At 36.1% G+C, this 72,089-nt stretch overlaps 1 protein-coding gene across 1 annotated transcript; it reads right to left on the bottom strand.

Annotated features, from left to right (window-relative positions):
* Nucleotides 1-22,836: 22,836 nt before the first annotated feature.
* On the bottom strand, nt 22,837-57,121 carry LOC138702121 (uncharacterized). Its single transcript, XM_069829715.1, has 3 exons — nt 56,958-57,121; nt 52,658-52,759; nt 22,837-23,164 (listed from the first exon to the last, which is right to left on the bottom strand). Exons 1-3 carry the CDS (start codon nt 56,959-56,961, stop codon nt 22,839-22,841), a joined length of 432 nt encoding a protein of 143 aa, XP_069685816.1. The 5' UTR covers nt 56,962-57,121; the 3' UTR covers nt 22,837-22,838.
* Nucleotides 57,122-72,089: the final 14,968 nt, after the last annotated feature.

Below are 72,089 nucleotides of genomic sequence, written 5' to 3'. Positions count from 1 at the left end.
TTAGCCAATATAATCTTGGTCCAATATATGGAGAATGAATTTCCCAGATTTTGTATTGCATTTTGGTTCAGGTAGAAGAGAAATATACTATTTCGTCTAGCATGGTGAAATGTTTCTGTGTCATCTGTACACTTACAGTGATTTCTATGAGAAAAATTGTTCAACATTATGGACATAAAATTTTGAAATGTTGGGTAATCAACAGATTTTCAAAACAATTATTCTTTTATGAAGCAATGACCGTGGAATAAAATGTCTTTCGGCGCTTCCTCCCCAACAAATTATACCATATCTAACGATAGACTGAAATATTGTTATTATTAAAATATCCATGAATGAATAAATAATTTCGGAGAACGACAAATTTATAACTAGTTTGACGGGGTCTGTTACATATACATGTTTATCCCGTCTTATATATTGTTCAGTGATTGATGATACATAAGTATTTAACTTGTTAAGCTTCTTACAAACATGAACAATTACAATTTGTAGGGCATTAACAATAACAGTGATATAGGAGTATTTTTGACATTCATTACAGTGAAACCTGGGCTTCCTTATCCAGTATTCCATCTACAGCATTTGTGCGCCATCTTGTTTAGTTTCTTTCCTAAACCTTCAAGATTCGCAATCATCATAATCTTCCTAACTTTTATGTCTAAGAATGTGGTTCATTATCGGTTTCTCTTATTTGCTTAGTTCGCAGTAATGTGGACATTAGTAATAGATAGCAGCTCCCAAGTCTTTAAGAGGAATACTTTATACAGGGTGTTTCAGAAGGAATAGTGTATTTTGGTATGTTGTAATATCGAAGCAATGAAGTTCAAATAAACATGTGTACAAATGTTAATATTATTTGAAAAGTACATTATTGTATGTAGGCCTATTTATTGACTGACAAAACACAACTAACACTTTGTAGTAATTATTGAAAATCCCACGATTGTTATCAATACAGTTTTCTGCTCCAGTAATAATAGTACGTTTTGTTCTTATCGTTCCGCGCCGTGGCGTCGCGGTCTAAGGCATCCCGCCTAGGACTCGCGTTACGGAATTCGCGCTGGTTCGAGTCCTCATGAGAGAAGAAATTTTCTCATGAAATTTCGGCCAGTGTATGGGACCGGTGCCCACCCAGCATCGTGATGCACTTGGGGAGCTACGATAGGTAGCGAAATCCGGTTGCGAATGCCAGCTATAACGGCTGGGGGGATCATCGTGCTAACCACACGATACCTTCATTCTGGTTGGATGATCGTCTACCTCTGCTTCGACATGTGGGCATGAGGCCAGGCTAGGCCCTTCACGGGCTGTAGCGCCACGGATTATTATTATTTGTTCTTATCAGGTTTTTTATGTTTTTTATGCGGGCGGCTTGTACCTTTGCCATTCTTGAAGATGAATATAAGAATTCACCACGTTTTCAAGGTTTACTCTAACTCGTCTCCGGGTGGACCAAAATAGGACGTGGTGAATTCCTTTATTCACTGTCTGCAATAGAAAAAGTCCAGGTCTCGCTTTTCCTGAATAGCTCACCATTGCTTTCTGCAATAATCGTAACTAGTGCTGAGAAGACTCCGTACTCGTTAAATATGCAACTTATTGGCAGTTATCACTGTCATGGAGTTTACAAGCTGTTATAAAGTCTATTATGCAGAAGATATAACTCAATGCAATAGACGGCATACAATAAAAATATGTAAACTATTAGAGTAATTCTAAAGTCTTTAAAGCAATCACCTTGAATGTCAATACTGGACACGAACCTTGATCCGTAAGCCATTCAGTGTTGAGGATAAATAAGAGTGAATAGGTGACTGGTGTCAAGGGAATGTGGAGACTTTTCATTAACAAGTTCTTGCAGGCAACGTTTGCTTTTCACACCTACAAATCAAAGACTTGGACAAAAAGAAAAGCATGTGTTTCCTTCTGAGAAATTGGCAGACTTTGTTCACATGTAAGCCTTTATTATTATTATTATTATTATTATTATTATTATTATTATTATTATTACTAGTGGCTTGTGCAGCAATTGCTGCAAACTAAGTCCATAAAAAGTTCAAATAAAAATTGTTCAGATTTATTTTCAATGAAGAATACCAGACATTTTGATAGTTATTTGCTTCCACAATGGTGAAACATACTCCCTCTGAATGTTTTTTTATGCCAAATACTTTTCCTTGAACCTATCCGTGTTCAGTTCTTGAGTTTCAATGCGAAATCGCTAGTAACAATGTCAGGATGATCAATGGGTTTTTCATGTGGGAGTAATGCAGTAGCTATTTCGGGTCATTGCGGATTGTATGTGAAAGTTAAGGAAATATAAGGTTTGTCATGCTTTGAACAAAAAAGACTTAGTATCTTGGTATAGCTGCTGCATGTTTCGTGAACTACCCTGAAATTTAGATGGCAGAATCACTTTTTCCCTACAACAAAATATGCTTGGCAGCGATCACAAATCTAATCAATTAAACCAAAGAAATATGAAATTGATTTCGATGTAGTTTAAAGACGCAGTTAAAATAGGAAGCATGACTCAATTACTACCAAGGAAAGTTAGAGAATCAGACATATAAATATCTATATCACACTGCCATTACATATATGAAAAGGACCCACATCACTTGATTAATAATTGTAAAAGTATTTCATTTTTAATAACAATATTGTTACCTTACGTAAGTTTTATAGTTTTCAGTAACATAAGTTTATATAGGCCTATAGCCGTTACTCAGTAAATTATATAAATGAAGATCTAATATAAAATATTCTTTCTGTGCGTCTACTTACATAAAGCCCCAAAAGATTTCACTTTCATATATCAGTATAGCATTATGTGTTGCATTAACTATAATAATATTTCATTTTTAATGGTAATAATGTCATCAAACATTCTTAAGTTTTGTAGTTCTTAATATCCAATACACAGCTGTACTCGGAAAACTACAGACCAGAGAATCAGACCTGTAAATTTTTTTTTACACGTTATCAAAAAATTGCACAAATGAAGATCGACATATTGGCATTATGATGGGAAAGAATCGGAGCCGTCTGAACTCTATGTCAGCAATCCTGTAGGTCATGATCTTCGTGTAATAGCCTATTGTTTATTGTAGTGTGTGTTTTGTTTTATTCCGAAATGCAACACGGCCGACTTGATGCTCACTTCGCTTAAGGAAGCGAACATCAAGTCGGCCGTGAATGCAATTAATTAGTTCTCAAAACTGGCGAAAGATAGATTTTGGAAAAAAGGAAAATGATGTAGGAAAATTGACATTTCACTGAAAACTACTATTTTTCCGAAAAACTTTGGGTTCCAAGATTCAAAATTAGGGTCATTTATTAAAATCCGTTCAGCCGTTTTCCCGTAATTTCTATTACCAGTTCAAATTATATATATATATATATATATATATATATATAGATTATTATTATTATTATTATTATTATTATTATTATTATTATTATTATTATTATTATTATTATTGCATATAAAGTGTTAGTTGGGAGGCCGGAGGGAAGAAGACCTTTGGGGAGGCCGAAACCTAGATGGGAGAATAATATAAAAATGGATTTGAGGAAGGTGGGATATGATGGTAGGGACTCGATTAATAATCTTGCTCAGAATAGGGACCGATGGCGGGCTTATGTGAGGGCGGCAATGAACCTCCTGGTTCCTTAAAAGCTATTTTTTAAGTATTATTATTAGTATTATTATTATTATTATTATTATTATTATTATTATTATTATTATTATTAGCATATAGAGTGTTAGTTGGGAGGCCGGAGGAAAGAAGACCTTTAGGGAGGCCGAGACGTAGATGGGAAGATAATATTAAAATGGATTTGAGGGAGGTGGGATATGATGATAGAGACTGGATTAATCTTGCTCAGGATAGGGACCGATGGCGGGCTTTTGTGAGGGCGGCAATGAACCTCCGGGTTCCTTAAAAGCTATTTTAAGTATTATTATTATTATTATTATTATTATTATTATTATTATTATTATTATTATTACTATTTGCGACCCCCCGGTATCTGCTCTGTCAACCCTCAGAGGGCCGCGGACCCCCGGTTGAAAATCACTGTCTTAGATATTAATTTGGCCGATACAACCTACTGTTTGTTTATGCAGGCTGTGTCTGTAATAATTATTTCTTGGAAAAAAATAATTACGAAGTGGGTGAAAAGTCCGCATCAACCTTGTCATCAATATAGATTTAAAATTATTTGACTTGTCTATTAGGCTCCAAAACATCCGTATGTACTCCTTCATGATCTCTGCGTCTCCCTCCAGGTCCGGTTGCTCATTTTCCGTATCATTTGTGGCGTAACAGTCGTGAAGGCATTCAGGTTCGAAACGCAGAGCCTTTCGCGGGCATCCTGCTTATGATCCGCCAAAGAGAATTGTCTGGCGTAATGAGATCCGGACTTCGTGGTGGCCATGACAAGGGTAAAGGAAAGTTATCGGATCCCGAGCATCACCGTTTGGAAAGAGCTCATTAAGGCGCAGTAGCACACTCATGATGGGATGAGCTGTTGTTGAAGCGTCATACTATCCGATACTCTTGAGTTCAAAACAGTTGCTGTAGATCTGTGATTTCGGTATCAGATGGACTTTGAGACTTGAAAAAGAATCACGTGAAACTTTTTTTTTAACGTGTAAAAACTTAAAAAGTAAAAATTTTCTCTCTTGTAAAGTATTTTTCTTTTTTGAAGATTCTCTTCTGGCAAATCATCAATTCCAATACATCAACTCACATTCTTACTGACAAGAATCTGGTTTGAATTAAAATGTCTCCGTCATTTATCTGTAGTCTTAGAAACAACACAAAACAATCGACGATCCATAGTTAAAGATAGATAGTTGATAGCCGTTCCAACCAGGGTTTAATAATCGGCCTCCTAATCAATTCTAAATGAATATTTACATTTAATTCAATTTTTCTTTAATATAAACCCTAGTTAGGTAGGCTATCACTGAGAAATTTATTGGAAATGCAACAAACGATTTAGGCTACAAGACAAATTACATTTTATAAAGAATATAAGTGATGATTAATTATGCTAATCGATGACTTCAGTGCAGTGGAGGATATAGTGTCCAGGGTGCTGTGAGGAACTTTTAATTTTTGGAAGACTTCTAAGGACTCCCGTAGAACAGAAGCCATTCCGCTGTCACGTGTTAGCCCTAATATTTTAATTATTACTTTTAATATATTAATTATTTAAACTATATGAAGGTGTTGTAAATTCATGTAGTCCTATGCAACTAGAAGCTAAAGTTATTTTATGCTCGACCATGCCGAAATGTAGTAATTATACACCTAGTAGCAGCCTTTTAATGGACCTCATTAAAGTACACCTATTCATTAAAGTTCAGGTGTTCCACCAATCGGAAAACACCATTGTAGCAATATGAAAGCGCAAGTATCGATTATTCTCGGATATGCAATCGAAAGACAACTAGCGAAACGTCACGGAGGCTGGAAATCCAATACTGTCGCAGAAGGTTATGTTCTGTTACTATAATAATTAGAGTTAATTGTAAATAATATTCAAATAAATTCAATTTGTCATCTTGTTTGTCAATGTCTAAATAAATTTCCAGGTTATATCAAGATTATTGTTCATTTTACTCTCTAGATTATATCAAGGTCAATGTCGGCATTTGTTTCTCGGAAAAAATCAATACTTTCGCGTCTGCGCACATCTCACAATTTACGAGGTATTGCACAAGGTCACTTCCGCTCCTCAGTCAGATAAGAATAATATGAATACTTATGAATAATTTCAAGTTAGAAATATGGTCGAGCATAAAAAGTCGTATGAAACTTGCCTATAATGGTAATTAAGACGCACATATGAAAATTATGAAACTCGCTTGCGCTCGTTTCATAAACGTACTCGCGTCTTAATTACTAGCATTATAGGCTCGTTGCATAATGTACTATTACGTCACTCGTGATTCTTACCACACCAGCCTTCGATTGTTGATAAATGAACCACTTGTGATGTATAAAGTTTCACTTTAGCCATTAGTTGCAAAAATAATTAGCTATAAGGTAACTGCGCCAGTCTTTGACTCTATAAGCATGACAGGAGTTTTATAAAGTTGAAACTTAAATTTACAATGAATTCCATGTGGTTAGAGAAACCTATTTTCTTATTTTATCCGAAATAGACAGAAACTGTCAAAAATTGTATAGTGTCAAAGACTGGTGCTGTTACCTTATCGCATCAACTTTTAGGTAACACGTAAAAGGTATAATATTGAAGTATGTGTCGTCTTTGTGACTCGTGTTTCATTCTATGGGCTGCAATATTGCACGACATTTAGTATCTCTTATTCGTAAGTAATTGGAAAGCCATTGATCAAACTTACTTAGACAATCCAGCAGTATTAACATTTGTAATGTAAACATGCACTTTGGAATGTATCATGTTTCAGATGAGATGAAACTCCATTAACGAAGTGCGAATACCCTTCTGAAGTGAATCGCTGTAGTATGAAAAAACGCAAACAATCTTAAAGTGGGCACATCTCAGTCTACAAGTGGAGTTGAAGCATAGTAGATAGTCACTAAGGGCCAGCTAGCAGTTGCTGTGTACAACATCATGATAGGAGGCCGTGCAAAACCCCTGTTCTATAAAAGATGATATAATTATTATACTTTCTCATACAAGTTTCACGCGTTCCGTACCTCGACATGTTCCGAATGATATTACTGTTTATTTTCTTCAGAAGGTATACAATATATGAATTAAACCATTTGGTAGGAGCCCAGATAATAAGCTGACTTTTTCTTTTTTCTGGAGTGTAAGCGAAAGGCATTCCTATAAACTCATAAGTAATACATTTAACCTTAATATTAATTACCCAAAATGGGAGTATAAGGGTACCGTAAAGTGGGGGTATTTCGGACGCAGGGGTAACATCAGACGGTAATTCAATTTATCATATTTTATGTTGGTAACACCAGTTCTTAGCATCTTTTCCGCGCTTTTTACTATGTTCGTATCGCTTGTATGTTTCTTCACATTTTTAAAGAAACATTGGTGAACTGGTGTTACCAACATAAAATATGATAAATTGAATTGCCGTCTGATGTTACCCCTGCGTCCGAAATATCCCCACTTTACGGTACAGTGCATCAGTTATTCATAGATTTCAAAAAGGGATATGACTCCTTTAAGAGAGAAGTTTTATATGATATTCTTATTGAATTTGGTATTCCCAAGAAACTTATTACTTACTTACTTACTTACTTACTTACTTACTGGTTTTTAAGGAACCCGGAGGTTCATTGCCGCCCTCACATAAGCCCGCCATTCGTCCCTATCCTGAGCAAGATTAATCCAGTCTCTACCATCATATCCCACCTCCCTCAAATCCATTTTAATATTATCTTCCCACCTACGTCTCGGCCTCCCCAAGAAACTAGTTCGATTAATTAAAATGTGTCTCAGTGAAACGTACAGCAGAGTTCGTATAGGTCAGTTTTTGTCAGATGCGTTTCCAATTCACTGTGGGCTAAAGCAAGAAGATGCACTATCACCTTTACTTTTTAACTTTCCTCTAGAGTATGCCATTAGGAAAGTCCAGGATAACAGAGAGGGTTTGGAATTGAACGGGTTACATCAGCTGCTTGTCTATGCGGATGACGTGAATATGTTAGGAGAAAATCCACAAACGATTACGGAAAGTACGGGAATTTTACTTAAAGCAAGTAAAGAGATAGGTTTGGAAGTAAATCCCGAAAAGACAAAGTATATGATTATGTCTCGTGACGAGAATATTGTACGAAATGGAAATATAAAAATTGGAAATTTATCTTTCGAAGAGGTGGAGAAGTTCAAATATCTTGGAGCAACAGTAACAAATGTAAATGATACTCGGGAGGGAATTAAACACAGAATAAATATGGGAAATGCCTGTTATTATTCGGTTGAGAAGCTTTTATCATCCAGTCTGCTGTCAAAAAAATCTGAAAGTTAGAATTTATAAAACAGTTATATTACCGGTTGTTCTTTATGGTTGTGAAACTTGGACTCTCACTTTGAGAGAGGAACATAGGTTAAGGGTGTTTGAGAATAAGGTGCTTAGGAAAATATTTGGAGCTAAAAGTGATGAAGTTACAGGAGAATGGAGAAAGTTACACAACGCAGAACTGCACGCATTGTATTCTTCACCTGACATGATTAGGAACATTAAATCCAGACGTTTGAGATGGGCAGGGCATGTAGCACGTATGGGCGAATCCAGAAATGCATATAGAGTGTTAGTTGGGAGGCCGGAGGGAAAAAGACCGTTAGGGAGGCCGAGACGTAGATGGGAAGGTAATATTAAAATGGATTTGAGGGAGGTGGGATATGATGATAGAGACTGGATTAATCTTGCTCAGGATAGGGACCAATGGCGGGCTTATGTGAGGGGGCAATGAACCTCCGGGTTCCTTAAAAACCAGTAAGTAAGTATTAATTACCCAAAGAAATACTGGGTCGCTGGAATATTAAAATGTCCCAGACTCAAGAAACTGCGCATGATCGCAGACCCAGAGCACAGATACACAAGATTACGTGTAATTAAGTTATTTAAATTGACTGTGTTTGGCTTGGTGTTGGAATTTGTTCTGAGACTCACTTGAATAACTGCAAAATGAAATGTTAATTTGTTGTAAATAATAGAAATGTATTCTTATTAAACATGAATCTAATTTTCTTTTATGAGTTTCGAATTGTTACGGTTCGTAGAGAGGTAGATCTGTAATTTTTATGTTATTTATCAATGGCAGAGGAAATGAACTGATCAGTGATGATTTGTTTTACTTCAAAATTGTATTTATTCCTTCCCTAACCACTTTCACACAACAGTAACACGTCGCATTTGGCATGTCACTTAAAAACGAATAAATAAAGAACAAATTAAACCTTTGATACAGGAATAGCATGGCTCGTCACATCTGTCACGTCCCTCTTCTAAGCCACACGACCGCATCGTTTTCTTTTGTCACCCAAGTCGCGCATGCGCAGTGAATGATCCAAATTCCAATCAGACTCAGAGAGGATCTATACTTTTCGCAGGAGAAGATTCAAATTGCGTCACATTGCAACCTGCTTTGAAATTCACACATGTGAGGAAATACTGTATTTTATTTCTTACCCCAAGAAGATGAGTTGTCGTTCCTCGGCGCTGATAGATTTTCGGTAATTGGTATCCTTCCACTACAATAAAGGCTTCACTTATTACCACTAGATCATGAAAAATAACTTTACGCATGCGGTAAAACTTCTGAAATTTCTCTGAATGCATTTCTAGTTCCTTCAGACTACGTAAGCGCTATGCACATCTACATTGTCTCTCAGATATGGATGTACCTAATATCTTCTCTTACATCTTCTTCTTCATGTGATCACAACAGCGGTCAAAGCAATAATTATATCATCATCGTCAGAAACAAAAGAAAACATTTGTCACTAGCAACTGTCACTTTGCAAATCAAGATTTCAGGTACAACTCCCTGTAAAGTTGATTTGAATAATTTCGAGGGAAAAATTGTTCCGGAGCCGGGTATCGAACCCGGGACCTTTGGTTTAACGTACCAACGCTCTACCACTGAGCTACCCGGGAACTCTAACCGACACCGATCCAATTTTTCCCTCTATATCCACAGACCTCAAAGTGGGCTGACAACCGTCAAGCAACCAACTTCGAGTGCACACTAACTCCGTGTGATACCCGGCTCCGGAACAATTTTTCCCTCGAAATTATTCAAATCAACTTTACAGGGAGTTGTACCTGAAATCTTGATTTGCATAATACACGTTACTGTTCGTTAACAGAAAACCACAATTTAAGTCACACGGAGTTAGTGTGCACTCGAAGTTGGTTGCTTGACGGTTGTCAGCCCACTTTGAGGTCTGTGGATATAGAGGGAAAAATTGGATCGGTGTCGGTTAGAGTTCCCGGGTAGCTCAGTGGTAGAGCGTTGGTACGTTAAACCAAAGGTCCCGGGTTCGATACCCGGCTCCGGAACAATTTTTCCCTCGAAATTATTCAACTGTCACTTTGGTCTGCAACCTTTATGCCACTTGTCACTTGCCATCTGTCACTTGTCATTTTGATGTGAAAGCCCGCATATTAAATTTAATGTAAATTTTATGCTCGACCATGCCGAAATGTAGTAATTATACACCTGGTAGCAGTCCTTTAATGCAAGTCATTAAAGTACACCTATTCATTAAAGTTAAGGTTTTCGATTATTCTCGGATATGCAATCGAAAGACAACTAGCAAAACGTCACGCAGGCAGGAAATCCAATACTGTCGCAGAAGGTTATGTTCTGTTACTATAATAATTAGCGTTAATTGTAAATAATATTCAAATAAATTCAATTTGTCATCTCGTTTTTCAATGTCAAGGTTATATCAAGTTTAACGTTTATCTCTCTAGATCAAGGTCGTCGACATTCGTTGCCCGGAAAAAAATCAATACTTTCGCGTCTGCGCATATCTCACAATTTACGAGATTGCACAAGGTCAGTTCCGCTCCTCAGTCAGATAAGAATAACATGAATACTTATGAATAATGTCAAGTTAGAAATATGGTCGAGCATAAAAAGTCGTATGAAACTTGCCTATAATGGTAATTAAGACGCTCGTATGAAAATTATGAAACTCGCTTGCGCTCGTTTCATAAACGTACTCGCGTCTTAATTACTATCATTATAGGCCCGTTGCATAATGTACTATTTTCCAATCTCTGGCTTTATTTTAACAATAACAATGACATTTAAAATGTTTTAACAACAAGCAAGGCCACCGGCGTAGCTCAGTCGGCTAAGGCGCTTGCCTGCCGGTCCAGAGTAGCGCTCGGGCGCGGGTTCGATCCCCGTTTGGGCTGTCTACCTGGTTGGGTCTTTTCCGACGTTTTTCCCAACAGTAAGGCGAATATCAGGTAATCTATCGCGAATCCTCTTCCTCATCTTGCCAAATACTATCTCGCTATCACCCATTCCATGACGCTAAATAACCTAGCAGTTGATACAGCGTCGTTAAATAAGCAAGTAAAAAAACATCTTTTAATGCACAGAAGAGCGCTTCTAGCAGCACCCGACTGTATTGAGGTTCAGTTTCGGCACGACTATCAGCTTGAATTTCTTAAGCTATGGTCACAAACACACACTGACTGCATACAGCTTGCAAGAAGTTGCTGTACTAGTTCTGGCCTGAACAAAAACTGTACAAGGTGACGGAGGTGGCTATCGTGGCTTACGAAACTGACAGCAATTGGTCGTAGGAAAGTTGACCGTTTGTAAGTAGCTTTCTGAGGCTATACGATTTTTAAAATAAGCACTGTCCTTGCAGAGGGGTACGTAATATCAAGAGTTTGAACTAAATTATGAATGTCCATAACCAAGAGTCATGATATTATGCTATTCTTTGATACAATGCAGAACGCAATAAAACAATACGCAAGCCTCAGTTTCAGTCATTAAGAGGTTTTTTCATCTGTAAAACAGAGGAGGGATCCGAATGCTTGCACTCCAGATAAACTTCAAATTCTGTGTGTCGGAATTTAAAATCGGGGTTAGATTTTTATTTATGAATTGAGGGTTGCTAAAAGGTAGTGATGTGCATTCCATCCACAACCTCTCCTACCCAATCCCATCCTCACCTTCACGTGGTACAACCCGTTTTGAACGAACGAGGCTCTGGGGACCGAGTATCAGCGGTATAACTGAAATGTCATATGCAGAGGAAATGCTGCATAGGTGGGAACCCCACCAATAGGGATATCTTATGCAAAGTTTTACCGTTAGATGGCAGGAGCGTTCCATGCGGCATAACTTGTTGTAGGGCTATATTTATAATTATTTTGTATAGCCTAGTATAATTTAATATAATTCAGTATTTTCTAACCTCATAATTTAATTTAATTTACCGTGAATAACAGCGTAAACTTTTATAATACTGAGCGATTCGCCTTGAGAGATGGATGGGGAAATCTGCAGTATGCAGAATATAGATACGAGTAAATTGAATGTTCTTTAATCTAAACGAGAACTTTGAGAACGAGGTGTACGAATAAAAGAAATAAATAAAAATAGGAACTTTGTCGAAGGTGGATATTACCTCTTTAAGCATTAGTATTGTAAGTACCATACGCTAAAAACAGGATATGCAGCCACCAGTGTGTTTTTTTTATAGGGAAGGGACTATCGAGATTGAATTCCTCGTATTTTTTCTCTAGTTGCAGAAAGATCAAATGCAATGTTTGATAAGATGATATAACATGATCGCAGTAGTATCACGATTAGTCCTGCGTTTTGTAGGTTAAGGACATACATTTTTGAATACTATGTAGGACGGTTTTGAAAATTTGAAGTAAAAACACGGTTTTAATAATTAGTATACAGAACATTAAAAACATTATTCACGAAGTGGATTTCACTATGGATCGTCCTGGATAATAAACATCCCAGTTAATCGAGAGTTTACTGCAGGCGTAAAATGCTGGCGTAAACTTCGGAGACTCCTAGAAGTATTGAATATAACATAGCTCGCTAACATAGCTCGCTCCAGGTTGCACATGATTGTATTAATTCCTCTTCCAAAATTAAACTGCAGCTAGCAGTTCCTTACTTGAAGTAGTTATTTTTGTTTCGACGTGCAATTTAATATGTTATTTTTTTTTAAGGTTTAAAGCATGGACCGATGGCGGGCTTATGTGAGGGCGGCATTGAACCTTCGGGTTCCTTAAAAGCCATTTGTAAGTAAGTAAGTATTCAGAACTAGCCGTACCCGTGCGCTCCGCTGCACCTGTTAGAAATAAATATTAAGTAATTACATAATTAAAATAGGACGTTTGATCCAGGGAACATTCGTGTTTGATACAAGGATAAATCGTTTAATATGTTACTTAATTTAAATTGTATTTAAATAATTAAAATACGGTCATTTTGGTCCAGAGACCACTCATTTGGTGCAATGACAATTCCTTTCACATGTTTCTTAATTGTTATTACATGCAACCATAGTTTATGAAGATTGACATATCATTTAGTTTTAATGTGTATACTTTATATTACTTGCTATATGTTTCAGAAGTTACTGTAATAACATTGTAGAATTATGTCCATCTAGAGAAACTACACTTTCCAATGGTGAAATAATAATTAAACAATTAATTAGCTTCCGATATTACTTCATACAAACACAGAAACATTCTCTTAGGCTATGTTTAATAGCTTTCGATTGTTGTTGTCCAAGGCCCCTTATAGATGAAGTCGTTTGTTTTTATTTCAGTACAGCGCCTTAGATGGCGTTGTTATTGTAATTTTAAAACTCATTTATCTCATTAAATATCAGTCCTATCAAAATTTTGTATAGAAAAAAACTTATCGGAAATTCGTTTTAAAGAAACTTTTGTTGTGTAATATTTTCCATGAAAATCAATAATAAGCGAGATATTTCGATTTATTTCATTCAGGCTTCCTTATAAGCCCCCTTTTAAGTAAAATATTTTGATTGCCATATAGCCTAAAATCTAAGTTACAACGAACTTAATTTAGTATATTCCAATTTTCATATAAATCGGTTCAGCCATTATCGCGTGAAAAGGTAACAAACATCCAGACAGACAGACAGACATAGAAACAAAAATTTCAAAAAAGCGATTTTCGGTTTCAGGATGGTTAATTATACATGTTAACACCAATTATTTTTGGGAAATCGAAAATTACTAGAAAAATGTTGGCTACAGATTTATTATTAGTATAGATATTTCGGAACCTGAGTGAAGACAAAAGGTTTTTCCTGGTTTTCACAAATAGGAATACAACAAAAATTTGGCATTTTGAGTCGTTTTTAAGAGTATTTATGCACCAATACACTACGTAAATCCTCAATGTTTATATATAGGAAAACAAATGCACACGCAAAGCGCATCCCTCAAAGTACACGTGCGCTATCTGTTGGAGCTAGTTCAGGATATCCCTATTGAAGCTCTCTGGGCTAGCAACCAATTGAGCGTCATTTTCACATTGCTTTCAAGTCTCAACAGAAGCCTCGGATGACAAGGATGGATTATAACGATGACATACAGGCAAGAACAAGAACAAGACGTGGAAAAAAGAAAATATTATAAAATTTGATCAATAATATCATGAAACCTTCACTAGTACAAAGACACACAAGAATAGGCTTGTATAAAACCTTAGCACAGCCAGTATTAAGCTATGGTAGCGAAGCGTGGACTGTGAAGAATAAAGATGTCAGTAGAATAACAGCAAGTGAGATGAGTTTATGAGAGCAACAGCTGGATATACTCGCTGGGATCATAAAAAAATGAGGACATAATGGAAGAACTTCAAATAGAACCCATTATGCAGTTCATCAGCAAGTATCAACTTCAGTGGAAGGGTCATCTCGAACGAATGAACCGATGCAGAATTCCAAAAGCACTGTTTCATTACCATCCATATGGCAAAAGATCTCTGGGTCGTCCGAAGAAGAGATGGACTGAAAATTCTAGTTTGAGACCGTAACAGGCCACTCGGCCTAATACTTATTAGGAAGATGGCGATTTATGAATAGGCTTACTAGAAATGTGCGGAAGTTTGTTTCTTTTGCAGGTGTCATAGAATCATAGATAACGTAAGTTTTGAGCTGTTTATCGACTCCAGCACGGTGCACGTTTGGGCACCACAACGCGGAGCAAAGAGCCAAACATATTTTCATTCATAGTTTTCTGCCCAATGGCAGCTCTTTCACTGCAAACCCATCATTCTCCAATATATCCTATTTTCTGCCTTCTTCTTAGTCTCCACATATGATCCATATATCTTAATGTTGTCTATCATCTGATATCTTCTTCTACCCCCAACTCTTCTCCCGTTCACCATTCCTTCCAGTGCATCCTTCAGTAGGCAGTTTCTTCTCAGTCAGTACCCCAGCCAATTCCTTTTTCTCTTCCTGATCAGTTTCAGCATCATTCTTTCTTCACCCACTCTTTCTAGCACAGCTTCATTACTTATTCTATCTATCCATTTCACACGCTCCATTCTTCTCCACATCCACATTTCAAACCGGAAATTTTGCATCATGTTACGCATGGCAAAGTTAATCACAGAAAAGACTTTGTTGACCATATTAATAACGAACATTGAACGCAAATGTTTAACAAATCTTATGAGGGGCCCAATCAGGTAAGGGGATAAGCCACAATAAAACTAAGGTACCGTATTTAGGCCTATAATGACCGGCACTGTGGTACAGTGACTGGACTTATAATCTTTTGGACCTGGGTTCAATCTGCGGTGCACCTTCGATTTATAACTTATGTTGGGCAAGTCCGTGATCCAGGTAACACGGGAGATTTCTCTGGCAGCTCCGGTTCCCCTGTGTCATCCCAACAAATCTCCATCATCTCATCTTACCTCACCCCACCTCATCTCACCTCACCCCACCCCACCCCACCTCACCTCACCTCATCTCATCTCACCTTACCTCACCCCACCTCACCTCACCCCACCCCACCTCACCTCATCTCATCTCACCTTACCTCACCCCACCTCACCTCATCTCATCTCACCTTACCTCACCCCACCTCATCTCATCTCACCTCACCTCATCTCACCTTACCTCACCCCACCTCACCCCACCCCACCTCACCTCACCCCACCTCACCTCATCTCACCTTACCTCACCCCACCTCACCTCACTCCACCCCACCTTACCTCATCTCATCTCAGCTTACCTCACCCCACCTCATCTCACCTCACCCCACCCCACCTCACCTCACCCCACCCCACCCCACCTCACCTCATCTCATCTCATCTCACCTTACCTCACCCCACCTCACCCCACCCCACCTTACCTCATCTCATCTCACCTTACCTCACCCCACCTCATCTCACCTCACCTCATCTCATCTCACCTTACCTCACCCCACCTCACCTCATCTCATCTCACCTTACCTCACCCCACCTCACCTCACCCCACCCCACCTTACCTCATCTCTTCTCACCTTATCTCACCCCACCTCATCTCACCTCACCTCATCTCATCTCACCTTACCTCACCCCACCTCACCTCATCTCATCTCACCTTACCTCACCCCACCTCATCTCACCTCACCTCACCTCATCTCACCCCACCTCATCTCACCTCACCTCACCTCATCTCATCTCATCTCATCTCATCCCACCTCATCTCATAACGTAGACCAGCCTTCTATGGCGCACCTGGGTATCGATTCTGTCTATAAATTTTATTGGTCTACACAACTGCTTCATATGGGTGAGTGACGAACAACCAAGTACCCGCCATTAGTATAAACAAAAAGAAACAAAAGATATTTACATAAATTTGAATGCTGTCCCATCTGTGCTCATAATTTCCAGTTTTTACAGATGTGAATTATATTGTTGAAATAATATGTTGTCATAAAATTTAGTCTGAAGATATTTAATAATTTTCATAGTGTTCTGTCCAAGGGTAGGTCTTTCACTGCAAACCCAGCTTTCTCCAATCTTTTCTATTTTCCCCCTTCGTCTTTGTCTCCTCATATGATCCATATATCGTAATATCGCCTATCATCTGATATCTTCTACCACGAACTCTTCTCCCATTCACCATTCCTTCCAGTGCATTCTTCAGTAGGAAGTTTTTTCTCAGCCAGTGACCCAACCAATTCCTTTTTCTCTTCCTGAAGATATTATCTGTTCAGAGAAATAAGGAGATATTGTACGTATCCTAATTTGTGGCTTGTCCCCTTCTCTGAGTGGACTCTCACTTGCTATATTGAAATGACAGAGTGAGGGAAAAATACTTGAATAATAGCAATATCTCGGCTCTTATGTACATGTACAGTGAACTTAAGCTACAAAGGTAATAAATAGCATGCGTGCACTTGGAGCTGCGTTGTGTTGCATAATCGAGACTTGACGTCGATTCCTTTCACGGTTGCATTGCGATGTAGAGAGAATTAACAAAAAAAAAAAAAAACTTGACACATGCAAACAGATAGAGCGTCTTACTGCATAAACAAATAAATGTGTATACAAGCAATCAAGGGAAGGAAATTAATGAATAAACAGCCGGCCGTGATAGATCCAATGCCTGAGGCACGACTTCGATGATACGTGGAGCCCTGCGCTGCGTGGATCAGTGGAGGATTCTGAACATTAGTGTGCACTCAATGTTGGTTGCTTGACGGTTGTGAGCCCACTTTGAGGTCTGTGGATATAGAGGGAAAAATTGGATCGGTGTCGGGTAGAGTTCCCGGGTAGCTCAGTTGGTAGAGCGTTGGTACGTTTAACCAAAGGTCCCGGAACAATTTTTCCCTCGAAATTATTCAAATTAACTTTACAGGGAGTTATACCTGAAAGCTTGATATGGATTCTGAACATGTTACGCACACACCATGATTTTGATTTACATAAATATCATTTTCTTTCAGGACTAGTTGCTCTTTGAAGAAAATATATTCACAAATATACAGGATGTATCTAAATTCACGTTACAGACTTTGAGGCTTGTAGTGGGGACCGACGTTTTGCATAAGAATTCATGTCCGGAAACACACCGTTTCCCCGCTACAGGCAAAACACCACCACAACACACGTTGAACTCTCTCACTTCTGCTGCTTACTGTATTGTTGGTGACTGGTAAATCCGGCCCTGTAACGAATTTCACCCACTCCACTTCTAACAGTCCGCACGCTGTCAACAAACACGTGACAAATAGAGGTAGGGGGTAGAGAAGGAACTGCCCTGCTATCGCTACTATTGATAAAGAAAACATTTTTCTCACCGGTGAATCATAATGCTGTTGATTCAATTATATTAGCCTCAGAAACCGTTTTAGCTGTATTTGATAACAGCCATTCCATTAACTGAACACATTAACCTGTTCAAATATTTTATTTACTATTACATATTACTTGGTTATTTTCTGTTACAATAAAGGTCACTGTTTAAAAATACAGCCCTATACGAACGGTTGGATACACTTAGTTATATCACACGAGAAATGCCGAAATTCAAACATTAACCGAAATGACATATTGCATGAACGGACGAATTCACATTGCATATTTCTGACAAGATCAGAAGGGAAATAAGTTTGAAAGATTTCTAAGATCCTTGGTAAATTACTACGTACATTAGTTCGCCGAAATTAACTATTTCATCAAACATTTGTGATGGATGGTAATTAAAACATTATTGGAAACTTGGACTGCAGTGTCCTAAATGTAATATATCAAATAGCAAATACACATTAAAGCGATCTGAGGGTATTCTGAAAATGACTATAACTACAGCTAAATAGTAAATACTAGTTCGCTATGATGTAGTTTAATTAGTAACGGGAAAACGATATGCCAATCCAGTCGCAATCCTTTCAACAGCTGTAAATGGATTAACATACTTCTATAATAAATTGCGAGTTAATCACACTCATCAGTAATTTCAAAATTGTTTCGATAAGCTAACTGCAAATTAAGAGAAAGTGCCAGCCAGCACTTTGCTGTAAAATTATAATAAAATAATACTTTTAAGAAGTCGCGTTGTGAAAATAGCTAGCAATAAATGTTCACAAGAAAGAAGTGTACGATCCGTAGTTACGACAGCATGTGCTTCCCAGCTAGGCAGTCCGTGGTTCCATTCCTGACGTGAGGTGAAATTTATCTCTATGCCACAGGACTCGGTAGGTCTTGCACTTGGCCTGTAACGTCTCCACGATGGTCCTGTATTGTGAGAGACACTACTGTTGTCCTGAGATATGTCATCCCCTTCATCTCGTTGGCTTGTTGAGTCGGTTAAGGCGGAGATAAAACAAGACAAAGAAAGAAGATGTGTACGAAGACCTGCCGAAGGATAGCGAGACTCCCTCGAATCATTAAGAAATGGACAAAGGGCTAAAGTAACGAAGAAGTTCATTACGCGTCATCTTCAGTAATTATCAAATCGAGCTTGGCATTGGAATCAGGTTCCCGCTTTCAAACTAGGCAGAGGGAATCGGATGTTAACACCGAATGAGTAAGTCCAAGACGATATTTATTATTACTAAAAACTTGAAACAATTATAAAGAAGAACACACTAACTAAACTAAATTGTTACAATAAAAACTAAATTAAAGAGCTAGTAATATATTATAGAACGCGAAAGCGAACGATCACCAGACCAAATGTTTTCAACACGTACAACATACAGGCAGGCAGGGAGGCAAGATTGAGGAACTGACCACCTGACAACCATAAACTGACTGACAGACTCTCGCTACTGAAGAATGTGGTGGGTGGGGAGCAAGTTTCACCCCTAACTTCTCCAAGTTCTAGGGTCGGATTTACCAGTCACTAACAGTACGTTGTTTTTGCACTGTCGAACCTTTTGGTGGTGAATGTACCCGTCTTTCGGAGCCGCTGGCGAAGATAGTGCCGGAAGGTGTCTGGCGGTATGGAAAGCGCTCCTCATACAGCTGACGAGCAGCCCTCCCATTATTGCCGTACAATACACCATATAGGCGTATTCCCTAAACGTGTAGTCAACATGTTCAACAGCACGACAGCAGGTATGAACGTTAAATGATCGGCGCTTCTCCGGGCAGTTCATGAAATAAATGGCACGCAAACAGATCTGTAGCGGACACGTGACATCAGGTAATCATTGAATGACGTACGTACACCGTGGTCATTGGCGCCGAAAACGCGGGAGAGTTCAACTTGTGTTGTGGTGATGTTTTGCTTGTAGCGGGGAAACGGTACGTTTCCGGACATGAGTTCCTATACAAAACGTATCCTTTTCGGTCCCCATTACAAGCCCTCAAAGTCTGTAATGGGAATTTAGATACACCCTGTATTAACTATAATTAAAGACATTAGTTGATGAAGAGGTTATGTGAAAATTGAGTTTTCTTGGTGAATGAAGGTAATATTTAGGGTTCTTTCACAAAGAACTTTATTTCAATTTGTTTTGTCACAAGAAATAGAAAGAGGATGAAGGACATATGTTACACATGCAAGTCTGATCTTTAGTGGATGAAAGTGTTATTGTTTATGGTAATATTATTTTTAAACATAACTCCTTCATCCACTAACGCTTGCCATGATACGGCCTCGGCGATGTAGGGATTGTAAGAGTTGCCTGCGTCTCCTTTATGTAACCGTGACTCAGTCGCTTGCCTGACGGTCTGAAGATGCGCTCGGACGCGGGTTCGATCCCCGCTTGGGCTGATTACCTGGTTCGGTTTTTTCCGAGTTTTCCCCAACCTTAAGGTGAATGTCAGGTAATCTATGGCGAATCCTCGGCCCCATCTCGTCACATATCATCTCGCAATCACCAATCCCAACGATGCTAAATAACCTCGTAATTGATACAGCGTCGTTAAATAACCAAGTAAAAAATGCTATTATGCCAGTCATTGACATGGTGAGTCTAAGTAATATTGATCACGATGTTACATGAAAATTATTTAAGCAAGCCGTTATTGTACTTCTTCTGTTGAATAAATTATATTATTATTATTATTATTATTATTATTATTATTATTATTATTATTATTATTATTATTATTTTGTAGAATCTTTTTTCCTTTTGCTTGGACTTAGAGGTTGAGGTTCTGTTAAATGAGGGGATGACATTGTGAGCGCTTGTAGTCCTATACAGTAGAACCCCGATTATCCGTCACCCTATTAACCGAGCGGCGGATTATCCGACTGTCTTTCTCGCCCTCTTCTTCTACAGGGACATCATTTTATTTTTACTAACATTTTTAATATTAACCTGGCTATATCTTTTGATTAAAGGTCTTGAACAGGAAACACCGCTTGCTCCCCCTTCCAAGACTGGAGTTCGATGATACTGGCGTAATATACAAACAAATCACTTTACTAGGTATAGGAGGGAAGAAAAGTTGTTCATCCATTTACGTAAACTAGGAAATATCGAAATTTTGAGTTTGATAATTTTCATTAGGTTTTTGTTTAATCAGAATACAGTACTGTATTAACACTTAGTGTTTTTACTCACGAATTGAACTATCCATTAGGACGTATTAATTATGCAGTGTATATTATACTGTCTACAGCACATTAGCGTACAATATAGAGAATGAAGTTAAATTGAAAAATAATCATAATATGGATATTTAAACACGTTTTTTAAAATGGTGACCGTTGATTTCGATACAGGCTTCAGTTCTTTTGTGCATATTATCGCACTATAGACTACTGTACCTAATTCCAATTACCAGTTTCGTCCTTCGTACCAGTAACTCATGTTGAAATAATTCCGTACCTACTCTATAAAAGAGTACCTTACGTACTGTAAATTCAATCTTCACTTCTGCCCTATCCGAAAAGATAAAATTACTCAGACATGCTATCTACTGTCCGTCCAAGTGGTTATGTCGCAGGATCGTAGAAAGGGAGGAAATCACGTGACAGTTAATTACTTAACGAGGCCCTTTTATTTAAGTTATTTTAAATATTTGTATAATATTACGTAGACGACCAATTTCTAACAAATTATGTTCTCAGAAAAGAGCTAAGACAGCCCAGCCACTAGCCTTTACAGAGAAGCGAATAGAAACAGGTGGGGGAAACCGGGATGCGACGTAGGCAAATGGACGGTAGTATTTGTGCGAAAATGACTCAATATTGAAAGCTCTTTCGTTACTGGAAAATGCGAACATATTTCTGGAACGTACTGTTTACTATAACTGTAAGGCTACTATGACTGTATATGCGGTCTTGGATCTGTGTGGAGGACGGTTGAACTTCATTAGTAGAAGGGGTGGGAGTGAAGTACATTCAAAAACTCAGGTACAATAAAAATTGAAGTAAAATAAAATGATGTCCCTGTAGAAGCCTTCACTATTACACAATAGTATGTCGCAGGAATGCTTTCGCGCACTTCTAGCAACATGAGCACTCACATGTTACTTGTGGGAGAGGGGTATTTTTCCCAACACGTAAAATAGTCACTACCTGCTTTCAAAGAAATGACCCCAACAATAACTTTCACACGATTTCAAACCCGCGCACCATTCGGTCTTTGTCCTACTGTTGGAGTGGCTGTACTGTTTAACTTCTATACAAAATGTCTTCCATGAGTGTTCAAAAAAATGTGTTGTGCTTAGTACCGAAAAAAATTGCAAGTAATAGAGGGGTTTGAGAAAATAGAAACTATGTCTCATGTTGAATCAGAATATGAGATTGGCGTTACAACTGTGCGCTATTTAGTAGAAAACAACTATAAAGTGTATAAAGTACGAGACCTCTACTCCTATCTCTCCGCAGGCAACCATCACAAGGATTCCCTTGGCGCTTAAAAGCCGTCGTTGACAACCGGACTTAAATTAGTGAACTTCTGATCCACTACCTAGCATGTTAAACACAATAGTACGGAGAAAATTACGGAATTATAGGCTTAAGTATTATGAAAATCTTTTATAGTACGGATTATCCGAGTTTTTCGATTAACCGTTCAGGCCACCCCTTTCATTACCACGGATGTTACAGGTTCTACTGTATTATGAAAGTGAAATATGTTATGATGTGGGAGAAAATATGGGAATTAAATATTTTTTCATGAGGAAATGCGAAAATTGATATGCCTTTTTGGAAGTTCCATTGAAAAACTGCCCACTATAAAGAGTCAGCCCAGCCTTTGCTTGGGGACTCGTCTGTGCTCGGTATGAATAAAGTGTGTCCAGTAGTATCGCCGTATACAACGAACATCATGCCCAAACACATCTTACTGTGAGGACTGCTGTCTGTGGAAATCTCTAAAATTCTAAATCGACACATAATTAATTATAAATTATGCTTTATTTTCTATAATGCTGGCAGCATAAGAAATACAGAATCGTTTTCAAACAGCTCGTTTGTTCTTGGCGACGAGGTGGGGGCGCATTCTTCTTCTGCCCCGGCTCCGACGTTTGTTCTTCCTCGACCGACGGGGTGTCCGTGCAGGAAATGCGTGACGAGCTGGAGGTGTTCAACAAGGGGGAATGCTCCTTCGCCCTACCGGCAGCGCCCTCCTTGTTTTCCTCTGGTTTAACGACGCTTGGTGGCTGCATTTCTGTCACTTGCGAACTTTCCGGTTCTTCCTCACGGTTCTGCAGCAGCTTTTTCTTTAAGGACCTGTAAATCTCTTAAAAGTGATAATACTTATGTTAACATATTTTGTACCTTGGATGCAATGCAATATTTTCGAAAGTAGCAATGTTACATGCTCGGGAGGAAATTAAACGCAGAATAAATAAGGGAAATGCATGTTATTATTCAGTTGAGAAGCTCTTATCATCCAGTCTGGTGTCAAAAAATCTGAAAGTTAGAATTTATAAAACAGTTATATTACCGGTTGTTCTGTATGGTTGTGAAACTTGGACTCTCACTCTGAGAGAGGAACATAGGTTAAGGCTGTTTGAGAATAAGGTGCTTAGGAAAATATTTGGGGCTAAGCGGGATGAAGTTACAGGATAATAGAGAAAGTTACACAACACAGAACTGCACGCATTGTATTTTTCACCTGACATAATTAGGGACTTAAAATCCAGACGTTTGAGATGGGCAGGGCATATAGCACGTATGGGTGAATCCAGAAATGCATATAGAGTGTTAGTTGGGAGACCGGAGGGAAAAAAACCTTTAGGGAGGCCGAAACGTAGATGGGAGGATAATATTAAAATGGATTTGAGGGAGGTGGGGTATGATGATAGAGACTGGATTAATCTTGCACAGGATAGGGACCGCTGGCGGGCTTATGTGAGGGCGGCAATGAACCTTCGGGTTCCTTAAAAGCCAGTAAGTAAGTAAGCAATGTTACATGTTGTTTCCTTGAACATATGTACTGCTATATACTAACATGTGTGTAAGTATGTACCTACGCGTGTACTCATGTAATGTATATAATCCGTGGCGCTACAGCCCGTGAAGGGCCCAGACCGACCAGCCGGCTGCTGGCCTCACGCCCACATGCCGAATCAGAGGTGAACGATCATCCAACCAGAATGGAGATGTCTAGTGGTTAGCACGATGATCCCCCCAGCCGTTATAGCTGGCATTCGCAACCGGATTTCGCTACCTATCGTATCTCCCCAAGTGCATCACGATGCTGGGTGGGCACCGGTCCCATACACTGGCCGAAATCTCATGAGAAAATTTCTTCCCCCATGAGGACTCGAACCAGCGCGCATTCCGTAACTCGAGTCCTTGGAGGTATGCCTTAGACCACGACGCCACGGCGCGGGACATGTAATGTAATGTATACCGGGGTGTAAATGGATTCTACATTTCACAGTTATTCTCCGATTTACGTGAAACTTGAAGATTTTATATGATATAAAATACCCATACATTTGCAAGAGTTATTTAAATACCATTTCGGGTTCCAATTTTTTTTTTCATCGCATAACATTAGTTTTGCAATTATTCCGGAGTTTCTATATTAAATTCGTGGAGGACGAATATTGCGTTAAAAGTGCTTTCTTGTGCACTTGGTTTCCCAGCCAGCATTTCCACATTATTGGTATTGTCATCCGTAAAAGATAAGATTATTAAATCTTTTGTTAGATGGGCGGTACTTTTTGTTCTACGGAGAAAGAAAGTATAATCCAAATCTATCGGTGTAAAATGCATTGGATGTCACCAAATAGTGTAATGGAATTCAAACCTTGTTGTTTGTCGCTGAAACAATATTTAAATTGTAATTGCTAGAAAAAGTTACATGTATTTACGAACATTATACTGCTGTAAAACTTGAAGAATAATGTTAAATATAAAACATAAAAATAATTTGAAAATACTTTCAAAATAATTACAAAAGGAAAACAAAAAAAAAAAAAAAAACAGGAAAATCCAAAAGGAAAGCACTCTTATATTCTAGCATCACCCCAATAACCAGAATTCACGGTCGGGGGCAGTTCAATGATGTTAATACAATACCAACACTATAATTGGTCTAACTATATGATGAAAAACATAAGCTAGTGTACAGTAGTGGCAAAAAATACCGGACCGACCCTTGTAGCTGATTTTAGTGTCACAGAGTCAAATTTTGCTAGTCACAAAACACATCCAGTAATTGTAACAATAAAATTTATTGCATTTCTTCGAATCTTACCGTCTTTTGTTTCCTTCAGTGCCTCAAACTTACAGACGAAAAAACTTTGCGAATTTTATTTTCATCTGGCATCAGTATTACATTTCGACCTCTATTCGGCAAACATAACTGCGTATTTTTACATTAAAAAGCAGTACATACCTCTGGCTTCGCTATCCATATTGAAATTACCACAGTTTGACACAATACACAGCACAGGGTTTCTTTTGTATCGGCTACAAGGATCGGTCCGATTTTTTTGCCACTACTGTACAATAATTAATAAAAATTAATTAAACAAAGTAAATAAAATAAACAAGATTTAGGAAGGAATATTCAAAAGAAATATATTAAATAAGTGTTGTGTTAAATGTTTAATTTTTCTCTTAAAAGGACACTGAACAAAAAAAAAAAAGTTTTTTTTTTTTTACGATAATGCGTAAAGTTGCATTTTACCCACTGTTATCAGTGTCTAAAGTGAGCCTTTAAAACATTAGTGCGTAAAAAAGGCAGTATTCACTTTAGGCACTGCTGTTCATTTTACGCACTGCCAAAGAAAATGTAATATTTAAAGTACAAACTTCATTCAGTAAGAAATTAATGCATTAACTCGACCTTTCATTACTTTATGCTCGACCATGCCGAAATGTAGTAATTATACACCTGGTAGTAGCCTTTTAATGCACCTCATTAAAGTACACCTATTCATTATAGTTCAGTTGTTCAGCCAATGAGAAATCACCATTGTACCATTATAAAAGCGCAAGTATCGATTATTCTCGGATATGCAATCGAAAGACAACTAGCGAAAAGTCACGGAGGCTGGAAATCCAATACTGTCGCAGAAGGTTATGTTCTGTTACTATAATAATTAGCGTTAATTGTAAATAATATTCAAATAAATTCAATTTGTCATCTCGTTTTTCAATTCTAAATCAATTTCCAGGTTATATCAAGACTAATCTTCATGTTATTCTCTAGATTATATCAAGGTCAATGACATTCGTTCCTCGGAAAAAATCAATACTTTCGCGTCTGCGCACATCTCACAATTTAGAAGGTCAGTTCCGCTCCTCACTTACATAACTATAACATGAATACTTATGAATAATTTCAAGTTAGAAATATGGTCGAGCATAAAAAGTCGTATGAAACTTGCCTACAATGGTAATTAAGACGCTCGTATGAAAATTATGAAACTCGCTTGCGCTCGTTTCATAAACAAACATACTCGCGTCTTAATTACTACCATTATAGGCTCGTTGCATAATGTATTATAAACATTACACGTAACACAAATAAGTAACAAATTTAACATTCATATCTACATTTCAGCCCTTATTATTCTGAAGTTATATGTAGTACTCATTGTAACAAGATTTATCATTCAACTGTTTCTAACCGCTTTTGTTTATTACATGGCTGCTTTAGAAGGCCATGAAATCTTAAACATGAATAAAACAGACGCCATTCCATGGATACTTACTTCTTAATGGCTCTGAGTTTAGATGGCCATGACATTGTGATCTTGTAACCTCTCCAACTTGAAATGTATATTTAATGTAAATTTGTGCTATTGTAGAAAAAACATGGTGTAACGCCCGCTCGTGCCAAAAGGAGAACCTTTACGAATTTGTTTCATAAATAACTATATTCATATGCTGTAGAAAAGAGGAGCTGATGGCAGCAACTCAAAATATCAAATGGTCGTCAATATACGAGCGAAGGAATTTTGTGTGCCACTGCTGCTGACGTCATACTGCCTCACACATGGCTTGCGTTGTGTAAGTTCGCAGCTGCTTGACGTTTTATTATGGGAAGAAGAAGAACGGTAATTTTCGCTATTTGGGTATGAATTATAGTGAATGTAACGTGATTAACTAAACAACAATGCACTCGCTGGGGTAAGTCGCAGCACTGTGACGTCACACGCATCGCGTGTGTCCACGTTTAAGGGTATGTTCTTTGGAAACCATTAGTCGTAGAGGGGTCTAGTTTGTGTGTATAATGAAATGCATGTTGTTTGGAATATAATATCATTCCAGAATGTTATTTTTTAGTTCAGCACCCTTTCTTTATCATCGGGACTTATTAATAGGGATATCTTATGCGAAGTTTTACCGTTAGATGGCAGGAGCGTTCCATGCGGAAAACATGTTGTAGGGCTATATTATGTCATATGCTACAGTTGATTACGTTCTCCCGCTTGTTGGTTTTCTGTGCTTGTCAAATTATATTTATAACTAGCCGTACCCGTGCGCTCCGCTGCACTTATTAGAAATAAATATAAAGTAATTACATAATTAAAATAGGACATTGGGTCCAGGGAACATTCGTGTTTGATAGAAGAATAAATCGTTTAATATGCTACTTAATTTAAATTATATTTAAATAATTAAAATGCTATCATTTTGGTCCAGAGAACACTCATTTGGTTCAAATATAATTCGTTTAACATTTTTTTAAAATTAGTCATGAATGCATCCTTTAATAAATCACTCCAAATTAATACAGTTGATTGTGTACGAAGATCATTTTTATGTTAACCTTACTGTGGATCTTTTTTTTTTTTGTTAAGTTTATTTTATTCACGCCTTAACATCTGTGGTCATGTCGCGTGTTTAGAATGTGTGGGTATATCAGCAGGACTTTTTTTACTCTTGTTGAGTTCCTGTTTCTATTGTGTGTTGTAGATGGCTTCTGCTCATATAATTGATTAGAGACTTTGCTATATAGCCTAAAATCTAAGTTACAACGAACTTAATTTATATTCCAATTTTCATCGAAATCCGTTCAGCCATTATCGCGTGAAAAGGTAACAAACATCCAGACAGACAGACTTAAATATCAGTGCTATCAAAATTTTGCCTGGAATAAAACTTATCGAAAATCATTTTTAAATAAACTTTTGTTATGTAACATTTTTCACAAAAATCAATAATAAGTGAGATATTTCGGTTTATTTAATTCGGGCCCCCTTATAACCCCCCTTTTAAATAAAGTATTTTGAATGCCATATAGCCTAAAATCTAAGTTACAACGAACTTAATTTATGTTCCAATTTTCATCGAAATCCGTTCAGCCATTATCGCATGAAAAGGTAACAAACATACAGACAGACAGACATACAAACAAAAATTTAAAAAAAGCGATTTTCGGTTTCAGGGTGGTTAATTATATATGTTACGACCAATTATTTTTGGAAAATCGAAAATTACCAGAATAATTTCGGCTACAGATTTATTATCAGTATAGATTAATTTGTATAACCTGGTGTAATTTAATATAATTCAGTGTTTTCTTACCTCATAATTTAAATTACAATAAATAACAGCGTAAACTTGTATAATACTGAACGATTCCCCTTAAGAGATGGATGAGGAAATCTGCAGTATGCAGAATATAGGTAGATGCGAGTAAATTGAATATTCATGAACCTAAACGAGAACTTTGAGAACGAGGTACACGAATAAAATAAATAAATAAAATAGGAATTTTGTCGAAGATGATAATTATTATTATTGTAAGTACCGTACGTTAAAAACAGGATATTCAGCCAGCAATGTGTTTTTTAATGCAATGTTTGATAAGATGATAAATAATCGCACGATTATTCCTGTGTTTTGTTGGTTAAGGACATGCAGTTTTGAATACTATGTAGGATGATTGAAAATTTGAAGTAAAAACACGGTTTTAATAATTAGTCTACAGCACATTAAAAACATTATTCACGAAGTGGATTTCGGCTATGGATCGTCCTGGATAATAAACATCCCAATTAATCTAGAGTTTACTGCAGGCGTAAACTTCGGAGACTCCTAGAAGTACTAAATATAATCTAAGCTAACATAGCTTGCTGTCGAGGTTCCATATGTTTTTATTATTTTTTTTTTCCCACTTCCAAAATGAAACTGTAACAAGCAATTTCTTACTTGAAGTAGTTCTTTTTGTTTATTAGCTAGCTTCTTTAGGCGCAATTTAATTAGTTAAATTTTTTTTAAGTTTTAAAGCATAGGTTCAGAGTATTTCGGGACCTTAATGAAGACAAAAGGCTTTCCCTGGTTTTTACATATAGGAACACAACAAACATTTGGCATTTTGAGTTGTTTTTAAGAGTGTTTAATGCACTAATACACTACGTAAATCCTCAATGTTTATATACTGGAAAACAAATGCACACGCAAAGCGCATCCCTCAAGATACACGCGCGCTATCTGTTGGTGCTAGTTCAGGATATTCCTATTCGGGGTTATTTTAACAAAGTAATTCTGATAGTTTAGGACCAAATCTTGAGCTGTTCTTTAGACCGTCAGTAGTAAAACGTTTGGGTTCAACTAAGGGATTCATCCGGTTTCTTTATGTGTCAAAGGCCTATATATGAGTAGCCTATTTAACTTGGAATTGTGGTTTTTGTAAATGTCGTAATAAGTATTAATGAATTTGGCAGATATTGAATAACTTAAAATGTGAAAAAAAAAAAAATTAATTATAATATCCAGCACAGGGCCAGGGAAATAGGATTAACTTCTGCGGACCTGGCGGAAATGCTATCACGTGCGTCGCTTGTTCTGTTGACGAATATATTGACTTAACTAAGGCTCGAGAGTGCTAACTAAATGCACGGCATTTTTCTAGTACCACAATCACGTCTTCTGTTTGCAGACTAAATAGCCGTTAGCAGTAGTTTGCATTGCTACCTGCTATTGAAAATCCACAGTCCTTCAGTTTTGTTTAATAGAGAGGATAAAGAGCGGCATGAAGATGTACACACCAGTATACTTTCCCATATGTTTTACGCTATTAGTAACAATTCAGTTGTCGACCTGGTTGGCCAGTTGGTATAGCGCTGGCCTTCTATGCCCAAGGTTGCGGGTTCGATCCCGGGCCAGGTCGATGGCATTTAAGCGTGCTTAAATGCGACAGGCTCATGTCAATAGATTTACTGGCATGTAAAAGAACTCCTGCGGGACAAAATTCCGGCACATCCGGCGACGCTGATATAACCTCTGCAGTTGCGAGTGTCGTTAAATAAAACATAATTTAAAACAATTCAGTTCCGTTATCATGTTGCGAATGTTACTGTTTACAGTGGCTTGCATAAACGAGAACATTAAATCCAGACGTTTGTGAGTGACTGAGCATGTAGCACGTATGGAAGAATATTTTTTTGGGTTATTTTACGACGCTGTATCAACATCTAGGTTATTTAGCGTCTGAATGATATGAAGGTGATAATGCCGGTGAAATGAGTCCGGGATCCAGCACCGAAAGTTATCCAGCATTTGCTCGTATTGGGTTGAGGGAAAACCCCGGAAAAAACCTCAACCAGGTAACTTGTCCCGACCGAGATTCGAACCCGGGCCACCATGGAAGAATAATAAAGTGCTTAAAATTTGTTAATATGTCGTTATTGGTAGAAGAGGAAATGATACTAAAGGACATGCTACTGGAGCTAAATGACAGCTGTGAGCAGTATGGGATGAAGATAAATGGAAACAAGACGAAGAGCATGGTCATAGGGAGAAAAATAAAGAAGATAAACTTGCGAATTCTAAATGAGGCAGTAGAGCAAGTGGACAGCTTCAAATACTTGGGGTGTGCTATAAGCAGTAACATGAACTGCTGCCAGGAAGTCAAAAGGAGGATAGCAATGGCAAGGGAATCAATCAATCAATCAATCAATCAATCAATCAATCAATCAATCAATCTTCTTAATGTATCCAGCTGTTTTCTGACAACAAAAAGTCCACTATATTCCACTGTAGTCTTTTCAGTTTCTTTTTTTTTATGAGAAATGAGAGGTAGCCTATTTTGATCGGTGTTCATTATAGATGCCTGTTGCTAGTAGCCAGCGTTGGGATGTAATCAAAATGGCCAAGGAAGCTTTTAATAGAAAAAGGAGCATCTTCTGTGTACCTCTTGAAAAAAAACTAAGCAAGAGGCTAGTGAAGTGCTTTATATAGAGTGTGACATTGTATGGGGCAGAAACATGGACATTACGACGAAGTGAAGAGAAGCGAATAGAAGTATTTGAAATGTGGATATGGAGAAGAATGGAGCGTGTGAAGTGGACAGACAGAATAAGAAATGAAGCTGTGTTGGAAAGAGTGGGTGAAGAAATAATGATGCTGAAACTGATCAGGAAGAGGAAAAGGAATTGGCTGGGTCACTGGCTGAGAAGAAACTGCCTACTGAAGGATGCACTGGAAGGAATGGTGAACGGGAGAAGAGTTCGTGGTAGAAGATATCAGATGATAGGCGATATTACGATATATGGATCATATGAGGAGAATAAGAGGAAGGTAGAAAATAGGAAACATTGGGGAAAGCTGGATTTGCAATGAAAGACCTGCCCTTGGGCAGAACACTAAATAAAATGAAATGAATACGCCACGAGTAATGCAACAATATAGCCTGTGATAAAAATTACCTACAGAGACATCAATACAGACATGGAAATTCTACACATCCAACCAAAAAGCCAGAAACTAAACACACTAGAACAATACAAGTCCACACCTGTGGAGTAACGGTCAGCGCGTCTGGCCGCGAAACCAGGTGGCTCGGGTTCGAATCCCGGTTGGGGCAAGTTACCTGGTTGAGGTTTTTTCCGGGGTTTTCCCTCAACCCAATATGAGCAAAAGCTGGATAACTTTCGGTGCTGGACCCCGGATTCATTTCACCGGCATTATCACGTTCATTTCATTCAGACGCTAAATAACCTAGATCTTGATACAGCGTCGTAAAATAACCCAATTAAAAAATAAAAAAAACAATACGAAATATACAGACACACAAAAACATATCCAAATGAAATTCTCAATACAAAACTCAATTTCAGAACACACACACTCTTTGACTCCACATTACACTACACAATCACACTCCCACAGGAAACAAAACAAAAGGCGCCAAGACCAACAACAACCAAAAAAAACAATACGAAATATATAGACACACAAAAACACATCCCAATGAAATTCTCAACACAAAACTCAATTTCAGAACACACACACTCTTTGACTCCACATTACACTACACAATCACACTCCCACAGGAAACAAAACAAAAGGCGCCAAGACCAACAACAACCAAAAAAAAAACAATACGAAATATATAGACACACAAAAACACATCCCAATGAAATTCTCAACACAAAACTCAATTTCAGAACATACACTCTTTGACTCCACATTACACTACACAAACACACCCCCACAGAAAACAAAACAAAAGGCGCCAAGACCAACAACAACCAAAAAAAAAAAATACGAAATATATAGACACAAAAACACATCCTAATGAAATTCTCAACACAAAACTCAATTTCAGAACACACACTCTTTGACTCCACATTACACTACACAAACACACCCCCACAGGAAACAAAACAAAAGACGCCAAGACCAACAACAACCAGTTCTGAAGAAGGCCAATAACAGGCCGAAACTTGTTAACCAGGTACGTTAAAATTTAACACGAGAAAGACATATAATACATATTCCGAAGTGATATAGTGTTAAAAGTTGTGTAATCAAGATGAATAAAAATTTAAAATGTGTTATATCATGAACTTCAGATTTTGTGAGGCCTGAAATGGAAATAAACGCATGCGTGCTGTCTGAAGCCCCTCTGCATGACTAGCGATATCTGTTAACAGTTTTCAAGAAATGTACAAACATGATGTACAGGGACATCATTTTATTTTTACTTCAATTTTTATTGTACCTGAGTTTTTGAATGTACTTCACTCCCACCCCTTCTACTAATGAAGTTCAACCGTCCTCCACACAGATCCAAGACCGCATATAGAAACAGCACTGAGTTAGTGAGTACAGTACGTTCTAGAAATATGTTCGCATTTTCCAGTGACGAAAGAGCTTTCAATATTGAATCATTGGGCTGTCTTAGCTCTTTTCTGAAAACATTAATTTGTTAGAAATTGGACGTCTACGTAATATTATACAAATGTTTAAAATAACCTAAATAAAAGGGCCTCGTTAAGTAATTAACCGTCACCCTTTTCTACGCTCCTGCGACATAACGACTTGGACGGACAGTAGAAAGCATGTCTGAGTAATTTTATCTGTGCGGGTCGGGCAGAAGTGAAGATTGAATTTACAGTACGTAAGGTATTCTTTTATAGAGTAGGTACAGAATTATTTCAATATGAGTTACTAGTATGAAAGACGAAACTGGTCATTGGAATTAGATGCAATAGTCTATAGTGCGATAATATGCACAAAAGAACTGAAGCCTGTATCGAAATGAACGGCCACCATTTTCAAAAATGTGTTTAAATATCCATATTATGATTATTTTTCAATTTAACTTCATTCTCTATATTGTACGCTAATGTGCTGTAGACAGTATAATATACACTGCATAATAAATACGTTCGCATGGCTAACTCAGTTCGTGAGTAAAAACACTTATTGTTAATACTGTACTGTATTTTGATTAAACAAAAACCTAATGAAAATTATCGAATTCAAAATCGCAATATTTCCTACTTTACGTAAATGGATGAACTTCTTTTCTTCCCTCGTATACCTAGTAAAGTGATTTGTTTATATTTTACGCCAGTACCATCGAACTCCAATAGTGGAAAGGGGTAGCAAACGGTGTCGTTAATCCAAAGGTATATCCAGGTTAATATTAAAAATGTTAGTAAATAAAAAATGATGTTCCTGTGTATTTCATTTTCTGTTTTGCGTTCTACCCCTAGAAGAGATCATTTTAGTACTTCCTGAATTTACTTCGCTGCTTTATTTCTATGCGCTATTGAGATTGTTTTGAAACTTTATAAGTAAACAAATGAAAGGATATAGTAATTGCGTAGTCTCATTTCTGTTATCATTTATCGGGCAGTACATCTCACTTGACGATTTGTGTCAGAGGAGGAACAATTAATTCTGTGGCCGGGAGGGAAAAGGTCTTAAGTAAAAATTTTATACTTTTCAGGAAAGCAGTAGAAATATTGAAATTAGTGTCAATTATAGAGTTTTTTTTAATTAAGAGGTTTTTCCTGGATATTATTTGTTTATATTTCTTCTAAAATAAATAATGTTGCTCACTTAACAATTATCTTGATTATTTCCAAAAATAGCCGCACTTAAGCCCTTTTAAGACTAGAAGCCAAACTGAGTAGTAGGGACTATTTAAACATAAGACCTTTTTCATGTCAAAATAAATGAGAAATGTAGATTATTAGGAATGCAAAATGGGTCTTAAACAATTATAGGACTGTTTACCTGGTGCTTAAAGTTTTAAAAGGAAAGGGCATCAGTATGTGATAAAATGGCTAAAATACAAGTTAGACCTTTTTAATAGGGAAGCATGGAAAGTAAACATGTGATGTTTGTAAGGAATAAAGTATTATATATTCTTAAGTCCTTTATTCTGTGTGTGCTCGATTCAAAAAGTACTTAGGACATTTGGTAACGCTCTATAAATCCAGTCAGGAGTCTTATTTGACTTTAACCGTTTTACCAGATTGTAGAGAATTGTTTCCGCTTTCAGAATATATAAAAATCTCATTTTCACAAAAAAAAATTGACTTAGGACCTTTTTCCTCCCGGCCACAGAATTGTTTGTATACATCTGAATTCTGATTAATGTAATATGTTACTAGTCAGCGATGTATGCAAGGGAGGGGGAAATTAACTGGCCCTACTACCCTATTATCTCCTGCCTTAGTTGCGACATATAATGTCTTATTGGTATCATATATGAGATTCCAACCTGTCTTCACTAACAACAACATATCCTCATCCAGTCGTCATCACACAACCAATAGACCTGTATGTATTGGCCGTGGCCATCAGCATAGCAACCGATTACTTTTCGATTATGACACCAATCGAATGAGTTTTATTTACATGTCTGCCTTCACATAACAATCTACTGTTTTGCACTTCTTGCCGTATTATTAGCAGACTGCCTGCACTTGCGCCATCTGTTATGTGTCGTTGCGTCTTAGTTTCATCGTCGGCCGGTAGATGTCCTCCAAATAATGGCGGCAGGCGACAACAGAGTCCGTGGACATCCACGGACTCTGAGCGGCAAAAAACAGAATATTCGTTCAGTTCTCGATGTAAATTTTCTACATTAAGTATATAACTCGAGATACTGTCGTTTTTAATAATGAATATAATTAAATAAATTTATAAATCTTCTCACTATTCGTGAGCTGCCACAAGGGACAAAGAGTACTTAACCATATAAATGTTTACAAGTTCAGTGAACCATTAATTTTGTTTACAAGTACATATTCAGCTGCAATTACGTCTTCGGTCTTGCTAATAAAAACTCTATGTACAGACGTTTAACTGTCTTATACTTATACAATGAGTAGCTCGTTTATAAGTCGTGTGTAAATTCCTTACTAATAATCACTACATACGTCGTGTATAACAGTATCACTGTTACACAGCTACGTCATAGTTTCGTCATTACTTCGTTACGAAAGGTAATAGAATATCTGAGGTTCTCTATTGCATCCGGTAGAGCGCTCTAGTATGGCGTGTTAAATATCGATAGTACAACTGGCTCTAATCGATTACCACACTACATTTTGGTCAAAGAGTACAAGTTACAGCAATATTATTCTAATAATTCTATGATCTTTGGTTTGTTCTTCTGTGGTTACAAGGTAACCATCATCATAAAATGACAGTCGATAAGAACAGCTGTTAGAGGGGCGGACATTTTTTCGCTATATACAACGCTAAAACAAGGGGTTTCGTGTATATAACTACTGCAAAGCAATTCCCATTGTATAGTTACTGCCTGTATATACGTCCATAGCTTATTCACGGTTTATTAGTAACGTTTTCTGTCTCAACTCTGCATGAGTCTCGTATAAAAACTATACACGGTTTATTAGTAAGACTGTAAGTATATAACTCGAGATACTGTCGTTTTTAATGATGAATATAATTAAATAAATTTATAAATCTTCTCACTATTCGTGAGCTGCCACAAGGGACAAAGAGTACTTAACCATATAAATGTTTACAAGTTCAGCGAACCATTAATTTTGTTTACAAGTACATATGCAGCTGCAAATACGTCTTCAGTCTTGCTAATAAAAACTCTATATACAGACGTTTAACTGTCTTATACTTATACAATGAGTAGCTCGTTTATAAGTCGTGTGTAAATTCCTTACTAATAATTAGTACATATGTCGTGTATAACAGTATAACTGTTACACAGCTACGTCATAGTTTCGTCATTATTTCGTTACGAAAGGTAATAGAATATCTGAGGTTCTCTATTGCATCCAGTAGAGCGCTCTAGTATGGCGTGTTAAATATCAATAGTACAACTGGCTCTAATCGATTACCACACTACATTTTGGTCAAAGAGTACAAGTTACAGCAATATTATTCTAATAATTCTATGATCTTTGGTTTGTTCTTCTGTGGTTACAATTCCCATTGTATAGTTACAGCCTGTTTATACGTCCATAGCTTATTCACGGTTTATTAGTAAAGTTTTCTGTCTCAACTCTGCATAAGTCTCATACAAAAACTATACACTGTTTATTAGTAAGACTGTTTGTGATTTGTGGAAATATACCTAGTTTCAGAGAGGCAGTGTTACAAAAATGTAAAGAATGCTAATGAACTTGGTTTCATTTCGAATATAGGTGATGCTTCAGGAGAGCAATTGATCCTTTCAATGCAGCTAAGGTTACAACCGAAATAATAGATGTAGGTATTCCAAGCCTCTTAAACGCATCTTTCATGAAGAGAGTAGCGGTACCTCTTGCTCCAACCAGAAGTCCGATTACTTCTAGCTGGTACTTTTGGAGGTAATATGGAATGGTAGGATTGTAGATATTCTTTTTCTTTTCCTTATCCACTTCTGCTGGCTGTTCCTCATTCGTTTCGAAACGCACAGTGGGATCAATTATGAATCCAGATCTTGTAGATTCCTTGAAAGCTATTATATTAACCCTAGCACTGCTAAGGGGGGGCAAAAATTGCCCGCACTATTTGTTTTATTTGTGTAGAATATGTAATTGTTGACCTGAAGAAACAAGATTGTAGGTAGTTGTAGATTAATATCTCAAGTATATAATGACATGGACTTATAATTTTTATGATTTATTTAAATCTGCCTACCATCTTCATTTATAGTGCGGGCAATTTTTGCCCCCCCTTAGACATGGGTGTGACAATTTTTCTGTCTGAAAATATTGATCAATAATCAGACTAATATACATTGTTTGATTGTTGGTACCATTGGATATACAAATTTAATTCAAATTATGTTGTCATTGTTGCTTTTAAAGTAATAACTGTCTTATTATTCAAACTGGAACAGTTGGAAATTAGTTGTGTGAAATGTCTCGTAATAATCAGAGTGTCAAAATGTCTCGGAGTTTTCTCACAGAAAAAGAGGTGACAGCTATGGTAAATGAAGATAATATAGATGATGCAAGTGATCCAGAAGAAGATGATAATGTTGTGACATACGACAGTGACACTGAATATCACAGAGAAATTGAAAGTGACTCAAGTTCGCGAAGTTCATCCCCTGATCAGCAGCACGCTTCTACTTCTGACATCGCTGTTATAGCAAGAAGTGGTAGGGAATATACTACTGCACCTCCAAGGCAAGTCCGCAGGTCAGTACAGAATATAGTGAGTTTCCATGAAGGTTTGACAAATAAAGGTTTGACCTCTAATGCGTCAGAATCTTTCAAAAAGTTTATAACTCCTGAAATAGTGAACATTATTGTGCATCATACTAACGAAGAAGCTAGTATTAGGAATCTAAAACTTACATACACAGAAGAATTATATGCCTTCATTGGTATTTTGATACTCATGGGTGCAAATAATGACAGTGAACTGCCAATTGATGATTTATGGGGAAAAGTACTGGGCAAGAACATCTACACAGCTACAATGAGTCGTATTCGATTTGGAGAACTTCTGTCCTTGATTAGATTTGATGATAAGCAAACAAGAACTGAAAGACGAAAGCAAGATAAGTTTTGCCCCATTCGTGAAGTTTTCTATAAAATTGACGAATTGTTTGTAAAATGTTACATACCTAGTGCACATCTAACAATCGACGAAATGCTCTCGCTCTTTCGAGGAAGATGTCCATTTAAAGTCTTTATGAAAGACAAGCCAGGCAAATATGGCATATTGATTAGGATGTTATCGGATGCACACACCCGGTACATTCTGAAAATGGAGGTCTATGCAGGAAAGAACGAGCGACCCGCCGAGGAACGGAGTGCAAAGGCAGTTGTTAGACGCCTAGTGAAGCCGCTGGAAGGAACCGGAAGAAATGTAACAACTGATCGTTATTATACATCCATCGAGCTAGCGGAGGAACTTTACAATGATGACAAGCTGACTTTGGTGGGGACATTGAAGAGTAACAGAAGGCACATACCGGAAGAGCTAAAGAAGACGCAGGGTCGAGAGCTATATTCCTCTAGATTCTTATTCACAGACCCGAAAACAGGCAAGGCACCAGTTACCTTGGTTTCATACATCACCAGACTCAAGCCCACTAAGAATCTCCTACTTCTATCCACACAACATAATGATAGAAAAGTGGATGAGTCGACAGAGAAAAAGAAAACAGATGTTAATCTATACTATAATGAAACAAAAGGAGGTATAGACAGCATTGATCAAATGACGCGGCATCACTCTGTGAAGCGGGGGACTAGAAGGTGGCCACTATCTATATTTTTCACCTTGATAGATATTGCATGTCTCAATGGTGGAACAATTTTCATGAAAAACAACCCCGACTGGAATAAGAAGAAGCATAATGTAAGAAGGCTCTATATGCTAGAGTTGGGCCAACAACTAGTTAGGCCAGTTGTGGAAGAGAGAGCCAAGAATATTATAGGTTTGCAAAAGCCTATCATCTCTGCAATAGAAAGTGTTCTAGGGAAAACGCTTCCCAGTACTAGTGTAGTTGTTCCTTCTGGTGCATTGTATTCACGGGGAAGATGTCATCTCTGCTTGAAGACAAAAAGCTCTAAAAGGGAAAAAGACAAAATGACAAAAGTGTCTATAGTTTGTTGCAGGTGCTGTAAATATGTTTGTTCCACTCATTCTGCAAAAACAATCATATGCACCAATTGTGAAAATGAAAGTGAAAGTGAGTGAAAAAAAAAACTATTGACAATTGAGCAATTTGTGACTTTGATTTTTAGTTTTGTTATTTGTGGTCTACAATAGTTTTGTTGATTACTTAGTACAGAAAAGCCTGAAGTTTAAAAAGTCAAAGCATTAGCCTATATGAGAAATATACGTTTTTATAAGACTATTTTCAAAAACTCATATACTGTATGTGTCTTTTAGAATGTTCCTGATATAGACAATTGTGTAGTAAGCTAAATATTAAAATAATGTTTTGTTCATTACTTAGTACAGAAAAGTCTGAAGTTTAAATATCCAAAGCATTAGCCTATGTGAGAAATATACGTTTTTATAAGACTATTTTCATAAATACTTATACGTGTGTCTTTTTTTAATGTTCCTGATATAGAAAATTGTGTAGTAACATAGTAAAGTAATTCTTAGTCTATTAAAAGATCAAAACAAAGCGCGGGCAATTTTTGCCCCCCTTAGCCATCCACGTGACAGATCGAAGCTTAGTAGTGCTAGGGTTAAGTGACGGAGAGAACATGTACTTATTTCTGTAGATGTTCGAGGAAAATAAATCTCTTGGAATGTTAATCTTAACAACGTCTTCACTGCGTTGGAATTGCTGCTGATTGTTACCTTGATTATCTGAAATATGCCTGTGTGTCAATAGGATTTAATAAAATAAAACTGATGAATTCAGGTGGTGGCCCGGGGAGGGAAATTCCGGATTTTAGGATGCCTCGCCTGCGGGAGATTGGGATTTTTTAAACTAAAAAATATAATTTGTAGGTGCAATATTATATTTGAATTTGACATGGCGTTTACGTAACTAAGATTGTTGTTGATCTTGATTGTTGTTGTTTAGTGAACTGTTCGAAGACAGATCAGAATCTCACAAGTGATACCAACAAGGCACCACTTATGAGGCAACTAGGTCAGGAGATAATGGGGTAGGGTGGCCAGTTCATTTCCCCCTCATTGCATACATCGTCGACTAGCTACATATTACACTAATCAGACTTCAGATGCATACAAACAATTGTTCTTCCTCTGACACATATCGTCAAGTGAGATGTACTGCCTGATAATATATATGCATATCAGCCAGAATATCAATAAAAGGTACGAGTATTTTTAATACTATTTTTTTACGCTCGAGTAGAATTTTTTTCTGTTTTTACACTTTTAGTGCAACAAATATCTTTAATTATTTTTTTTTAGTAAAATAAGAGGAAAATCGTATAGACATCACCATAACCAAAACAAATAACAGACACGAATTCAAAATATATAGGAAACCCACTACAACCACAACACATATACACAATTCATCAAATCATCCCGTACAACATAAACATGCAGCTTTCCGTACAATGACACACAGATTAATTAATATACCAATGAACAATGACAACTACACTGAAGAATTAAACACAATAAAATATATAGCACAAGACAATGGATACAACCCTAACATAATAGATACACTAATAAAAAAGGCAAAACAAAAACAGACCAAACCAACACAAACAGCACGCGAGAATAAATACATAACATTAACATATCACAATACCAATACCCACAAAATTGCAACTTCATTCAGAAAACTAAAGTACAAAATTGCATACAAAACAAATAATACAACACAGAAATACTTAAATAACCACACTAAACATTCAAATATATATAATTCAACTGGAGTTTACAAATTAAAATGCAATAGTTGCCCACATTTTTACATAGGACATACAGGAAGATCCTTTCATACAAGATACAACGAACATATTAAAGCTATAACCAAACCTTACATTACATCAAATTATGCAGATCACATTATCGACAATAATCATGACTACAATAATATAGAAACAGATATGGAAATTTTACACATCACACCAAAAAGTTTACAGTTAAATATCCTAGAACAATACTAAATATATAAGAACACAATAGCACACCCACATTACATACTTAATACGCAACTACAGTTTAATACGCACACATTGTTTGACATCATAATACGTCATAACCAGGGAACGGATTTATATGGACTAAAAATATATGAAATATGTAAATATATATGTAGTTATTTTTACCAAAATATGGAATTAAATATGGATTTTTACCAAAATATGGAATTAAATATGGACTTAAAATTATAAAAAAATGACTATGTACGTTAAATATTGGTACATTTTAATCAAACTAAACAAAAAATATAATGGACGTACCTTATCTTCCAATGTAGTTTCAACAAAACACAATTTTTATTGTCTGTTACCATAACAATAGGTTACAAACATTTCTTTCAAGTGCTGAAAAGTGAATCTTCTTCTATTGTCTCTGAGGATAGATTTATACTGACTAAAAGAGCGTTCGACGTCACAAGAAGTAACTGGTACATAATTCAATTTCACAATGTCTGCTGGGGATAAGTCCAAGTTAATCTTCACTGTTGATTCACCACTCATCACAGCAACAACCTTTTGTAGTTCTTCATATCCAGGGTTTTTTGAAAGTACAGTGTCCACCTTAGCTCTTACTGCATCTGCAACTTTACCTCTACCACGATTCAGTTGTTCCACAGTACTATTTATAATTTCAAAACTTTCAGATAGTGAAAGGTGCCTATTTTGGAGACTTTTGAGCGTTTTTATGATGCATGAAAATGTATGCTGAATGTGAGCTAAGTCATTCTTCACACTTATGTCACAGGTAACTGTTTTCGCAGTATCAATTGAGACTGCATCTTCAGAGTCCAATGCAAGGAGAACATTGTTAATAGAGTCTATATGTTCGGCATAATATTCAACTGCTTCTAGCCATGTACCCCATCTAGTTAAAATTGGCTTTGGTGGCAATGGAATTTCAGGGTACATTTCTTTCAACACGTTAACTCTACTGGGAGCTTTGAGAAATACTTTTTTCACTGATGAAATCAACAAATCTACTTTAGGGAAATTGTCTCTGACCACTTCTGCCACACGATGAAATGCATGCGCCACACAAGTAAAATGAGTCAATTTAGGATATACAACAGATAATGCTTGTCCAGCTTTGACCATATAAGGGGCAGCATCGCTAATAAAGAATAACACATTATCGTACATAATACCCTTTGGCCACAGGATACCCATAGCTTCGTTGAACAGTTTAACTATAGTTTTGTTATTGCACTTTTCTAGAACATCACAATGTAAAAGAATTCGTTCAGAATATTGTTCACTTAACAAACCGATAACTACATTACCAACAAGTCTACCTTCTTTGTCGGGAGTCTCATCAATGGAAACCCAAATTGAACTATCTTTAATTTCATCTCTTATCTTCTGTATTGTCTCATCGTAGATGGATGGAGCATACGTCTTCCTAAGTGTTGACTCATCCGGGATTGTATGTTGAGTATATTTTTCAAGGAATTCCCTGAAGACCTTATTCTTTAGTTTGTAGAGAGGAATATCAGCAGAGATGAGAGAACGGCACAGGTCGATGTTAAACTCAGATCTTACATTCGATGTTGTTGGTTGTGTTAAAAACAATTGTCTCTGCTTGGAATTTAGTTGTTTGTTGGCCTGATGTTTACTAGTTGTAATGTGTTGTTGCACCAGGAACTTTTGTGTAGATGATACTGCACACTGACACAAATTACAAAATAATATTTTATTGTCAGTTGATAAACCATCTTCTTTAAATTCTGAAATGTAACTTGTTAGTTTTGATTTTAAATTGACTGAATGACGTACTTTTGGCATATTTACCGTCTTTATAGTATGATTTACAAAACTGAACCTATGTGTACTCTGACTGGCATTTAACTGTTGAGCTGCACAACTGAAGTCTGTTAAAAATTTTAAATTAAATTAATACAGTTTTGTAACTTACTTTCCCATTGTTGATAGGACTGCTAATTTTCAAATAACTCTGATGTTAAAGGGATTACTGAACATGTGTTTAAATCTCTATTGTTGAAATGTATTTTTAAAAGTTAATGGAATTTTGTTTTGTTTTATTGTTAAACCTAATATAATATGGACTGTTTTATATGAAATATGGAAAATATATGGAAATTAACGAAAATATGTACTAAACTCTAAAATATGGAAAAATATGGAAAATAAAAGTAGGATTTTTCAACCCTACACATTGTGAAACATAAAGATAATGCAAAATATAAATTATATTAGCTTTATAAGTAAATATGTATTTACATATAAATCCTTTCCCTGGTCATAACATACAGACAGCCAACCCCCACCATAGGAACAACACACCCCCACCCCTACCATCGACAACTGCACATCGCAGAGCCAAAATCAGCAGTGGTTCAAGAAACACTGAAGACGACGACAAATAGCGTCGAAACGGGCCGTCTGTCGAAGGTAAATACCTTTTTAAACAATTTTAACACTTTTAACGTGTGACAGAGTAAATTTTATGTTTTTAACAAAGTGTTAACGTGAACTTTAATCAATCAATGAATTGTATAGTAAGTTTTGTTTCTGAAAGTCTGACAAGTATGTAGACAAAAATTCTGGCCATAATAGTAGCAATTTTTGAAAACCTGAATTCACACAATTTAAAATTACAAATTAAAAGCACAAAATTTCAGAGATCTATCTACAATAGTTTAGAAAATTGAAATTTCACTCAGTCTAACCTTAATAGGGCTTCTAGTTTCTACGGTCTCCGCATTTTCCACTCGAGCCAAACAATACAATCTTGTCTCAAGAATGAATTCAGAACTTCACAAATATATTATTTCATTCTTGCAAATAGCAAATAGGATTAAATTCAGAAATGCTTGATTTGAAAGGGAGAAGATGGTAAAAATTTGACACTGATCCTAATTGGTACGTTATTTTCATTTGTTTTATGTAGAAATATAATTGCTGAAACAACTTAAATACATTACATATTACACTAATCAGACTTCAGATCCATACAAACAATTGTTCTTCCTCTGACACATATCGTCAAGTGAGATGTACTGCCTGGTAATAGATGTACATATCAGACAGAACCTCGATCTTGATGGTTGAAATTTAAACCTTCTGAGTTTTCAGTCTTGATTGTTACAGTTGAGAATTCAGCTGTGCTATGTTTTCATTGTCGTGCTTAGTTTTCAGTATTAATTTTGTTAGCAAATATATTAATTATGTTTACTAAATAGTTACAGCATAAATAGGCTAATGCAAATATAAACTTTTCAGTGTATGATTGCCAGACAAGACACCGTTTACTTTTCTATAAATAAAATACATATTGAGGAGTCAATGGAAAGTGCATCCGTTACATGTAAAGAAGAAAGTTCTCGATTGGCTTTAAATGCAAATGAAATCTGTGAACCGGTAATCCCATCTGTGTTACCTTCATCTAGTGCTGTTAGTGGTGAGTCAGTGAATAAAATGGTCGTATGTAAAATCAAATATAAAAAGCAATGGGGAAACTAAATATGATTAGTTGTATTTCCATAGTATTCGGGGTGGTGCATTTTGTAAACTGTGTGAAATGCACTTAAAAATGACCTCGAAGCTCTTAAAAACAGGTGGGGATCTCATATCAGTGCTCTTTAAAATGTTTAAAAAAGCTACTGGAAGAGGCATTCGTCTAATTTAATTACTACTTGTAGGCTTACTAAATGTAGGTGATTTATGTAAAAAATGTCAATAACACCGGCTTTATACGACCGTTTTACTCAGAAGGATAGTTCATATTTACCATAATGTCTATATTAATATTTAGCAGTATCTAAAACAAATATAAACCAATTAAAGCTCAATTTGTTTAATTGACCCCATTTTTCCATGTTCCCTTTTACATAGACTGCCTTTGTTGTTACGTAAGATCTGAATTATTGTTTCTTTTGCTGTCGGTTTCACCTCCAGTGTTGCCAATTTAGCGGTTTTCCCGCTAAATCTAGCTTTTTTGGATAACCATCTCGCGGGTAAAATTATATTATCCCGCTTAGCGGGAATACTAGCGGTTTTTAATCTTAAAGTTTCTGAAATGAAATTCATATTAGCATTATAAGCGGCTTTCATAATTATATTTAATTCGTTTAGTGTGTGTTTTGTGAAATAATGGATGTGTTAATGTAGTGATAATTCCATATTATATATGTTACCGTTAAAACCCGGAATCCGTCAAAACCAGTTCCAACTAGTAAAAACTAGTTTAAGCAAATAAAGATAGATAGAAAGTGAGTTTTCTTATGATCTATAATCAATGTCAGGTTAGGTTTGGTTTGTTTAGGTTTTTGTTTGGTAAAAGCCTAAAAAAAACTATACAAACCAAACCTAACCTGTCATTGATTCTAGATCTTACGAAAATTCGCTTTCTATATATCTATATTTTCAAACTAGTTTTTATTAGTTGAAACTGGTTTTGTCGGATTTTGGGTTTTAACGGTAACATATATAGTGCAATAAGAATTGAAATATGTTGTGTCTGTGATAAAAGTATTCAAAATTGCTTTATAGCGCTACACTGGGCATGATAAAAGTGTGCAATATTCGTTACATTGGTGGGTGGATGCTCTATATTGACCATTATTATTATTATTATTATTATTATTATTATTATTATTATTATTAGCCGTACCCGTGCGCTCCGCTGCACCTGTTAGAAATAAATATAAAGTAATTACATAATTAAAATAGGACGTTTGATCCAGGGAATATTCGTGTTTGATAGAAGGACAAATCGTTTAATATGTCACTTAATTTAAATTGTATTTAAATAATTAAAATGCGGTCATTTCGATCCAGAGAGCAATCATTTGGTGCAATGACAATTCCTTTAACATGTTTCTTAATTGTTATTACATGCAACCATAGTTTAATCACAGTCTAGTATATACAGTCGCGAAGCTCAATACGTAGTAAATATGCAAACATTAGATAGTTGCTCACCACTAGGATCGCTAATATCGCCTCATTACAGGCAATGCAAAATAGAACCGTCACAGTCTATTGTTTCTAGCACCCTCAAAACTCAAGCTTCGTGACTGTATATAGTATACTGTGGTTTAATGAAGATTGACATATCATTAGTTTTAATGTGTATACTTTGTATTACTTGCTATATGTTTCCATTGAATTATGATAGGCTAACTTAATTTTAACCCTTGTTTTCTACCTCTTCAGTAAATGGCGCTTGGCCCACCATGGTTCTGAACCCTTCAAATAACTTAAATAGTGATACAGCATAAACAGTGATATGTAATTATATTTCTTTCTTTCGGAAATGTAAGAATTCACTATCTCCTATGTACCATTGCCATGGAATGAATAAATGTGTTTTTTCTTCCTACTCAAAAATTTTATATTTTGCACATAGGAATTACTGAAGGAACAACAACGCTATAATCTGAGGCGGCAGTGAAAATGTATTGTATTGCTATTTTAAAAGTCTTGTACATCCTTAAATATCAGTCCTATCAAAATTTTGCATAGAATAAAACTTATCGGAAATCATTTTTAAAGAAACTTTTGTTATGTAACACGTTTCATTAAATTAATAATAAGGGAGATATTTCGATTTATTTAATTCAGACCCCCTTATAACCCCCCTTTTAAATAAAGTATTTTGAATGCCATATAGCCTAAAATCTAAGTTACAACGAACTTAATTTATATTCTAATTTTCATATAAATTGGTTCAGCCATTATCGCGTGAAAAAGTAACAAACATCCAGACAGACAGACAAACAGATAGACAGACAGACAGACAGACAGACATACAAACAAAAATTTCAAAAAAGTTATTTTTGATTTCAGCAGGATTAATTATACATGTTGACACCAATTATTTTTGGAAAATCGAAAATTACCAGAAAAATTTCGGTTATAGATTTATTATTGGTATAGATTATTATTATTGTTATTATTATTATTGAACAATAAGTATACATTAAAATCTAGAGATATTTGTTAGAAAATAGCGGGTTTTCGAAAGTCATCTAGCGGAATTATACGAACAACTGTTGGCAACACTGTTCACATCTCCATGGTAGTGTATATCTCCCAGGGGAAAAGGTCTGAATTGAACATTGGTTGGTCACCTTGTCTGAAACAGGCCTGTTTAGTGATTTAATACAATGAAACATCCTTTATTTCGTCAACCTCCATACTAACTGGGATAAACTCCGTTTGTATGTGGTTCTCGTGTTTCTTTGTGATGAACACTTGGCTCTGTAATACACTCAATATGAACTGACGTCGTAACGGGAATGGTCGGACCTTTCATTCGTTTTCTCAGATGAAATAACAGACGTAGACTCATGAAATCCACGTACGGGACTGTGAAGTCCTGTGATTGGGTCACGATTGATTGTCGATGCCCATGTGTTAACATTTCCGTGAGGACGGGTCTGGCTGCAGTCATATTTATTGCTGAAATCATTGTCGCTCTAACAACATCCAGTATGTTTGTCCTCTATATTCCATATTGCTTTCATTGTTTATATTTTATATTTCATCCTGCCTAAGGTTTTTCCGTGGTTTTCCTAAGGCGGTAAGACAAATTTCGGGATGAGCCCTAAAAGAAATGGGCCACGAACCTTCATTCATATCCCCATGACCCTTTCATTACTCTAAATCAATTAATAATTACATTTATAATAAATTCATAAATCAATCGACCTCCTATAAAAGCCAGATTGGCTAGTCTCTTATATTGAGACAACTGATCCTGCCTAAGGTTTTTCCGTGGTTTTCCTAAGGCGCTAAGACAAATGTCGGGATGAGCCCTAAAAGAAATGGGCCACGGACCTGCATTCATATCCCCATGACCCTTTAATTACTCTAAATTAATTAATAATGACATCTATCATAAATTCATAAATCAATCGACCTCCTATAAAAGCCAAATTGGCTAGTCTCTTATATTGAGACAACTCATCCTGCCTAAGGTATTTCCGTGGTTCTCCTAAGGCGTTAAGACAAATGTCGGGATGAGCCCTAAGAGAAATGGGCCCCGGACCTGCATTCATATCCCCATGACCCTTTAATTACTCTAAATTAATTAATAATTACATCTATCATAAATTCATAAATCAATCGACCTCCTATAAAAGCCAAATTGGCTAGTCTCTTATATTGAGACAACTCATCCTGCCTAAGGTTTTTCCGTGGTTCTCCTAAGGCGTTAAGACAAATGTCGGGATGAGCCCTAAGAGAAATGGGCCACGGACCTATATGCCCTTCCCCATAAATTCCCCTTTTTCTTTTCCTAACAAACGACTTAATGCCCTAGTTCAGAGCCTATAAAGTACGAAATACATGTGCAAGGACACTCATGTAGTCGCAATGAAAGGACAGGGAACCTTTCAATTTGCAGATTCAGAATCCACGGCGTCTCTCCTGGCGGTCTTCACCTGCCTTGTCATCGAACAACAGACGACAGAGTCTTCTCGATTCCTGCACTGCGAAATGACACAGTTCATTTCAATGTGCAGATTTACACCAGCCATCTCCTCCTCGTCCCGTCCCGTGATCACTTGATCACATTTCCGTCCCCCTCGCGTATGTGGTACCTAAGAGGTTACGTCCATTTTCGGTTTTCCCCTTCAAACTTTTCTAGAGCTCCTTCAATGGAGCAGCGTAACTCTGAGTGAGACTAGTGGCCAACAGGCTTGGAGCTCACATATTTAGTTTCTTGCAGCCCCGAACCCCTTGCAAGGACGCGTTTTGCGTACCTTTTAAATTTGTCCTCCCAATTCTCCTCTTTCATTTCAATTCAATTCAATTCAATTTGTGCGAGCCTGGCAGTGTATTACGTACACTGTGAACACGAGTTCGGTGTATTCAGTGTTATTAGATGTTGGAGCCCGTCTTCATCTCTCTGCTTTGCACGTCATTGCTGTTCTGATTAACGTTATCACTCCATTCTTCGAAAATAACCGTTCTTCTGTTTGAACTACATTTCGTAAATTCAGTTATGAACTTCAGGTGAAGGGATAACTACACACAGGGAATGCAGTTCCTACTTGTCCTTATCGTGCACTTGCTATATTTGATTGATTTACATCAGGGGCTCTTAACCTTTATTTGGCCAAGACCCAAAGTTAACTGGGCGATAAACTTGCGCGATCCATGGGTTTATTTTGAAGTGAAGCAGTGTTATTGTAATAAAAACAGGTAAATAAGTGTAGCAATTATTTATTAATATAGAGTTGTAATATTTCATAATAAGCAATAATAATTATCTATATATATATATATATATATATATATATATATATAATTTGAACTGGTAATGAAAATTACGGGAAAACGGCTGAACGGATTTTAATAAATGACCCCTCATTTTGAAGCTTGGTACCCAAAGTTTTTCAGAAAAATAGTGGTTTTCAGTGAAATGTCAATTTTTCAACATAATTTTCCTATTTTCCAAAATCCATCTGTCGTCAGTTTTGAGAACTAGCTAATTGCATTTCAGAATAAAACAAAACACACACTACAGTAAACAATATTACACGAAGGCCATGATTTGCAAGAATGCTGACATATTTAGAGCTCAAATTAAATTGGTTATTAAAAACTTAACTTACTAAAAATAATTTACAGGTTCGATTCTGTGGTGTGTAATTTTCTGGGTACAACTGTGTATTGGATATTAAAAACTACAAAACTTGAGGTGGTTTGATGACATTATTACCACTAGAAATGAACTATTATTGTAGTTAATGCCATGATGCGACTATTTTTCATTAATCATACATATTAATGCTATATTGATGATATGAAAGTGAAACGTTTTGGGGTTATATAAGTAGATGTAGAGAATAACTTAAATTAGATTTTGACTTCTATATTTTACCGAGTGTCGGCTATATAGTATATGTTACTGAAAGCAAAGTAAGATAATAATATTATTAAAAATCAAATATTTTTATAGTTGTTAATCAAGTGAGGTTGGGTCTTTTTCATATATTTAATGGCAGTGTGGTATAGATATTTATATGCGTGGTTCTCTTCAGTATTGGCTCGAGAGAGAGTATCTTTCATTATTATGGAAGCAAATAACTTTCAGAATGTCTGGTATTCTTCACTGAAAATAAATCTGAAAAATGTTTATTTGAACGTCTAATGAAGTTAGTTTGCAGCATTTGCTGCACAAGTCACTAGTATAATATAATCATAATCCCCAGTACTTTAATTAACATTTCTTTAATTTTATTTTTTTCTGGAAGCTACGGCGACCCATCCCGAAAGCCACGGCGACCCTTGTTTGGGTCGCGACTCACACGTTAAGAACCCTACATTTACATGTACAGTAGATTAATTTTTAACAGGAATTTTCCATAAATAATGGTTTTTCTTCACTTAAACTTAATTCTAGTTCTCCATAAATCTCTGTGTGCCGTAAGTCCATGATTGTGCGTGTTTCTCTTGACTCCCTCATCTATTTTTCTTTTGGTCTTCCTTCTGGATCCCAATTTAAAATTTTCTTTGGTAATTCTCTTTTCCGACATTCTCATAACTGTCCCGTTTCGTAAACCAGCTATCGGCAGGGGATCACCATGTTAACTACACGATATCACCGTTCTGTTGAATAATCGTTCATCTCTGCTCAGGCATGTGGACGTGAGGCCAGCAGCCGGTTGGTCGGCCGTGACCCTTCATGGGCTGTCGCGCAAGGGATTTAATTTTATTTTAATACATTTTAGATGAGTTGTTTTACCGAAAGTACAGTGAACCGAAATCTGAAATTTGTAATGTTTTCTGCAAGCAGAATTCATAGGTTTAATTTGTAATTCAATAAATATAAAATATTCTTTGTTTTTATGACTATTACACTTTTATCTACGTCACACTATTTTCGACCAATAAAACGGTACGAAAGGACGTCTTTCAACCAATCATGGCTGCTTATCGCGCAATTTTATCGCGTCCCTAGCATTTGTTTAATTTTATCGCGTCCCTAGCATTTGTTTAATTTTATCGCGTCCCTAGCATTTGTTTAATTTTATCGCGTCCCTAGCATTTGTTTAATTTTATCGCGTCCCTAGCATTTGTTTAATTTTATCGCGTCCCTAGCATTTGTTTAATTTTATCGCGTCCCTAGCATTTGTTTAAGTTTATCGCGTCCCTAGCATTTGTTTAATTTTATCGCGTCCCTAGCATTTGTTTTTTTGTTTGCCAACATTTCACACTGCACTGGTCTGGACGTCAAAAAAAAAAAAAAAAAAAAAACAGAAAATTACAAACCACTCCAGTCCATGCACAGCAGTTTCAAATATGACTCGCATTGGCATTCAAGAACAAGAATTAATAAAAATCACTGATCATACCTATACATCTTCTGAAATCCTATTTACAAATAAATGAAGAGCACCATTCGGAAATCCTGAATAAGTTGAATACACCATGTAGGCCTACATCAACGAGTTCCACTTCTATTAAAAGCACACTTCCAATATAACATCAATTGAACCTCCAACCACGTTCAAATTTGAAAATTGTACATTCAATAATTATTCCTTTTAAAATTATTCATGTTTATTTTTTATGTCATCGTCGTTAATTAAAACTTTTCTAACACTTGTTTATATTATTTAGGTTATGTTTGTTATAGCTTCTGCTATATGATATTATGGATAGTCACGTATTAGAGATTGTTTAATATTAAGATTTATTGAAAATCATCTGTCAAGTGACGTTGATTACTGGGATTCGAATAATTGAAGTATAATGCAACTGTTTTAATAAAAATGAAACTGAATCAACAAAGCCTTCTTGACTAGTAACACTGCCATCGTGATATAGATCGATAACTTCTCGACGAGAAGGCATTGCTAGTAATCATAACTCACTACTGCCATCTAGCATGCATCTAGCGTAATATTTGTAATGTTGAGATGGTACAATAATACATTTGAAGACAGTTGTATTTTCGTAAGTCAATTAATATTTTATTGTATTGGAGTACTTTGTTACTTCTAATCTTTATATACTTTCTCCTAATCGTGTAATAGTCAATTAAATCCCACTCGAGTTTTGATTTTCTCTAGATAAATCAAAACCTCTGGTGAGATTACTGTTGATAAATTATCTAGCTTTAATTAGTCAGGTAATCTTTACGTACTTTGATTTCTATTGTAATTGTAATTGTAAATTTAATACTGATTGTAATGTTATTCTTCATATTATAGTTGGAATCTCCTGGTAGAGGGGCAGAGAAGGCCTGACGGCCTTATCTCTACCAGGTTAAATAAATAAATACTACTACTAATACTACTAAAATTCATTCGAAAAACTGTTTTTGTACCAATATTTCCTTCATTTTTAATTCTCTTTACCTGAAAATGTTTATTTTATCCCAGGAATTAGCTTCCAAAATAGATACTTCCGATGACCTACACACAGGAAATATGTTATTAACCTCAAGGTGTCATTGAACTTACCCCATGAAGTGACAGAAAATCTGCTAACGCGAGGAGTACCAGAAGGGTCTTGATCGGCTGAGGTCTGCCCAGAACTGCTACCCTTGGGAGTGTTGCTCTCGTCTGCAATATAATATCACACATTTAACACTCCAGGGCAGTGCTGTGCGGCGTTCTTGTATCAAGTTCTTCGCTTTTACCAAAGCTGGGGAAAGAGTGAAACTTCCATCTCTTCTCACACCACGCAAGAGAGGAAAAAAGTACCGGTACTTAAATAATTGAAAATAACCTCAAAATTGTAACACACCACTTCAGAGACAATAGAAGAAAAAGCACTGATTCAATATGAAAAACTTATCAGATTACCAGGAAACAATTGACATTCATAAAACAGAAAATCAATATCCCGAATTTAAAAGAAAAATTACAAATTAAACCAAACCCTTTAACTCTATTAAATATAGAATATAATCTAAATTTAACAGAAGAAATACTGAAATCAGAAGTAAACACTGTAATACTAAAACAATTGCCTTTAGAGACAATTCATATTAGGTACCCTCCACAAAACTGGCTTCATTTATACACCGACGGATCCTTGATCTCCAGAGAATAAGGTGCCGGTGCAGGTGTTACGTGCTGTCTCTTCTCACTTTATAGATCTCTTGGATATGGAACAACAAGTTTTGATGGAGAAATCATTGCAATAAGTGAAAGTCTCAGGAATCTTCTATGCCACATCAATAAATTTAAGAATGCAGTTATATTGTCAGACTCCAAAGCAGCTATTCTACCAATAGTCTCTAAACACACACCTTCATCTCAAACAGCAGAAATAACTAAAATGCTCTCTCAATTAATATCACTCAATAAAAGAATTGTATTCCAATGGATACCATCCCATTGCGGAATCCTGGGAAACGAGAATGCAGATGCACTAGCAAAGAAGGGCAGCACTGCTACTTACAGACCTGTTACTAAATCTACGTATTACTCTGTGAAGAGATTTATTAAATCTACATACTTAGACTTTAACAAACAAAACTTGATAACACAATCACAAGGGAAAAAATGGAACTCTCTGCATCATAATCCACAGTTAATTCCCGATTTACCACGAAAATCGTCTGTAGCTGCATTTAGATTGGCAACAGGCCATGATTGTTTGGTCAAACACCTGCATAGAATTGGAATATATCAGTCCCCTAACTGCCCATTGTGCAACTCAAACCAAGAAATGGATTCGGAACACCTCAAAATCTGTGCTTTACTGGCTGGCCATGATATATCTTTGAAAAATATTGGAGTGCAAGAGGTCAAATGATTTTATTGTCAAACGCCTGGCATTAGAAAACAACTACTTCAGAGACAGAATGCGAACTTTGCCATAGTTATGCACTTAATAGATAACAGTTCCGTATAGTACACAACACTCCATAGTGAATAATAACTGGCAAAGCAACATCTTTAGCACAGCTTCTGGACCATCCCTAACCCCAACCTTCATGAGTCCTTATATTCAGACATGGCCTACTGTTATAAATAAAAACAATTACAAATAGGTACCTCATACATACATACATACATACACACAGTGTTCTGCCCAAGGGCAGGTCTTTCACTGCAAATCTAGCATTCTCCAATCTTTTCTATTTTCTGCCTTCCTCTTAGTCTCTGCATATGATCCATAATGTCGTCTATCATCTGTCATCTTCTGCCCCGAACTCTTCTCCCGTTCACCATTCCTTTCAGTGCATCCTTCAGTAGACAGTTTCTTGTCAACCAGTGACCCAAACAACCCAACAACCCCATAAAATACCAGATGAAACTATGAAGTAAATACATAATTGAAGTACGATCATTGGATCGAGGGAACATCCGTTATTTTTGCAAGGATAATTCGTTAAATATATTTTTTAATTGTAATTGTATTGAAATAATTAAAATATGGCCATTATGCTCCAGGGAGCATATATTTTAGTGCAAGAATAATTTCTAATTCCTTTAAAATGTTTCTTATTCCTATTGTATCCAAATAATTATTGAAATACTTTCATTTGATCCAGGCAGCATCCTTTCTTGGTGCAAGGATAATTTGTTTAACTTGTTTCTAAACTAGTCTTTATTGAATCACTCCAAACTAATGTGCATATAGCGTGGATTATGTAGGCCTACAAAGACGATTTTTTGTGTTGGCCCTATTGTTGATCTTTGATCACGTAAATAAAAACAAATGAAAATTAACATGTCAAATTTAAGAAATATAGAAAAAAATATGTGTAGATAATAAAAAACTTGTACCTTGGGGAATAATTAATACTTAATATTTGCCCTGCGTATATTTTTGTCAAAGTTATTCCATCTCTCACTTTCGTTCGATCATGAAATAATGCAACGCAAATCGACATCAGTCCCATTTGTGATGTGGGAGATATCGAAATTTCAGGGAAGGAAAAAAGTATGCTTATTCTTAAATTATAGTATATTTTGTGAGTTACTTTATATTTATGCTTTTCTTGGTGCCATTTATCGGTGTCTTGACGGTGAAAATTAACTCATAAATTCAATCTTTACATATTGACTCATGTTCTGATAGTTCTGTGATCGTCTTCGAAGATTTCTCTGTCTCTTGACATGTCACTGTCGTTAGGAGCGAACAATTTCGATTGGTATGTACCCATTATTCTCTTGATTTGTTATCAAATTTCTATCGCTGGATTATTATTATTATTATTATTATTATTATTATTATTATTATTATTATTATTATTATTATTATTATTATTATTATTATTATGGGAATTTTACTGGAAGCAAGTAAAGATATAGGTTTGGAAGTAAATCCCGAAAAGACAAAGTATATGATTATGTCTCGTGACGATAATATTGTACGAAATGGAAATATAAAAATTGGAAATTTATCTTTTGAAGAGGTGGAGAAGTTCAAATATCTTGGAGCAACAGTAACAAATATAAATGATACTCGGGAGGAAATTAAACACAGAATAAATATGGGAAATGCCTGTTATTATTCGGTTGAGAAGCTTTTATCATCCAGTCTGCTGTAAAAAAAATCTGAAAGTTAGAATTTATAAAACAGTTATATTACCGGTTGCTCTGTATGGCTGTGAAACTTGGACTCTCACTTTGAGAGAGGAACATAGGTTAAGGGTGTTTGAGAATAAGGTGCTTAGGAAAATATTTGGGGCTAAGAGGGGTGAAGTTACAGGAGAATGGAGAAATTTACACAACTCAGAACTGCACGCATTGTATTCTTTCCCTGACATAATTAGGAACATTAAATCCAGACGTTTGAGATGGACAGGGCGTGTAGCACGTATGGGCGAATCCAGAAATGCATATAGAGTGTTAGTTGGGAGACCGGAGGGAAAAAGACCTTTAGGGAGGCCGAGACGTAGATGGGAAGATAATATTAAAATGGATTTGAGGGAGGTGGGATATGATGATAGAGAATGGATTAATCTTGCTCAGGATAGGGACCAATAGCGGGCTTATGTGAGGGCGGCAATGAAGCTCCGGGTTCCTTAAAAGCCAGTAAGTAAGTATTATTATTATTATTATTGTTAATATTTTTTTTTCGTGTTCCTTAGTTTGCTATGCTTCTTCATAGCTATTTAAAACACTTCCATTGACCGTTGCCACACTGGTGTCGGGAACTTTGAAGTTAATCCAGTTTCTATTTATTGTTATTTCAAAACGCATATTTAGGGTAAGATGTAACATTTCTACGTTTGTTGCATTCGCAAAGCATAACCGATCCGTTTACAGTTTTGTTTGATGAAAATAAATCTGATTGAAACGTACGGGCTTTATTTGAAGCCTTATTAGCATTGTTGGCGACATTGTATCTTCTCTTACCACAGCCGTTTTCTTGTGCACATTAAGATATTCTCTCCACTTCCCATCCCCTGCAATACAACCCCACAATGTTGGGGTTCTCTTCACGTCTTCCAGATGATGATTCGTCATCGCGACCATTTCGTACGAATGAGTCATTGATACGACTACAGTTATTGACTAAACATTTGTCACCTGCACCTGCCATTTTAAATAAAAACTTACCATTCATGTAACATATTCACTAATTCTTGATATAATAGATTTCACAATTAAAATTCCCGAACAGATGCATTATAGGACTCACTCTAAATATAAAAAAATCCAAAGCCGCAAAAAAAAAGTCAACGGAAGTATATATATTCCTCGTAAGCATATAAAATGTATCCATTATTGACGAATACAAAAAATTCATACACTTCGAAATGTTTTATGGCATTATATTACAATTAGTAGTACCTACCCATTTTGGAAGAATTTTTTTCAAATTCTGTTATATTAATGGATGTCCATTTCTTTCCTCAGCGTTAACAGTCCTATTTATTAATGGAAATAAGTTACATATTATACAATTTAGAATATACGCAATCACTGAAAATTTTTTTAGTCTTTCAAACACACGGGATCGACTGTCATTTGTCTGCTGAATGTTTACTACGTGCCAAAGCCCCATAGAATACTGGTTGTCTTGTGTAATAGGTTTTCATTATGCACACGTATTATAATGAAGGCGTTATTCTGCTATAATTTAGATTCATTTTCGTAACATGCACTACCAGTCTTTGAGCTTGCCTGCGATGCAGTTACTATGCTAAATAAAAGAACAGGTGTTCGTGGTGGAGGTGATTGCCTGCATATTTCCTGACCGCAAAAGATAATTTGAAGGCCCTTGCTCAAACTCTTGTGTATGTAGGCACATGCATAACTTAATACATTGTCGGTGGGAAAAAGATAAAAGTTCACGGCTGATTCCAGACAACAAAACCTCTACGGGAGATCTCCAAGAAGAAAAGAAAAAAAAACAGTATGCGGCACAATGGAAGCCATGCCCATTTTCTAGAACTGAAACAAGCCTTGGCTCCAAACATAATTTTCCGAACCTATAATTCATTGTGACTTAGGCCCATAATGGTGAATTGAATGAGTACAGACAGCAACAGCAATGGTGCATCACATTCGTGGACGTTGCTGTCAGTCTAGAAGCAACTATAATACTGTACTTCTCCGGTAACAATAACCGTAGACAAATAGCATAGAAACACTTCCAACTCAATGTATAATTTCGAGATACTATTGAAATTTGTAAGCCAGTGTGGCAAACATCGGAACTACATCTCAGGTTAAAATTTTGAAAGAAGCACATAACGATCATGATTTTAAAATCAAGTGTAGGAAACAGAAAACGGATGTAGGTAAATTCTCATTTTTAAATAGAACTATAAATGATTGGAATGACCTACCTGCAGCGGTGTTTGAGGACTGTCCTTCCTTAAGGAGATTAAAGAATAATTTAAAAAGTTGTGTATAAAGTGCAAATTAAAATTAAGGTGACATTCAACATTTAATTTTTTAAGGTGACATGTATTTATCTAGCCTGACGAGTTTACTTCCTTGGTTTGAATTGTAAATTATTTAAAAATAGCGTGTAAGAGGGCCTTAGACTAGAAATGTTTAGTTTAAATGTAGTTCTGTTTATAAGTATGCATAAGGGTGTAATTATTTGACTTATTTGAACTGTTGTATCAGTGAAGCGAGGTGAGTCAGTGAAGTTATGGTTTTACAGTGCAGTGAACAGTTCCGATCAGTGATAATTTATAGCGTCAATGAAATGTGTTCTATAGTGTCAGTGAAATGTGTTACAGAGTGTCAGTGAAATGTGTGCTAAAGTGTCAGTGAAATGCGTCATGGTGCCACTACAGGGAATGAGATGAGAGTAAAGTGAAAGACTATTGAAACTTATGTAGGACCTATACATAATTATGTAGGTTGTGTTGTAAAATTAGGTATTTTATTTATGTTTTATTATTATTGTGTTAAATTGTATTGTGTATTGTAAATTTTATTGTGTATTGCTTATCATTTTATTGTGTATTGTTAATATTGTATATACCACTGCCACAGGATGCTTGCCCACTTGCAGTGTAAATAAATACATACATACATACATACATACATACATACATATGAAATATCTGGGTAAGTTATAGTGATTCATCAAAATTTTAAGTGATGTCATCACATTACTTATCTTTGTAAGAGCTTAGTAAAACCATTTATTAATTTGTTAATCTTCTATGTTACCATGTTACTTACCCAATAGAGTTCTGCGTAATGTTCATTTTGCCTTTGTCAGTCTATTATTTAATTTGACATTATTGTTTGGGTGTAATTACAGCTAATCTTAGTCCATTAAATTTATTACAAAAACGAATAATTAAAATTTGTTTAAAGAAACGTTTTGATTATCCTACTAAACCAATTTACTCTGAATTTAATGTATTTAAAATTGAATAAATTTATAAACATAAGCTGTTAAAATTTCATCATGAAAATCGTAATAAGGGTGTATTAAAGGCACATGATCATGGTTAATAGGTTATTTTACGACGTTTTATCAACATCTAGGTTATTTAGCGTTTGAATGAGATGAAGGTGATAATGCTGGTGAAATGAATCCGGGGTCCAACACCGAAAGTTACCCAGCATTTGCTCATATTAGGTTGAGGGAAAACCCCGGAAAAAACCTCAACCAGGTAACTTGCTCCAACCGGGAATCGAACCCGGGCCACTGGTTTCGCGGCCAAACGCGCTAGCCGTTTCTCCACAGGTGTGGACTTGATCACGGTAGAAGGCAAAATTATAATTTAACATTAGCAGTACCCAAATGTTTCACACCTGCTGGTTTGAAGCACAGAGATAATTTTGGTCCTCGATTGTATAATTATGTAGTTAAATAACACCCAGAACGTTTAATATTTTATCGCATTGAAGCATAGAAAGAAAATTAAAAATATGTTAATGTCTTCAGTTTGTTTAAGTAGGCTAAATTTATATATGACGGGTACAGGGAAAGAATGATCAAAATCACAATTGTTATAAAGGTGATGACTAAGGAGCGGATTCCTATGTAATTAAATATTATTTTTGTGTGTGATAAAAAAACAATTAACAAAGTTAAAAATTCCGAACATGAAGTTTCAAGTTTAAAACCCGAATTTTATTTCACATAAAAACACATATTTTCACAAAAAAATATGTAAATACATATTTTCAGGAAATCTATCATAAACACACAAATCTAAGGTTTCTTTTACTTAAATAATTGTGTTACAAGAACTTTTAAATATTTTAAAACTAAATCAATTATATCATTCAGAAGTACGTTATCTTTTTAAGAATTCTTGGTTGCTTCGTGTTTCTAAGCGCTGTGTGGTGTATCCGTGATCCATTTTTGTAACAGTATCGCCTCAAGTTCTGAGAACTACTAGGCAGCATATCAGTGTTATTATTAGAGAATAAATTAACATGGACAAGGAGGAGAGATCTTGCAACACATAATTAGGAATGTTTATTGTTGCTGAAGATGATTTCATTCCACTCTTTGTTTGTGAAACACAACAGATAAGAGCTCGGGTATGAACATTATCTAATTTAAACAAATCTCTCTCCTCTCGCTCATGTCTATCAAGTAAGGCAATATATCTTGATGTGATTCCCTGTTATTGGGCTTCGTCAATCGATATCCTTCAAGATATACTGAAAGATGGTTATTTAAAAAACGATTTGGCTTTCCTATTAGCAAATCTAAGCTTTTTGTGAGACACCATAAAAAACTCGATACATCCAAAAACCTGTTGTCTGAAACAGGGAGGTGCGTGCCGTGGAAATTAAACTAGACTCGCACAATTACTAAGGGACAAATTCCAGAATGTGTTTGGGAAAAACAGTGGATATAAAAAAATTTGATAAGTTGCTCACAAGTATTGGAGGGTGTGCCTGTAGGTGAAATTGACGGTGTTTGTATTTGTGACATTTCTTTCTTTAAGTATGCACGTCTGATGTCCTGTGATATGGAAAGATCGTTTTCACAGTATAAGTCGTTGTTCAGAGATAATCGGCATGCATTTGTGATGGAGAATTTGGAGATGACCGTTGTTGTTCAAAAAATATATTTTTTTTATTTTTAGCAAATGTTTTCATACTTTTTAGCACATAAAAATAAATATATTTAAAGTTTTACCACATAAAATCCGCTTCCTAGTGATGACATCTAATTCAGTATATTACTGGAAAAGTATGTGTTTTTTGTTATGCAAAATGGTGAAGGAGAATTATCACCACGAATACAGTCATCCTTTAGCATTAAAAACTGCAATGAATTTTGAGTAATATACTGAGTCAGATGATGACCACCCTTGAGAAAACTGTGACTCTGATCGTTTTTTCTCTGTATCCTTCATATGTATAAGTCAGGCCTGCACAAGGTTTGCGCTCTCCGAGCCGGCTCACAGCTCATGAGCGGAATGCAGATATTAGCTGCGCTCTGTATAAGGGTGGACTGGAAGAAGGGGTGATCTCGTACAAAATGTACACAAAAGGAAGTACTATTACGAGTGTTTATGAAGTGAATTCCCGTTCAATCTTTGCAAAACTATCTTGGACTATTATTAATTAATAAAGAAATATTTATTTTACAGGAATAATAGAAATTGTATAGCTACTTAAATATACTCGTATAATATCATTTTGTTATATTTTTATTTATCAGTACATCAAAGCACTTCACTAGTAACTTTCTCCAGAGGTCCACAGAAGATGCTCCTTTTATATTAAAAGCTTCCTTTGCCATTGCTATCCTTCTTTTGACTTCCTGGCAGCAGCTCATGTTACTGCTTATAGTACACCCCAAGTATTTGAAGCTGTCCACTTGTTTCACTGCCTCATTTAGAATTAGTAAGTTTATCTTCTTTATTTTTCTTCCTATAACCATGGTCTTCGTCTCGTTTGCATTTATCTTCATCCCATACTGCTCACAGCTGTCATTCAGCTCCAGTAGCATATCCCTTAGCATCATATCCTGTTTTCCTAACAACGCCATATCATCAGCAAATCTTATACACGTTATTCTTCTTCCTCCTACTATCACTCCTCCCATGTTCTGAAAACAGTTCTTCACTAAATCCTCCAAATAGATGTTGAACAGGGTAGGTGTTAAAGGGCATCCTTAACGTACTCCTCTCCCTATTTCACTTCCCTCCGACATTTTCTTCTCCTATTCTGACTTTAACTCGTCTCATATAAAGATCACTGAATAGCGTTCTCTCTTTCCAATCTACATAAGTTTTTGAAGGGATGTACGGGCTATTCCATATGAAATCGATCAGTAAAAAACCTCGCATTTTTTAATACCCTAATTTTTCCCTATTTATACAAGGTTTGAGGAGAGTGCATTTTCAAAAATATACTATCGAAAGTCAAACGGTTTTCATACTATTGAGCGACAAATTTAGCGTATTTTATAAAAACAAGCCTCTTTCAGCGCTCAGAACTCTGGAACCATTTACTGCAGAACATTGAACGAGAGCTCATTTTGAAGCTGACATTTGGTAGATTATGTTAAGAAGTAATCCTTATTTTTATTATATACAGAGAGACAGATAATTTGATTTTACTTACTTTTAGGCTTTTTACCAATTCGTAAAAATGTTAAAAAAATTGAGAATAAACCTTGCATTATTAAGAGGGATTCGGCATTGTTTGCTTAGTGGCTCGGCAATAACTTTCGAGGGTATTAAATAAATTATTTTCACACGCCTAGACTTGAACGGCGCAGTACCGCACGCACTGGCCGAGAGCTGAAGATAAGCGAGCGTTGGGCGTCATTTTACTCCTGTGTTTATGAAAACGTGTGATAAAGCTAGCACTGCCATGCGCTGCTAGACGACACATAACGTGTTTGTCTCCTGGCCTTGCATGCCTCGGCTAGCTCCCGTCTCACAGTCAGCTGGTTAATTCACGCGCGTACTATTTATTTTCTTTATTTGATATTTTCAATACTTTCTTATCAACGGTGCACCAGTAAAAAATACGTGTTTATTTGTACCTTCAATGCGGAATACAACCATATATTTTAAAAATATTTTTTCGTGGTCAAAGGCGTCTTGATGAAGAAAAATCTAAATTTCTCCATTTCCATAAAAAGTAAGAAAACTGTTTACATGTCAATATAAACTTTAATTTCTCAGCATCAAAATAAACCATCATTGGGTGAAAGGATTTCGGAGCCACAACAGTTTAAAGTTGCTAATTTTATGAAAATACGATACATTAAAATATTTTTAATTTAAAGACTATGAAGTTCTGATGCCTCAAACTTTGCACAAAGCATTGTATCACAGTTGTCAACGGACAGAAAAAGTTTCATTGTATTTAAAAATTGCAAGGTCAATTTTCTCTATATTTCGGTCGATTTGAGACGGAATAGCCCTACAAATCGTGATACCTGAAACAGGCGTGTATTTCTGGAAGTGTTCCCAGTAGGGGAATGAACCTAGCAGTTAGCTAATCACTAAATTTAAGCAGGTGATCAAGTAACGGGGGAAAATGTTGAAGTTGCAACTATAACAACTTCCTCTTTCCTCGTGTTCCTCACACGGGAAGCTTTGCTCGCACTATTTACTGTAACAGCGAGTGCGGAACATAGCTCTAATTAGTGCACGTTAAATACTTGCCGAACCGAATCACGGATAATTAGTGTTCTTGGTGCAAAACGGGAGCCTTGTAGATCACGAGCATCTCAATGATTAGTAACATCACTCAGCCACTGTTTGGGTTCGGTGAACCCTGCCGGTGTTTTGAAGCAACTAATGCTGTAAAACCTCAAATTATCAATTTTGGGATCAGTCTGGTAGCTGAACAAACCGGTTGACGGCTTTTACCGCAGGGACCCGGAATCTATTCTTGACATCACGTGACATCTATGCTTGGGAAAACGATTTTGTGCGATGTGGACCCATAGTTCGAGTATGTCAAATTACCCTCCATTCTGAAACCCGTTTTTCTTCTTATTATCACTCACAACTTCAACTTGACAACGTGTCTGTTGCGACTTCACAGCCCATCCATCTTTTCAGGTCTGCCTCCAATTGTATTGATTAATACAGCCATTAGTAACGTCATGTTCATGGCATTCCTTCTCGTCATACTGTTTGTTAACTTATTATTCTTCGTTACTTTGTCATTATACAAAATACAAAGATAAATATAACAATGGTGCAAAAATCTACAGGGTGATCCGTTTGGGAAGATATAGAATAAAAGCGCTGGCTGTGACATGAGAACGGTTGCTATTTATTGTTTTTAATCTGTAAATGCATTATAGAAAGGTGGCAGATTTGATCGCATTATACCTCAGCATGCACACAATTATTTTGTACACAATATAATTTTATTCACATAGCGGAGGTAATTCCTCTCAAGTGAAATCTTGCATCTCAGAGTATTTTTTTTAAAGCCAAGTCAGTCTTTGTTTTGAGATTATCAATAATCGTGGGTTGCTGTGCATAGATATCATTCTTCACAAAATCTCGGACAAAGAAATCAGGTGACGTCAGGCAAGTAGGTAGTTTCTTCTCAGCTAGTGACCCAGCCAATTCCTTTTTCTCTTTCTGAACAGTTTCAGCATCATTCTTTCTTCACCCACTATTTTCAACACAGCTTCGTTTCTTATTCTGTCTGTTCACTTCACACGCTCCATTCTTCTCCATATCCTCATTTCAAATGCTTCTAGTTCTGTTTCTTCACTTCGTCCTAATGTCCATGTTTCTAACCCATGCAATTCCACACTCCACACAAAGCACTTCACTAGTCTCTTCCTTAGTTGTTTTTCCAGAGGTCCGCAAAAGATGCTCCTTGCTCCTTTTTCTATTAAAAGCTTTCTTCGTCATTGTTATCCTCTTTTTGACTTCCTGGCAGCAGCTCATTTTACTACAAACAGTGCACCCGAAGTATTTGATGCTTTTCACTTGTTATACTGCCTCATTTACAATTCGCATATTTACCTTCTTCCGATAACCATGGTTAATAAAAATCAACGGTTTTATACTCCATTTTTCGTGTAACTGACAAATCAAACAGTACAGTGGTGGGATAAACGTATTTTGCAACTCATTTAATTGAAGTCGAAGAAGGTGATACACTTACACAGTGACAATGAAGCGATGACATGCATCGTGTACTCGAATGCCGCCCATGACATGATGTTGGTTCGTTGTCAATATATCTTTGATGCTATATAAAAAAGTCCAAAGTCATGTCGACCCCACATCATGAGAGACTTACTTTGTGTTCATCTATTGTTACATCAAGAAAAAATTCTGATACTGATTTCAATCAAGCTCCAATATGATCCCTAAAACGCAAAAAATAAAAAATATAAGAAAGAAAAAAGAGCAACTCAATTCAATTTATTAAGCCATTAAACATACAGTGATAGGCTTCGTGACAAAAAAACATACATTTGAAAATACACATATAATTGAAAACAGTAATTAGAATGAAAACACAAAACATTTTGAAACTCTAAAATTAATTAAAACACTTCACTCCTATGTAAGATTTGTAACTAATGTAAATAACTTTATTTATTAAAAAACAATTTCGTATGAATTTATGTTAAGAAACTCGTCTACAGAGTAGAAAGGATTAATTAAAAGCCAATTATAAAATCTAGCTTTGAAACTATTGGTTGGTAACTTATAATATTGACTGGGAAGCTTATTGTATAATTTCATCCACATGACAGAAAAATTTGTACTAGTTTTATGTAATCTACAGTATGGAATATTAATTTGTTCACTATTTCTAATTTCATGATCATGTATATTGGCTATTAATGGGTAATTGTCTATATTTTGTCGAGTGTAAAGGACTAGGTCTTATATATATATAAATTTATGACAGTTAATATCTGTGATTGTTTGAAAAGAGGTCGACAATGTTCAAGATAGTTTGATTGACATAGAATTCTAATGGCTTTCTTTTGCAAAATCAAGACACTCCCAATTTTGCTACCATTTCCCCCGAAAATTAAGGCATACCTAATTATCGACTGAAAAAACGAAAAGTAGGCACATCTTAAATAATTTTGAGAAACACAAGTCACTAATTTCTTTAATAAATATATAACTCTTGATAGCTTTGTGCATATATATTCGATATGTTTTTTCCCATGTTAAAATGGAGTCTATAAAAAGTCCTAGAAATTTGGTAGGCCTATAGTTTTGTATGTTGTCCTTTTTTATTACATGATTTAGGCTAAACGTTATGTTGATAGTCTTTTCTTGATTAAGCAAAAAACCATTAGATTCAAACCATAAAGCCATCTGTGACAGAATATCACTGGTTAGAGTATGCAATTCATTCAGAGTAGAGCTAGAACGATAACAAGGAAGGCATAAGAAACTGACTTGCTCTTGAAAATCCTCCCGAGCATTTCGCTCATCGCAAATCCGAAGGGAGAATGCAATTTTATACCAGCACTTATTTTCACTTAACCATCAAGCTTCCAGATTCAACTCCATCTTCTATCATCTGAGATAGAGTTGAAAAAACTTAATACATGCATAAAAATATAGCATATACGTGAAGAAAAGAATTTCAAACATTAATTATATGTGTAAACGTGTTGCATGCCATTTCTGTAGGAAGTGCTTTAATGAAATTGATGACCCCGATAACCTCGAGGTGAGAGGTGCTTCTATTCAACTGTTCGCCACGTAATTTGGCCGCTGGCGAATGAGAAACAGTTTTGCATGCACATCACGGCATGGCAGATTATTAATTGGCAATACAGAAACGGCTTCCACACTTCTGCTAACGAGAATAATTCTCCAGTTCCGTGTTCGAGGGTCCGCTGTCGATTATTTAGATCTTAAGTCTATTTCGACTGCCTCCGTGGTCTGTTGGTCAGCATGCTGGCTTCCAGATCAGGAGGTCCCGGGTTCGATTCCCGGGTTCGGCGCTCGGTGAATTTTTCTTGGAGAAGAATTCCCTGGGTGTCTAGAAGAATTCCCTGGGTGTCTAGAGCATGGATGGGCATCGTGCCTCACTTGAGAAATAATGCCTCACTGACCTTCACAGAGCTTATCGCTCTGAGTGACATCATCTTCACAGTCCCCGTCCCTCCCTTACGTAGCTCCTAGGTGTGGGCAGGTTCTATATCAGTTTCATAAGCAATATCAGTGGTGGCATAATGGCATTATCAAAGCAGTGTGTACGCGTTAGAAAACGATTATTTCATGAGAAATGGGAGGAAGAGTTTTTTTGCTGTTTAGAAGGGGAGAACATACGATGCATGTTATGCTCGAAAATCCTATTAGGCATTAATAAATTTAATATACAACGACATTACTCCTTATGTCATAAAGAACATGCTGAATTAGAAGGTAAGACAAATTAAATGTTATTTTTCGTACTATTCCGAAGAAAATTTATGACCTTAACATTTGCATAGTATACTAAATACGACATTATACTTAAACACGCTGCATTAAAAGGTACGAGGAATTAAATGTTGTTTGTATGTATTATTTCCAAAAGAAATTTATAAAAAAATATCAAATGTGCGTAGAAAACAAAATATGATTTTCTGAAATTATTTTAGGTCGAGAACGTGCAAATCTATTAAGTAATCTTGATAAACGCCAGAATATTCAAGAAAATAAACGTAGACAACGTGATGGAATATTATTGGCTAGTTGCGCAATTTCTCGCCTGTGATTTAAATCAATTCAATGATGGAGAAATAGTAAAGAGGTTTATGATTAAAGCTGCCGAATTAATTTGCCAAATTGAATAAACGTTTTCGAGTCCCTCACGTTAACCAAGCGCTTTCCTAATAATTCGCCACTGACCGCCTTAGCGATTACGATAAGGTGACGCAGGTCACAGCAGTTTATATTTCCCATCCTACTCTGCAGTCTCCTCTCCTAGTAAACAAACTATTTCAAATCGAGTGCCTCACGTAACCGAAAATTGTGCCCATGTATGGTCTAGAGTCTGGAAATTTGAATGATTGTGAGTGTGCCGGGTTAATATTAATTAACCAATCATCACGAATATAAAAATACATCAGGACTGTCGCTGGGCAGTAACCTGAACACACGTTTCAGCGTCACATTGTTGACAAGTAACTCCATCTGTTAGCACAATCATAAAGCATTTAATAGATGCTATAGAGTTACCAACAACGAAAAAAAAAAGTCTATTTCATGCTCGGGTTACTACAACCGTTGTCTTCTAAATCCAAATGAATGTCACCATACCGCATTAACATTCTTTATAAAAATTCATCATTTTTACAAAATATATAATACACTGTATTTCCGTTTAAATTTGAATTTCTGTGCATAATTCATTATGCTTAGAAACATAGGCCTATGCAAGAAGTCACATATTTTCCTATTTCGCTAATGCACCATGCGGTGCCAGAATCTACTCATGTTTAACAATCAAAAGTCAACTATTAACTACAATCTCGTTTAAACGATCTTGTCGCACGCATACGCCAGTTGTGTTCGTTCTCAGAACTAGTTCGGGATTTTACGTTGTTGGAACGTTTGAACTGTTCTTTTACGCCTTCTGAGTTTCTTTTCATATTAAAATTATATTCATCTTCCGAATTTAATTCGTCATAAAGTATATGATTATCATCTTCCAAATCACTCATGATGGACTATTTGTTCTATTTTAACCTGCCTAGTCTCGATGCATTTTAACCCTAACCAGATTAAACCATCAGCGCATGCGTCAGCAGTTCAGAATTCCCAGTTCTGCTCTTAATCGAGAACCAATTTCACTCGTTCCGAACGAGTTCCAAAGCATGTTGGAACAGGGAACTGGGAGTTCAGTATCGGTTCAGAATATGTTCTAATCTTGTTGGAACGCGCATTGAGCTGCTGCGCATGAGCAGGCATTCGGAATCGATAGTGAACCGTGCTGGAACAAACCTATTGTTTCATTGCTTAATGCCCGTGCAAGCAAATGTAAGTATTATTAATATGTTAATTAAAGCGCTCTATAATAATAATAACACAGTTATTGTTAAAGTGATTTAACGCTTATGACGCATGGTATATCGTCATAGAAGTTCCTGGAGAGCTGGAGCTGGAGAGTTGCTAGCTGCAAAGTCCGTCGATAAGTGAGGTCTTCGCACGCTGCCATGTTTGCGCCAACTCTTAGGTTTGTTTACATTGCGCTATGATTGGGTTGTGGAAGGAATTTGTGTTTAAATTTACATATTTCCTAAAATAAGTTTCCAAAACAGATATTTCGATAACTTTCGGAGAACGTTCTGCTTGACAACAGCAACTGATGGCGCAAAGATGGCGGATATTAGTGGAATGGGATGAGAGGACGTGACTAAGAGCTGTTCGACAGCAACATCTAGATACCTTGGTTAGCTGTGTTCCGATGGGAATGATGAGGGGGGGGGAGGGAAATTGGTTTATAAGTGTTGCCAATCTGACATTATTTTAAACAGTTATTATGAATACCCATTATTATTTAAATCTGCCAGTTTGAAGCATTGATATCCAACCAACCAACATTTTGTTGCTCTGAAAGTTTATATGACCGGAGATCAAGCTGACTTGCTTTTGACTCCTCCTTTAATTTATAACACTTTGAAATTGTTCAGTCTAGTTCTTCAGTCCTTGATGTTAATCCATGATGAATTTGTAAAAGATATGGCTGGTATAACTTGGGTTTTATTAATTATGTTTGATGATTAAACTTCTGTAGCAGAGGATTTGGATGATTTTTCAATGTTTGTATAAATTTGAATTTTAAATTTTCCGAAAACTCTTCAATTGATGCTATGTCCAAAACTTCATGTAAAAATTTATTTGATGTTGTGTAATCAGCTCCAGCAATTGTGCGCAGAACTGTTCTTTGTACACCACGCAGTCTTCTCAGTAGAGACCCATTGACAGATGACCAAGCTGGATATGCATATAGGAGGCTAGCTCTGATTATTGTTATATAGAAAGTTTTCTTAGTCCATAAACTCAGCGATGGCGACTTGAATAAAGAATACAAACGTTGGAACATAGCATATCCTTTGGCAGCAATTTTATTCATGTGAGGCTTAAAAGAAAGTCTATGGTCCAAAAGTATTCCCAAATAAGTTGTTTCTTTTTGATTTGGAATTACTACATCAAAAAGTTTCAGTTCAAATGGTTCTTGCGGTCTTCTTTTAGTGAAAATTACTACAGAACTCTTAGAGGCATTGATTTTTATTTTCCAATTTATGAGCCAATTTTCTATCTTGTTTAAGTAATCCTGTAAATTATTATATGCAATGTGAATATCCATGTCTGAAGTGAATATAACTGTGTCATCAGCATACTGGGCGAAGCGACCGTTTTTGTGGCGAGGGAAATCTGCTGTATAGATATTAAAAAGTGTAGGTGATAAAACTGCACCTTGAGGAACATCTGCATTTATTGTTTTTTCGGAAGAGAATGTGTTATTGATTTTCACTTTGAAGGTTCTTTCTGTTAGGAAGCTCTTTATGATATGAACATAGGTATCAGGTAGGTCAGACGTTATCAATTTTATAAGCAAACCTTGAGGCCATACAGTATCGAATGCTTTTTCAACATCTAGGAAGACACAAACTGTGTGTTCACCACTAATTATAGTGGAATTTATGTGATTACATAAACGATAGAGTTGATGTGTTGTACTGTGGTGTTCTCTGAATCCAAACTGTTCATTAGGTATGTAACATTTTTGTTGTGAAATAAATTTTAAGATGATTCTTTCCAGGATTTTATTCATAGTATTTAATAAAGTAATTGGTCTTAAAATTTTCCGGATATAATGGGCTCTTTCCTAGTTTTGGGAGTGCAATAATAACTCCTTTCTTCCATTCATAGGGAAAATAATTTAATCGAAGACAAGAGTTGAAAATCTTTGTGAGATGTGTTACAGCTGGTAAAGGAAGATTTTGTAATAACTGATTATGAACATGATCAGGACCAGGTGATTTCGTAGGGTTTAGATCTTTTATTATGTTTCTTACTTCTGAAGGACAAATAATTTCTGGTGAACTTTCTGGACGTTTACTGAAATAATTTTGAAGTATGAATTCTACATCACGAGTGAAATTATCATTACATTTTGCAAGACTGTTTGTTTGAAACCGTGATTGTAAATCTCTGGCAATAATATCTGCTTTGCCTTGATCGCTATACACAACTGTTCCATCACAGTTCTTCAGCGCATGGTTTTCAGGTCTGGTTCTTTTCCCTGTCAAGGCACGACTAATTTTCCACAATTTTGAAGGCTCTGATTCACAAAGAAGAAGTTTTTCATCAAAATTATCCTGTCTGAGTTCTGTAAGTAAGTTCTTGACTTCTTTTTGAATTTTGTTCAGTGCAGTTTTATCTGCACGAATCTTGTATTTCTGCCATCTTCTTCTGAGTACCCTTTTACGACTTAGAAGTGATTCAAGTTCTATATTTTTATATTGCACTTGTTTATATGACTTGTAATGAGTAACTCTTTCGAAGGCATCTTTAATTGTATATGTGTATATTTGTATAGCTGTATCTATATCACTTTTAGTTTGAATTGTTGGATTTCCAGGGATATTGGTAAGAATTTCTTTGTACAAATCCCAATCCGTAATTCTTTCACTCCTCGTGAAGAGTATGTGACCTTCGCTCGAATCAATGGTTAGTAGTACAGGATTGTGATCAGAATTTAAGTCAGCTGTTGTTGTAACAGACAGTATGTTTGCAGTATGATGAAATAGGGCCACATCTAGAATATCAGGTGCAGATCTAGCATTATGAGGGTAAAATGTTGGCATGTCAGGAGTTACAATTGCGTAATTATTTTGAGTACTATGAATCTGTAAGACTTTCCCTCTTGAATTCTGAGTTAAAGAGTTCCAACTTTGATGTTTAGCGTTTAAATCTCCTAAAATAATGAAATTTTTGGTAGTATGTATGAGCTTATCTAAGTCTGATAAGAGCAAAGGTTTTGTAGGTTGGTTGTACACAGCTGCTATTGTTGTTTCACGATGATTGAGCAATATAGTTATGGCAGTACATTCAAAATTTTCCAGGTTCGATATTTTAATAGGATTGTGAGAAATAGTTTTCTTAATTAGTATTGCAGTTCCACCACCTGGTTTATTTTCCCTATCAGTTCTGTAGATTTTATAATTCTTGATTTTTATATTGTCTGTTCGATTTAAATGTGTTCCATTTACACAAGCAATGTCAACAGTGTTGTCTTGCAAGAACTTTGTAAATTCTAATAGTTGATTTTTCAGTCCGTTTGCATTGAAGTTTAAAATAATAAGTGGTTTTGAAATTACTGATTTAGGGTGTGCAGCCATCTGCAGTTGGGAAGGTCAGTACACTTTCTATCAGAATAATAATTTTAGACCATGTGTCATTACATTGTCCAAGCTTTTGTGAAACTTCACTTAATTTCTTTAAAATTTGTTGCAGGTTTATGTTTTTGAAAATATTCAGAATGGATTTCAAATCCTCCATGGGGGATGAAGTATTTGATGTGT

Source organism: Periplaneta americana, chromosome 6, assembly GCF_040183065.1.
Source record: "Periplaneta americana isolate PAMFEO1 chromosome 6, P.americana_PAMFEO1_priV1, whole genome shotgun sequence".
NCBI classification, from domain to species: Eukaryota; Metazoa; Arthropoda; class Insecta; order Blattodea; family Blattidae; genus Periplaneta; species Periplaneta americana.
This window is presented reverse-complemented; position numbering and strand designations above follow the sequence as displayed.

Coding starts and splice junctions, on each gene's coding strand:
- LOC138702121 (XM_069829715.1), bottom strand. Junction 23,165..52,657: donor ATTTTCTGTCACTTCATGGG/GTAAGTTCAATG, acceptor ATCACTTTTAAG/AGATTTACAGGTCCTTAAAG.